Genomic DNA, 72089 nt, shown 5'->3' with positions numbered 1-72089 from the left:
AGTAGAAGTTAATCTCGAACATATACTTCGTTAGGTTGGCAAAAAATTAGGTAAACATACCAAAGAAGATGAAACACATAATGGAGTCGCAATATTTATGTTGTGAAAAACAGTATACGAAGAAATAGTTCTATCGAGTGACCAAAGAGCAATAGCGCACCCCAAAAAAGAGTGAGAAACATGGTGAACAGTGTGTGGAAGGCATGAACACAAAGATGTGATTATACGGCAGTGATAAAAGTGGTAGTGCGACCTCCAGGCCAGATGTGAGGAAACGCAGATTAGAAAAACGTAAGTAATTACTCTTTTTACAAAAAAATCGCGAAGTGAACTGTTTAATAAATTAAAACTAACAAAACTGTATCGTTATAGATCCCACTGATGATGCCTTAGAGTAGGAGAAGGCGAAACGCATATGGGATAAATGAAGTAACTAGCAGCAGGAAAAGGCAGTTTTATTTGCAAAACAAGTATTTAATGTGAAGTTTGTTTGTGCTTCTAAGGAAGGTTATTGGAAAACCACCATTTATTGCAATTGGTTGCTGTCTATTATACCTGCTGTACTATAACCGTTGCTGTAGTGCAGCCATGTTCAAAATATCGAGAATGGAGTATGGGCTAGTTGGCATATCCTTGCATATCGGTAGGGTATGGTGGTCAAAGGGCTGTGTGTGATGCATCGCTGGGAGGATGGCATCTGCAGTTGGGACTGTTGTTATATGGAGGACTGCTGTGTGGTTGTTATGGGACTGCATGTTTATGTTTGGTTCCGTTGTGTTGTTGTCTGTGGTTTGGAGCTTTCTACTTTTATTTTACTTTTAATTTTGTTGTTTCGCTTTGTGACTATGTTATTATTGTAACCATTATTTTGTAGTATGTGCATTATTATGTCCAGTTCTTTTTGGTAGCTTTCTTTGGTGAGTGGTACTGTGTTGACTCTATGGAGCATGTGTCGAAGTGCTGCTTTCTTTCACATTAACAATCATTCAGTAAAGCTGCATCCACATGACATGTATCAGTAATGGTTTGTATGTCCATATGTAAAAATTAAGACCCCTAAATCAAGGACTTGGCACATCAATAAAACTAGTGTCATAAAATGCCAGACCATGTTAGTAGCTGCATGCTGACTCATGACAAACTGAGGCCCCCAGAATAAAGCACTTGGCACATCAGTAAAACCAGTCTCTTAGAATAACAGACCATTTTAGCAGCTAGATACTAATATGGTCTGTTATTTTAGGAGACTGATTTTACTGATATAATAATCCTTGATTCTAGGGGCCTTAGTTTTTACATGTGGACATACAGACCATTGCTGATATATGTCATGTGGAGACAGCTTTGCTGACTGATTGCTGATGTGAAGTTTTTTGTCGTTCTGTGGAAGAAAGGCTTAAATCTATAGAAACCATGGTAAAGGTTTTTTGAAACCACCATTTACTGCAACTGGTTGGTTGTCTATCATACCTGCTATACTCGACCCTTCTATTCCCCCACACCCTCTCCTCCCTGCTTCCGAAGGACTACACAAAAATACTATAGTACCAGAGTTTAGGGCTTCTCAGGGGTTTCTTTCTTCACCTGAGAAAGATGACCACATATGTTTCTGCCCTCGTTTGCAACAAATAATTACAAATTGACATGACCTAACAGATCGACGTCCTGAAGCGATCCCTTGAAACAGTACGAGAGTTATTTTGATATTTTATCGCCAGCTTTACCTACTGTGGTGTAGTCTTTCACCATAACCCAGTCCCCCTACCTTATACGGGTTTGGCTGTCGGCCCTGATCATATCTTTTAGTTTCAATTGTATGCGCTCGCTGGATGTTCTGTTTGGCGTTCTTCCATTGTGCAGCTAATTGTCTACCGAATATCTTCTCCAGCAACAAATCTTCTAATGAACACAGGTTGCACAATAGAGTCGACACCTTGAATTTTAATTCCACGAGAGTATTCCAAGCACCTCACTCTTAGTGGTATTAAATGCCAACATCAGCCAAGACGACAAGGAATCCCACCAGCCCTGGTCTTTGCTGAGGTACGCAATTAGGGCAGAGCTGAGGATCCGAATTGTACATTCTGCATAAAAGGCTTAGTATGATAAGGTGTAGTGGTAATGATCTTGATTCCCATTTTTAAAAAACCGTGAAGAGTAAATGACGAGGTGTTATCAGTAACCAGTGTATCGACCGGATCAAACACTGAAAAAATGTCCTTCAAGTCGCAGATGAATAACTGTACGCGAGTTTGCCTCTTTCGTCTGGATAAACCATACACATCTTGAAAATACCTTAGTGCAAATTAAGATGTAACTATTCCCTTCCTTCGTTCTTGGAAGTAATCCGACGTAGTCGACGAACATCTTTTGGAATATCCTGTCCGCCAGCCTGGATGTAAGACAACCCCACTGCGTGTTCTGAACCTGCTTACTATTCATGAAAATCTGGCAGGTTGCAAAACAGTTTCTCATTTCAGTACCCATATTTTTCTGGACAATTTTTTCCAGGGTTTTACTATGAGTTTTATATACTCACATGTGCCCATCTCCACTGGTGTTTCATGGAATTACTTAAAAACATACAGAACCAGAGCTTGAGGGGCTGCCAGAGGTTGAGGGACTACTGTCCTAGGCTTCTCACGACTGTGAGCATAACAGCATAACACTCCCTTGCTCATGTTGTATGGCTTCTGAGTTTCTCCATTCTTAAGATTATTTATGCTTACCAACAATTCCTAATCCTGTGTCTGATATTCCCTAACATACTTAAATAACTGTGGTGTATCATTTAAAATCAAATTAACTAACTACAGCTCCTCTTGTGTGTTCCGCGAGTCAAACATTCTATGTAAGGTATCGGAAATAATGTTTGTCATTTCCTTTTATAGTTACTACATCAAAAGAAAGTGCAAGGATCGTTACTGCCCATTGTTTGTCCGTGTCCAGTTTGAAGTAAGAGTGTTCTATTTAGTAAATGAGCTTTTCTACTCCATACAGTACTGCCAGAACTTCAACTCCATAAACGCAATATGTTTTTTTTTCTTCCAATTCATTCAGCGCCCTCGATGCATAAACTATGGGTCGCCTCTCTTCAGTATTTTTCTGGAGCAAAACCGCACCCAGTCCTTGCATGGTTGCATCAATCTGAAGAATATATTGGCTAATAAAATTTGGTAGTTGCCTAACTGGAGCTGTACTCAGAGCTTGCTTGGTACTTTTGAATGCCTGCTGTTGTGGTCTCCCCCCTCCCCCCCTCCCCCCCCCCCCCCCCCACACACTTACATTTAAAAGCTTTTGCCTTAGATTATTTAGCGAAGCGGCGTTTTGAACGAAGATGTCAATAAATTTTCGAAAAGTATTCTCCATGCCGAAGAAGCGATCAATGACCCTTACGTTAGTTGTTTTCGGGAATTCCAGTATGGGTTGCAGCCGCTGGGGATCGATAGTTATGCCATTAGCAGACACACCATGCCCCAAGAGCTTCCTGCTACTGCATGCGAACTTTAATTTGTTGGGATTTATAGTTAATCTGGCTCTCCTCAACCTTGTAAAAAGGTGCTTCTAATACTATACATGTTCCTCAAAAGTCGCACTGTAAATGATACGATTGTCTAGTTAATAGTATAGATATTCAAACTTTAGAAACTTGCAGCATGCTGCAGGTGAAAATAGGTCCGCAGCCTGTTTTATAATTGAAGTAAATGGTTGTAGTTCCATCATACGTTGCAGTAAGTAGTATCTTCTTTTTTATTTCTTGATGGTGATTTGTTATGAACAATTATACCCACTTTCAAACCATTCATATCGTAGGTGTGACAATACAGGCGAAAGCCTATGTACAAAAACCGCCTCTGCGGTGACGATCAGAGCAGTACTATGGCCTATTCAACAACAGTAAATAGACCACTTACTTACTGTTGTTGAGTCGTGAATCAAATGGTTCAAATGGATCTGAGCACTATGGGATTTAACTTCTGAGGTCATCAGTCCCCTAGAACTTAGAACTACTTAAACCTAACCTAACCGTAGCGGTCGCGCTGTTCTAGACTGTAGCGCCTAGAACCGCTCGGCCACCACGGCCAGCCCAGTCGTGAATCAAACTTGAGGTTGTTTGCTACAAAATGACGCATTTACCGATTCTATAAGTTATCTTAATAAATTTCTGTATCATTCCAAAGTTGTAAAATCCTTTTTGACTCACCCTGTATTTGCAACCGATTTGTTTCCACAGCAGCACTCACCCACTCTGCCGGTGCTGACATATTAATCAGTCCCACAATTCATAAATTTGCTTTGTAAATGCCTCTCCCTGTTCAGCAGTCAATTCTACCACATAGTACACTCTCTGTGAATAACGCTCTACTTTAGCTTCTAACTTACGAACTTGTGAGTATGTTGGTCTCGAATGAGTATATAACTCCCTAGCTTGACTAACTTCTGCGAGCGCAACGTTAACAGCAGTGACAGCCAAAATCATCTGTTCTATATCCATTGGGATGACAGTAGTTGGTAGGTCCATATTTTGGCGTAACCTTTGCCTTAAGTCACTGACATTTCCTTGTGTCTCTACATCTCGATACCGCAACTCGTGCGTTAGCTCCCTTACAATTGTTCAAGTCATTCTGTAACACAATAAAATTACGATTAACAAGTAAATAATACAGTTAGAACCGATCAGTAAACTACGACTACCATCATTGTGCACTGATCTGTCGGATGTTATGACCAGTTACCATTTGTGCGATGGAACTTCAACTAATCAAATTAAACTCGGAAAACGAGTACAGGGTGACATTCATTAAAACATTAATCTTACATTTATCTAGTGTGTTTCCAAAACGACATGCAACGCAAAATGTTACATGCAAGCATAATATATCCGTAGCAGTCGGATCTCCCGATCTACAATGTGAGTCCACAATACTTTTCTTTTAAAACTTTTGAATAACAAGTGGGATGTGGAAACATAATGTCGAATAATTTGAAAGCAAATTTCACTTCCATTTTGTATTTTAATAATCTAAATTAAAGGACGTGAACAAGGCTGCATTACTGATCATTGCAACTATAATTTGAACACCAAATTAATTCTTCAGGCAAAACTTCAAATATTCGTAGAATTAATTCTTTATACAAAATTTACGTTCAGTATTTAAAAATGAAAAGGGGTGAAGAGTGACATATTCCTTTCCTGACTATATGTATATGTGAGATATTGAAACAACAGTATCAAACAGTCAAGCAATGCAAGGTACGAATGTTTGCAAAGCAAAACTGAAAACGTTCCATAAACGCAATACCCCACTTTCTACAAAACTAGTGCACATGGCTGGATATAACCTTTTTAATAAATTCCAGGTTACAGTAAAAGTATTGCGAAATTAGACCTCCATGCCAGTAGAGACGTCTGCTTCCAAGCATACGCGACAAGCTTGTCTCTCTCTCTCTCTTTACTGTGGACTGACTACTTGGCAACAAAATGAACTTTAGAATCCAGATAAACTGAACTTGAAGAAATTTACCACGTATGTAGTTGTTAAAGGTACCACACACATTTCGAAGCGCTCGTCAGCTGGCCCAGCGTCCTAATAAGAAGTTGAAGGCTGTCAGACACTTTTAGAACAGAACTAACATGTATGGTGAATCACACTACATGTATCGGACAGACTGATATTAAAATATGAACAGGTGAACCACACAAGGTGTTTTTGGTAGGGAGGGAGCTTGCCCCTCGCGAGTATTACCGTACCCTGGGCCACATAATACCGCTATAGTGTTTGGTTACAGCACCATACTATACAGTCTGGCTAATGCGCTGTTCTACTGCGTCCGAGATCGCGTTTGAGTTCAGCGCCATACCAAACCGCTCGGCTAATGTTCTGTGCTACCTCACCTGAAACCGCATTTGAGAACAGTGCATATTCTGCCACCCGGCTACTGCGCTGTAGGCCCTACTAAACCTGAATGTAGGGGTGACACTAACACAATTACTACATATGGTTTGCCTGTTCGCACTGTTAATTCCAATCTCTTCGATACTTATGATTCCAATCGTGCATGATTATGATACATCATGTATGTGTGTTCCGCTCTCAAGAGTCTAACAGCCTTCAACTTATTGGTAGGACGAGGTGTCCAACTGATGAGCACTTTGAAATATGTTTGGTACCTTTAACAGCTATCTACTTGGTAAATTCTTCACGTTCATATCTGTGAGAGACAGTGTCAAGCCTGGAAACCATTTCTCCCACATGGGGATGATAATATGCTAGCAGGCAGAATGCTGGGCAAAATCAGTAAGTAAGCATCTGAGAGACCCGTAACCACGCCATATGAAATAGAGTTTGCTGATGTTAAAATCAATACTCTGATTAAGAAGATTCCTGCTTCTGAATAACTATTATTTGCATGGCTCTTTGAAATACACTCCTGGAAATTGAAATAAGAACACCGTGAATTCATTGTCCCAGGAAGGGGAAACTTTATTGACACATTCCTGGGGTCAGATACATCACATGATCACACTGACAGAACCACAGGCACATAGACACAGGCAACAGAGCATGCACAATGTCGGCACTAGTACAGTGTATATCCACCTTTCGCAGCAATGCAGGCTGCTATTCTCCCATGGAGACGATCGTAGAGATGCTGGATGTAGTCCTGTGGAACGGCTTGCCATGCCATTTCCACCTGGCGCCTCAGTTGGACCAGCGTTCGTGCTGGACGTGCAGACCGCGTGAGACGACGCTTCATCCAGTCCCAAACATGCTCAATGGGGGACAGATCCGGAGATCTTGCTGGCCAGGGTAGTTGACTTACACCTTCTAGAGCACGTTGGGTGGCACGGGATACATGCGGACGTGCATTGTCCTGTTGGAACAGCAAGTTCCCTTGCCGGTCTAGGAATGGTAGAACGATGGGTTCGATGACGGTTTGGATGTACCGTGCACTATTCAGTGTCCCCTCGACGATCACCAGTGGTGTACGGCCAGTGTAGGAGATCGCTCCCCACACCATGATGCCGGGTGTTGGCCCTGTGTGCCTCGGTCGTATGCAGTCCTGATTGTGGCGCTCACCTGCACGGCGCCAAACACGCATACGACCATCATTGGCACCAAGGCAGAAGCGACTCTCATCGCTGAAGACGACACGTCTCCATTCGTCCCTCCATTCACGCCTGTCGCGACACCACTGGAGGCGGGCTGCACGATGTTGGGGCGTGAGCGGAAGACGGCCTAACGGTGTGCGGGACCGAAGCCCAGCTTCATGGAGACGGTTGCGAATGGTCCTCGCCGATACCCCAGGAGCAACAGTGTCCCTAATTTGCTGGGAAGTGGCGGTGCGGTCCCCTACGGCACTGCGTAGGATCCTACGGTCTTGGCGTGCATCCGTGCGTCGCTGCGGTTCTGTCCCAGGTCGACGGGCACGTGCACCTTCCGCCGACCACTGGCGACAACATCGGTGTACTGTGGAGACCTCACGCCCCACGTGTTGAGCAATTCGGCGGTACGTCCACCCGGCCTCCCGCATGCCCACTATACGCCCTCGCTCAAAGTCCGTCAACTGCACATACGGTTCACGTCCACGCTGTCGCGGCATGCTACCAGTGTTAAAGACTGCGATGGAGCTCCGTATGCCACGGCAAACTGGCTGACACTGACGGCGGCGGTGCACAAATGCTGCGCAGCTAGCGCCATCCGACGGCCAACACCGCGGTTCCTGGTGTGTCCGCTGTGCCGTGTGTGTGATCATTGCTTGTACAGCCCTCTCGCAGTGTCTGGAGCAAGTATGGTGGGTCTGACACACCGGTGTCAATGTGTTCTTTTTTCCATTTCCAGGAGTGTATATATGAGTATTAATCTATTTGAAATGTAATGATTCCTGTATCTTACTAGAATAGATAATCGCTTTAGTAGAAATCAGTCATAACTAAATGTATTCATGAGCGACTAAGTGGAGTCAGAAAAAGGCACAGTGAAGTAGTGGATAGTTTTGCAGTGGAATACGTTAAATTAATGTGCAAATGTATGAATTAGGGGAGAGTGACAGAGCAAATAAGATTTTACTTTAGGAAGCCAAGTGCACAGCACCTGATGCCTTCCTGAGAGGTCTATCACCTGGTAAGTCGAGAGCATTTCAGGCAGGTACCCCAAAAGCTCTGTACTCAGCTATCAGGCTGGCAACAGAATTTGAAGAGATTCAAAGGGTAGTGGGGTACAGGATAAACATGGTGTGTTCTCCACTGCTGTGAAATTCTGTGGGTGTGGATAAATGGGGTATGTCCAAAGGCAATGTCAGCAGCCTCAGGGTGGTAAAAAGGATCGATAACAGCAACAGGACAATGGAAGTAGTAATAGAAACCAATGAGGAAGTGGACAAGTGTTAAACATAAGAGAGAAGCTCAAGTCCACCTTGCCATATTGTCATTAAGTTTTGATGCAGTGAATATGTATGCAGATGTGGTAGTGATTGTGAGAGGTAGGAAACATAGGTTTTTGTTGGACACAGAGATACATGAGTCAGTGGTAAGTAGGGATGCTATGAGTCAGAACCAACTGCACTCACATTACAGGTTGTGTAGGATGGCAGACAGTGATGTGAGGTTATTCAGGTCAGTGAGATTAAATTTTCAGGGTGTGGTGGTTCAGTATGAACAATGTGTGGAATTAGTGCCTCATGCAAGCGATGTTTACTGTATTGTATGAACCTTCGATTAGAATTTTTGTACGAAAATCATGTCAGAATCATCCTTAGAGAACAGGAAGTGGAGTTTACTGGCAACATCCAAGCTAAGGGAAGCTATCGCCAGAGAAGTACTGAATCAAGTTTTGTCTGTTTTAAAGAACAAACCACTTTAACTGCATAAAAAACATGAAGCATAGCTCGTGTCGTACTGTGCCAGAACAAACCAGGACATTGCTTTCGATGAATGTAGAACCAGAGCTGCCTGTTGATATTTTGTGTATAATAGAGCCATCAGAGGAGAACAACAAACTGGGCACATCTAGTCCTTTTGTTAATAGAAACATTATTCACATAATGGAGAGAGATGATGGTAAATTGGTATCCATTAATTTAAATAATTTTGGCACTGATGAAGCAAGGCTAACAAAAGGATTTTTGGAGCAAATTACGATATCCTGGAGGAGGCTGACAGGGGTACATCAAGTATGATCAAGATTGAAGAAGCTGTCCGACCACTATCAGAGGATTCTGCGGAAGAAATCAGACGAGAAACCTGTCAAGCAATCACGAAGCATCGTCCACAAAGAAGCAACGTTTCCAAGGAAGAAAGACGTGCGATACGAAAGCTGTGTGAGGATACTGATACAGTCGTCCTGCGTGCTGATAAAGGTAATGCTACCGTCCTTTTGCCTCAGGAAGTCTACAAGGAAAAGATATGTGGTCTACTTAGTTCTGGTGCATACCGGAAGATTAACAAAGATCCTACTAACAAGGTGACAATAAGGACTGCTGCCTTGCTGAACGCTTCATCACTACCGAAGGAAGTCATAAGAAGTTTAAAAGTACGAGGTGCAGTACCACCGAGATTTTATGGTCTTCCTAAAGTTCACAAGATGGGTAAGGATGAGCGTCTAGAGGACTTGTCTATGAGACCTATAACGAGCACTATTGGTTCACCAACATATTTTTCTGCCAAATATTTAGCTTCCTTATTAAAACCATTGGTAGGAAAATGTAGTCACCACATTCGTAATTCTATGGATTTTATTCAGAGACTTAGCAATGTCAGGCTAAATAGTATGGATGTTCTTGTTAGTTTTGACGTAGTATCATTATACACCAAGGTACCTTTAAAGGACTCTTTAGCTCTTATCAACCAACAATTTGATAAGAACATTACGGCCTTATTTGAACATGTGCTTTTATCATCTTATTTTCAGTTTGATGGTGAATTTTATGAGCAAATTGACGGTGTTGCCATGGGAAGCCCCCTCTCCCCTCTGGTAGCTAATTTATTCATGGAAGACTTTGAGGACAAGGCACTGGACTCAGCATGTTTTAAACCCACGGTCTTCTGGAGGTACGTGGACGACACATTCGTGGTATGGCCCCATGGTATGGATGAATTACATCGATTTCTTCAGCATTTGAATTCTATCGATGCTAGCATTAAATTTACCATGGAAATAGAAAAAGACGGGTGCCTCCCCTTTCTGGATGTTGTCGTTCGCCGTAAAAGTGATGGCACATTAGGACATGCCGTACATCGGAAACCAACGCATACAAATCTATACCTTCATGCCAGTAGCTGCCATCACCCTTCTCAGAGCATGGGTGTCCTTAAGACCTTAGTGCATCGGGCGCACTGTGTATCCGATGAAGACAATTTACAAGGAGAGCTAACATACCTCAAGAGTATTTTTAAATCGAATGGATATTCTCCGCAACAAATTCGTAGAGCATTCGATGTAAAACCTAAAAAGAAGGTATACGATGCGGAAGAAGATAGTAATTTCTTCAGATCTAGGGCGTTTCTGCCTTATGTGGGCGCTCTTTCTTCAAAGATAGGCCGTATTCTAGAGAAACACTGTGTTAAGGTGATCTTCCGGCCCCCCACGAAGATTGCGGCTTTACTCGGCTCTGTAAAGGACGATTTATTGCTTCGTAAGGCGGGTGTGTACCAGATTCCTTGCGGAAATTGTGAGCAGTCATACATAGGTCAAACAACACGCACCGTTCATGAAAGGTGCGTGGAGCACCGAAGATACACACGCCTATTACAACCAGACAAGTCAGCTGTGGCCGAACACTGTATTGATACGGGTCATTCCATGAATTACAGTGATGTGAAGATTTTAACATCCACCTCTTCTTTTTGGGATTCTGTATTCAAGGAAGCCATAGAAATTCGATTAGCCAACAATTTAATAAACAGAGATAAAGGTTTCAATTTGGACAAAGCATGGAATCCGGCTCTTGGACTAATTAAATTGCAGAGAAGTCTTCACCGTGTCATCGCCGCCGATTAAACATCGATAAGCACATCGAACGTCCGTACACTTTCGCCACAGGCGGCGCAGCATCTGTGACCCGCATGCGCAGTACCGCCGCGGTGGAGCATATAAGGCCGCGCTTGGCACCTTGTCATCAGTCTTGTGACTCGCTCTGAAGTTGGCCGGACGATACGCGGCCGAAATATCAGTAGAAGAAATTTTATTTGCGCGGCTGCATGCCCGAAATTTAATGAAGTATGATCATTGTCAGCCACACGCTGTCGCTAAAACTCCATTACGTAAAAAGGTGGAGCGTTAAGAGGGGGCGGCTGCAGTTCAAGATCTTGTTTTATCCTCATAACCCAACATTTAATTCCAACAGAAAATGAAGAATCGATGTACTAGAACCATGTAACATACCTCGTCATTTACATCAATTTAAGGAGGATTTCATCCACCAACAGTTAGTTAGTAGAATAATAGAGGAGAGCACTAGTCTATGGGGGTCCACGATTGTGGTCATGCCCAAAATGTCGATAAATGACTCCAAGAAACATAGGTTCATCTTGATAGTAAGATGACATCCGAGACTTGCACCATACCCAATATCACAGAGACCATCTATAACTTGGAATAGCGCCAGTATTTCTCTGCTATGGATTCAACTAGTGGGTACCATCATTTAGATGTGATTCCAGAGGACTGACCAAAGACAGCACCTTCAGTTCACTGGGGTCATTATCAGTATTGAAGGATGCCATTCGGATTAAAGAATGCACAAGCAACGTTTCAACACCTGTTAAAAAGATGGAGTACTTAGGGAGTTAAAACCTCAGTGTAATTTGGCATACCTCATGATATGACTGTGTTTTTGAGGGATATGGAGAAACAGATACAACAGGTGAGTAAGGTATTAATAGGTTGAGGGCCACATATCTTATGCTGCACATAGAGAACTGCCATTTGCCTTTGAGGAAGTTGGTTACTTTGAACATATAGTTAGAAAGTAATGGGTAAAGACAGACCCAAGACTGATACAAACGGTACAAGATTTCCCAATTCCTAAGATGAATAAGGAACTAGTCATTTTTAGGGCTGTCAAAATATTATAGGAAATTTGTAAAGGGGTTCACAGATATCACACTACTGCTCATGCAACTATTAAGAAAGGGTATGAAATTCGAGTGGACAGAACAGTGTCAAGCTGCATTTGAGGGACTGAAGAAAGCTTTCATGTTGAGTCTGGTTTTTTTTTTCAGGCTATCAGAAGGAGCTGTCAGGGTGTGTTTTGAGTCAGGTGGTGAATGGTGCAGAACATCCCACAGCGTTTGGTTTGTGACAACTCATCGAGATGGAGAAGAATTATTCCACAATAAAGAAGGAAATTCTCAGTTTGATATATGGAATTATGCATTTTTGGTGCTGCTTGTATGAGAAAAAATTGAAGGTAGTAACCCACCATCCATCTCTGAAATATTTATTACTGTTGAATGATCGTTCTAGCAGGCTGACAAGGCGTGCATTGATGCTGCATGAGTTGGAATATGAAGTGGTGCGTAAGACAGGAAAGAAGTGTGGAAATGCAGATGGTTTGAGCAGCAGGTGGGCAGAGCAGTACAGGCACTGGGTAATGGCCTAGCTGAGTGGCAAGCAGCACAAGCCACTGATGTTGACCACAAGCTATATATGATACTGCTGCAATTCAGCATGTGTGGCGGCCTGTTATATATCTTAACTGGGGTGGGATCACACTTTGTAGTGTCAGCTAATCTCAAGGGGGAAGTACAGTAAGAAGCACATGATATATGCTACACAGGTATGAGTGTTATAGGGTAATGAACAAAAAGGGCAGCAGGGATGTACTGGTGTAAGGGGAAGAAAGAAGACATAGGCCAATATGTAAGGAACTGTGTACATTATGTGTGTTGTTGTTGTGTCTAGACAAGAGTCTAGACACAGGGTGAGGTTACCGATAGGCACGCGTACACACACGCCGGCTGGCGTGAGTTCTGGAACAGGATACTTCATAAATGCTATAAAGAAAAGAACGGAGCGTCTCATATACTTAACTTTATTCTCTTGTGTGGTACATCTCTATGGTGAATACAAGTAAGACTCTCTCCAGATATGGTTAACTGCGCCTTGCTAGGTCGTAGCTATGGACTTAGCTGAAGGCTATTCTAACTGTCTCTCAGCAAATGAGAGGAAGGCTTCGTACGTCTAGTCGCTAGCAATGTCGTCCGTACAACTGGGGCGAGTGCTAGTCCGCCTCTCTAGACCTGCCATGTGGTGGCGCTAGGTTTGCAAGTACTGACAGTGGCGACACGCGGGTCCAACATGTACTAATGGACCGCGGCCGATTTAAGCTACCACCTAGCAAGTGTGGTGTCTGGCGGTGACACCACATTCCTCCCCCGCAAATCGGCGAACGGTCGTGTTATAAGGCTTCCGCCCGCCGTGGGGAGGGCCCCATGTTGACGTATGCGATGAGGTGGGGAGCCTAACAACAGGCGAGGCTGTGCCACCCGCACCCGGCCATTCGGTCCGAGGGGAGCTAGGAAACGCCTGGAAACCTAGTCCAGGGTGCACGTCAACATGCGGCGCATGCGCCCGTAATGAGACAGGCGTGGCCGAAGGATCGACCTCCATTGCGTCGGGGTATCCGACGCGCGATGACGCCATGTGGTCCGGAGCGGGCAAGAGTTCCATGGCGGAGGACAGCTGGGCACGGCAAGCGATCGGCGGCGCGTGACCCAGGGAGGCGGATGGCGGCTGCAGCGAAGCGTCCTCTGCGGGCTGCGCCGGCGGCGGCGGCGGCGGCGGCGCGACGCCATGGGGCAAAATGGAAGGCATCGTCGGTAACACCTGGGGATGAGGCGAGCCAGTAGATGGGTCCCCAGGGCGCTGACCGGACGGCTCCGTCGCTGAAAGCAGACGGGGAGCGGCAGAACCCAGGCGACGACAGAGGCGCAGCTGATTGAGATGCCGACGCACCTCACCAGAGGCCCCCAAAACCAAATACATCGCGCGGCCGAGGCAGCGAAGAATGCGCCCTGCGAGCCAACGCCGTGAACCGCGATAGTTGCGATAGAATACAACGTCGCCTGGAGCAAAAGCAGGAGTCTGCCGCTGCACAGGAACCTGATGCGGCGGATGCAGCAAAGACATCAAGGTTCGATGAGGACGACCGTGAAGCAACTCAGCCGGCGAGCGACCATCGCGGGGCTGAGAGCGATACGCAGACAAAAAGAGCAACAACGCGTCCTCCCGTGAATGCGACTCTTTCAACTTCAACATCTGTGACTTGAAAGTCCGGACCAAACGTTCAGCGGCACCGTTTGACTGAGGCGAAAACGGCGCGGACGTCAGATGTTGAATACCATTGGCCTTGCAGAATGACTGAAATTCTGCGGACATGAATTGTGGGCCATTGTCGGAAACAATAGACTGTGGAAGACCTTCAATGCAAAAGATAGCAGACAACGCTTGGATGGTGGCAGAAGACGTCGTGGAAGACATCCAGACAAAAAAAGGAAAATTACTGAAGGAATCGACAACAACCAACCATCGAGCATTCCAGAATGGACCAGCAAAATCTATGTGTAAGCGTTGCCAAGGGGAAGTGGCTTTTGGCCATGCAAAGAATTTCCGTGGCGGTGCGGATTGTTGTTCGGCACACGCCATGCAAGAAGAGCACATATGCGAAATCGCAGCATCGATTCCGAACCAAGTACAGTGCTGACGAGCAAGTTGTTTCGTACGTACTATACCCCAATGTCCTTGGTGGAGAAGCTTTAAGACAGAGGACTGTAACGAACGTGGGACCACGACCCTAGACTGATCATTATCTGAACGCAACAACAAAACACCACGTCGTACAAAAAGTCTCTCCTTGTGAGCAAAAAATCGGCGAACCATCGGATCCTCGATCCGGGACTTTGACAAGGGCCATTGCGTAGCAACAAAACGCAAAACGGTAGCAAGGACAGGGTCAGCAGCTGTGGCTGTAGCTACACGACGAAAAGCAATCGGAAACGATTCGACCACGTCATCGGTTTCCGCATCAATGAACATGCAAGCAAGTTCGGAAGAATCGAATGCTGTATCCTCAGCAACTGGCAAACGGGACAACGCATCTGCGTTTCCGTGCTTAGCAGTGGACCGATACAAGATATCGTAACGGTACTGCGAGAGGAAAATAGACCAGCGAATGAATTTCTGCGCTGTACGTGGAGGTACAGGCTTGTTCGGATGAAAAAGCGATGTCAAAGGTTTGTGGTCTGTGATGATGGTAAAGTGACGACCATACAAAAAATCGTGAAACTTTGTAACACCAAACACGAGAGCCAAAGCTTCTTTCTCTATCTGGGAATAATTTCTTTGCGCTGACGAGAGCAATTTGGACGCAAAGGCAATAGGGCGATCACGCGAACCATCTTGGTGAGCAAGCACAGGTTTCGAGAGGGTGCGTTTCTGGATGAGGTATCGAATATATTGCTTCCCCCTACTTATACCTCCCGAGGAGATCACGAATGTAAAATTAGAGAGATTAGAGCGCGCACAGAGGCTTTCAGACAGTCGTTCTTCCCGCGAACCATACGCGACTGGAACAGGAAAGGGAGATAATGACAGTGGCACGTAAAGTGCCCTCCGCCACACACCGTTGGGTGGCTTGCGGGGTATAAATGTAGATGTAGATGTAGATGTAGATCCCGAAATCCGATGCATCTACCATCAACAAAAGGGGTTTCTGGGGATCGAATGGCGTAAGGCAAGTATTTGAAAGCAACGCCGATTTCAATTGGCGAAAGGCGCGTTCGCATTCCGTCGACCAGACGAACGGAACACCTTTACGGCGTAAGCGATGAAGCGGAGCTGAAATGGAAGAGGCATGAGGAATAAAGTTATGGTAGTAATTTATTTTTCCCAACACACTCTGTAGCTGCTTCAAATTCTGCGGCGAAGGCAAGTCCTGTATGGCACGGAGGTGCTCTGGACTCGGATGGATGCCTTGGGCATTAAGGACATGGCCCAGATATGGCAAGTCACGAGCAAAAAACACACATTTGTCCTTCCTCAAGCGAAGACCATTCTGTCGCAAGACCTGAAATAATGTTCGGAGATTTTGTAAATGTTCCGCTTCTGTCTTTCCGGAGATCACTATATCGTCCAGATAGTTTGCTGCAGTAGGGACCGACGCACAAATAGTTTGTAAATATTGCTGAAACAATGCAGGGGCGGAGGCACACCCGAATGGCAGTCTTTTGAATCTGTACAGTCCAAGATGCGTGTTAACCACCAATACGCGCTGGGATTCTTCGTCCACCGGTATTTGCAAGTACGCATCTGCTAGGTCCAACTTTGAAAAATATTTTCCCGGGCACAGTTTGTCAAAAAGATCTTCCGGGCGGGGCAAAGGAAAAGTAGCAGTCACTAGTTGTGGATTCACTGTTGCTTTGAAGTCCACGCAAAGTCTCAGTTTTCCGGAAGGTTTTTGCAAAATTACTAAGGGTGAGGCCCAGAGAGAAGCCTGCACACGTTCAATGACACCTTGTGATTCTAAATCGTTTAATGTTCTTGCGACCTCATCACGCAATGCGTGGGGAACATTGCGCGCCCTGAAAAATTTCGGTTGCGCGTTGACTTTGAGTTCCAAATGTGCTTCATAGTTCTTAGCGCAACCAAGGCCCGGTGCAAAAATGTCTGCAAATTCCTCACATAGTCGAGAAACACTGGCTGAAGGCACAGTCTGGTTCACTGATAGGACCTGATTCACTATTGACAAGTTAAACAATTGAAATAAATCTAAACCAAACAAGTTCACTGCAGCAGAAGAACGTAGAACGTAAAATGACACAAGTTTTGTTTGTCCCTTGTATGTTGCAAGAAGGCTGCACTGTCCTAACACAGGGATATGCTGTCCTGAATAACTAGTGAGCTGAACTTGTGCGGCACGCAACGGCGGTGCGCCCAGTTGTTTGTACGTGGCGTGATTGAGCAATGAAACTGCAGCTCCGGTATCGAGCTGGAACGGTATCACTTGTCCGGCAAAGTCCAAATCTACAAAAAGTTTGTTGTCCTGCTGACGACAAGAGCGACTGTTTTGTGCAACTTGAACAGACACTGGTACAGAATCACGTGCGACGTGACGGGATGGCCGTCGACGTCGACGCACACTTTTTGTGGGACAAACACAGTCACAGTTAGAGAGAGGAACACTGGGCGGAGTGGCATTAACTACATGAATGTCCATGGGCGAATGTTCCCGAGCCTGAGTGTCCTTGGTTCGATTCCGGCGCGAAGCAAATGGCCTGGAATGGGTGGCAGTGTCCGATCTAAGCTTTTTCTGGCAAACACTTTGAACATGTCCTTTCTTATTACAGAAAAAGCAAATAGCTTGGCGTGACGGGCAATGTTCACGCGAATGTCTAGTTGCACACCGCGGGCATGATTTCAGCACTGCATTTGCTCGCTTTCGCGGGACACGTGTTTTTGCACTTGGCGTGCGCGAAGGCTGTTTACAGTTCCTTGCAGCGCGCCCGGCGGGCCGGTTAATGCGACACACAGCTGGCGAAGTTGCAAATGATTCCTGAGCAAAGTCAAGTGTGTCTTGCCTATCCAATATGTCTATCACTTGTTGAAGGGAGGGATTGACTAGTTTCAAAATCTGTTCCCTTATGCGAACATCAGAAACGTTCTGTGCTATTGCATCACGCACCATTGTATCTGAATAAGGAAGGCCACAGTCACATTCAAATGCGCAATCCCTAGTAAGGCCTTGCAAAGTTGCAACCCACTCCCTATTAGTTTGACCGGCCGTACGTTTTGTACGAAAGAACGTATACCTTTTTGCAACTACATTAACTGTTTCTTTGAAATAGGCATCTAAAGCAGACAAAACTTCATCGTAGGACAGAGTTGCTACGTCGCGTCGGGGAAACAATTTCACTATCACACAGTATGTTTGCACGCCGACACAAGACAATAAGTGAGGCTACCGCTCGTTACCTTGAATTCTGTAGGCGGAGAGATGAAATCCAAACTGGCGTGAATATTCCGCCCATGTCTCGTGGGTTTGGTCAAACTGGCGAAACTGCGGTGCAACTGCATGTTGTGGCTGCGGTAGCGATGAAGCGGCGGCGGCCGCATCGTTTTGCAGCGCACGTTGACCCTGGACGAGCTGTCCCAGGGCATCCAATAACGCCTGCGTCTGCTGATTCTGCAAGCGATAAAATTCGGACAGTACATCTGGAGAATGTGGCGAAGCCATGACACAAGCAAATTAATACAATACGAACGCTAAAGTCTCTTTTAAGACTCGTCGCCAATGTTGTTGTTGTGTCTAGACAAGAGTCTAGACACAGGGTGAGGTTACCGATAGGCACGCGTACACACACGCCGGCTGGCGTGAGTTCTGGAACAGGATACTTCATAAATGCTATAAAGAAAAGAACGGAGCGTCTCATATACTTAACTTTATTCTCTTGTGTGGTACATCTCTATGGTGAATACAAGTAAGACTCTCTCCAGATATGGTTAACTGCGCCTTGCTAGGTCGTAGCTATGGACTTAGCTGAAGGCTATTCTAACTGTCTCTCAGCAAATGAGAGGAAGGCTTCGTACGTCTAGTCGCTAGCAATGTCGTCCGTACAACTGGGGCGAGTGCTAGTCCGCCTCTCTAGACCTGCCATGTGGTGGCGCTAGGTTTGCAAGTACTGACAGTGGCGACACGCGGGTCCAACATGTACTAATGGACCGCGGCCGATTTAAGCTACCACCTAGCAAGTGTGGTGTCTGGCGGTGACACCACAATGTGCAATGAGTAAACATGAGTCATAGGCAAGTACCATTACAAAGGTTATGAGAAGCAAAAAACAATTTGAAACGATACGAATGGGTATTTTATGTCCATTTAACCAAACTCCTCCCAGAAACCATTTTGTTTTGACGATTATTGACCACTTCTCACTATATGTGGAAATGATCACCATCCCAAATCAGCAAGCCACTGTTATTGCGGAAGCCATGATTCACAACTGGTTGCTCAATTTTGTTGTGTCTGGAACACTGATAATGGACAGTGGGACAAATTTCATTTTGGACTTGATGAAACATCTGTGACATTTGCTAGAGTTTCGAAAATTTAAGGTTAGTCTGATGCACCTACAGACCAACGATATAACAGAGTAGGTGCACCGTTCTATGCGTAGAGTGATGAGTTGCTATGTGAACTCTCACCATAATGACTAGGATATGCACCTGTCATTTGTTGTGGCAGCTTACAACTCGAAGGTTCGCACTAGTACTGGGCTATCCCTGTACGAGTTGGTTAACAGAAAGAAGATACCATCACCATTTGATGTGACTGGATCAAAAATTGGCACAGATAAAGAGCCAGTTTGTAATATCGTGAAAACATTACATGGGGTAGGGAGGCATGTGCAGAAAACAAATTAGAAGGCCCTGGAACGGCAACAATAAAATGCATGAGGAAATTACCACATTATAAGGGACGGCAGTGTGTAATGTTGTCAAGCCCATATACCCCAAAGCGTAAGATAAAACAGTCTGTTAGAAGATACCAGCGATTGTACCAAGTGATAGGGGATTACATCACCACTCAACCTCAAGCTCCAGTTGCCAACAAAACCAATAATTCTGGACGTCAACATCCATTTCAAGAGTCTCCAGTTCATTTCCAAGGGTATCAGAATCCAACCCTGAGAAATAGGCAAGAAGAAGTAATTGGAAGAGCGATCATGAGGATGTAGCATGACCCCTACAAGAGGTACAGTATGGACTGACGTCAGGGGGTAAGTGTACCTCTTTAGATGTGGTAGTGTAGCCACAGTGTTCGGAGACTTAGGGCTACTATATGTAGTTCTTGGAAGGTAATATTTTGTTATGAGATGGTGTAGCAAATAAGTTTTGTATGCTGCAGTAGTGTAATATTTGCGTTAGGGTTTTACTATCAATGCTTGTGTGAGAGAGATAACTGGTGACAACAGACTTTTCTGAAGAAGAGGGAGGGGAGGGAAAGTGTTCTCAGTTTGCTGTATATTAGGATGAGGATGAAGTGGATTCTAGTTGCGGCAGTGCTTCACCTCCTCACTGAGGGCGGAGTGGGGTGGGGGAGGGGTGCTGCTGGATCAGCACTTGAAGAGTGCAGGAGTAGGGTGCTTTTTACCAGACAAGGAGATGTGATCACAGCCGTCAATAGATGCTCAGACCAGTTTTTAACTCATGGGGGATGAAGAATGAAGTGAGAATATTGGAGGAAGTATTTTCTGGACGACAATGAGAAGCAAAGAGCAAAGGTATACGCAGAGAAGAGTTAGTGGAGTATGGCAAATTGCATAAGTCATACGAAATTTATGGGAGCAAATTCTGCAGGCCATTTGTACACTAAAGCACCACAGAAACTGGTATAGGCATGTATATTCAAATAAAGAGATATGTAAACAGGCATAATATGGTGCTGCGGTCGGCAACGCCGATGTAAGGCAGCTGTCTGGCGCAGTTGTCAGATCGGTTACTGCTTCTCCAATGGCCAGTTATCAAGATTTAAGTGACTCTGAACGTTGTGTAATACTTGGCACACGGGCGATGGGACACAGCATCTTTGAGGTAGCAATGAAGTGAGGATTTTCCTGCACGACCATGTCATGAGTGTGCCATAAATATGAGGAATCCGGTAAAATATAAAATCTGTGATATCGCTGCGGCCAGGAAAAGATCCTGCAAGAACGGGACTAATGACGACTGAAGAGAATCGTTCATCGTGACAGAAGTGCAACCTTTCCTCAAACTGCTGTAAATTTCAGTGCTGGGCCATCAACCAGTGTCAGCATCCGAACCGTTCAACGAAATAACATCGATATGGGCTTTCAGAGTCGAAGGCCCACTCGTGTACCCTTGATGACTGCATGTCACAAAGCTTTACGCCTCGCCTGGACCCATCGACACCGACATTGGACTGCTGATGACTGGAAACATGTTACCTGGTCGGACGGGTCTCGTTTAAAATTGTATCGAGCAGATGGTCGTGTACGACGGGTATGGAGACAACCTTATGAATCCATGCACCCTGCATGTGAGCAGGGGGGTGTTCAAGATGGTGGAGGCTCTGTTATGTTGTAGGACATGTGCAGCTGGAGTGATATGGGGCCACTGATACATCTAGAGACGACTCTGACAGGTGGCACGTACGTAAGCATCCTGTCTGATCACTCGCATCGATTCATGTCCATTGTGCATTGCGACGGACTTGGGCAATTCCAGTAGGATAGTGCAACATGCCACACGGCCAGAACTGTTGCAGAGTGGCTCCAGGAACACTCTTCCGATTTTAAATTCTTCCGCTGGCCACCAGACATTCCACACATGAACATAATTGAGAATATCTGGGATGCCTTGCAACGTGCTGTTCAGAACAGATCTCCTCGCCATTGCACTCTTGCGGATTTATAAACAGTCCTGCAGGAGACATGTTGTCAGTTCCCTCCAGCAGTACTTCAGACGTTGGTCGAGTCCGTGCCACATCGAACTCCAGCACTTCTGCATGCTCGTGGGGTCCCTTCACGATATTAGGCAGGTGTACGAGTTTCTCTGGCTCTTCAGTGTATGTGGTGCTCAATGCTTTGCGACAGGGCAAAAGTGGGAGAGAATCTTGACTGCAGACGACAGTGACGTCAGGGAGCTAAACAGGACCAAAGAAAGGGTCAAGGCAATACTTATTATTATTGTTATTATTCTCATGTCAGAAACATACATACAACACAGTTTACACAATTACTGACAGATCAAACCAGTTTATATAATCTATGATCAAAATTTGGCCACTTCCAGTGCATTTTCCACTGCCTAGTGAAGGTCGTCTTTTATTCAGGTGGCTGGACGCAGTCGACACTGAAGCATGTGTTGAACAGTCTGTTCTTCCCCACTGTCACATTGGGTTTTGTTTTCTTCAATGTATTCCCATTTCGCCAGGTTAGCCCTTGGTCTGGCTACTCCTGACTTCAGCCTATTAAAGGACTTCCAGATTGGCCAATTCTTATCATGACCATGGGGTACAGATTCTGAGAATCTGTTCTCACCAGGAGGGTGAGATGAATCAGCCCTCCATAGGTGCAGCCTGGCTTCTTCATCAGTGGTTGTTAGGTTATCTGATGTTCTGAGTAAACTTTCCCTCGACCTTTGTCGTTGTCAGTAGGGTTGTGCCCATGCATGGGTCGTGTGTTTTCCTGCTCCAGTTTCGTTCTTTCTCTGTTTGGTGCTATTTCTCTTAGACCAGGAGGTGGTGCAATTCCTGCTAGTTCTTTCCCTGTTTGCTGCTACTTCTCTGAGAGCTGGAAATGGTGCAATTCCTGCAAGGTGCTAGAGATATTCTACTGGAGTCGACTTCAAGCAGCCTGTTATAATTCTGCATGTGCCATTTAGGGCGATATCCACCTGTTTAGCATGTTTTTACTTATAACGAACTGGACATGCATACTCTGCAGCAGAGTGGCATAGTGCCATTGCAGAAGTTCAGATGGTTTCAGCTTGGCTGTCCCACTGTGATCCGACCAGCTTTCTCAGTAGGTTGTTCCTGGTGGAGACTTTTGATCTGGAATTCATCTAGTGTTTTTTAAACGTCAGACATCTGTCAAGTGTTATTTCTAGATATTTTGGAGTGTCACAGTCCCTAACCATTCTATCTTTAAATTGCAAGTGATTTCCCAATTTCTCAGAAGGAAAACACATATTTATGTCATTGAGGGGTTTAGTTTAAGCTGGTTTGCTCTGTTGTGTTTTCACGTTTAGTTTAAGCTGGTTTGCTCTGTTGTGTTTTCACACATCTTCTAGAGTACTCTTTAGGGCGATTTCTATTGAATCGAAGGCAATGGTGAAAGACAGTAAGGCAGTGGTATAATGGCATACCACATAACTGATGAGCTTGGAACAGGTACTATTGATTAATACATGCCTGTCATGGAAACTGACAAATGAGATAATGGAGTATGAAAAGGCATTAGTTGGCACTATGAATCAGGGTCTCTGATTTATGCAGATCTGAGTGGGTGTGTAGGATGCATGAGTTAACAGCTGTGACGCTGCTGCAGTTACTAGTGGACAGCATTTGGGATGTTTTATTAGTTAATATAGTTTTAAAAACAGATTAAAGCTAATTTGCCTTGAGAATACTTTTTGTGCTTGCAAAAATCTCTTAACAAATAGTGCTAATATTGTTACATTTCTTCTTTAGTAGTGTTAAACACATATATATGACAGTTTTTATCACAGTCAATGAATAAAGAGGCTGATATGGAACTGTATTAATGACCAACATGTTACCATAGAGGCCATGAAACCTATGTTACTTGGCTTGACTTCACAATATAACACATTAGTTTCCACTCAATAATCAAATTAATTGCATATGATCTATGGTACAATTTCCACGCTAAGCTTATCTTCAAAAATTTCAGAATTACTTTCTTCCTCATTTAAATTTCACGACATCTATTGAAAGGAACTAGAATCACTGAGTTTGTATTTGTTTATTTCAGTACATGCAGATTTTTAATAATTATTAAATGTAACGTATAAGCCCCTAAATTCAATAAATTATTAGAAGCAGGGCTGTGCCTGAATATTAATTTACAGGTAGATGTTGCCCGTATCACTGAGCACTAGTTAACAAAAGGGAAACATGAAAAAACACCAGTTGGAGAATATAATATACCTAGTTGTTCTTGTCAAAGTGAAAATAGGGAGGAGGTACAGCGATCTACAATAAAAAAGAGTGAACTAAAAATGCCTCACAAACCATAATTATGTGCTAATAGAAAAAGACAGACATACAGACATACTGATACTGAACATGTATAGAAGATCTTCCTGTGGAAATCTCCGGACTTTGAGTCACTTCCCAGAAACACTACTACCTGAACTCTGTGTACTCAATAAAATTTTGCTAATATATGGAGATTTTAATATTGACTTCCTTAAACCTGGAGAAAAAATAAGATCAGTTGCTAAATCAGCTCTTGATCAGGTTGTCATAAATGCAGATATACAATACTACTCAACTGAAATCTTTAATATGGTTTACAGTGACCATGAGGACCAGGTGCTAACAGTGAATTTAACTGTCCTATATAAAACAATGTCCTATAAGCACTGCAATGCAAAGGCTGTTTAATGATGAACGTATAAGACTTTTTAATTATCTTTTAATGACTGGACAAAAGTATATGAAGAAAATGACATTAACAGTATGTTTAATTAGTTCCATGAAAAATTTCTTCACTATTTAAATAGTGCAATCCATTGAAGTCGAAGAGAATTGAAAGAAATGCAAATTCATAGGTGACAAAATGGATAAACATTTGTAGCCAAATCAAGCTCTATGTGAAGAGCTACAAGAAAGAACATGAAGCTGATGATTAGTTTAGAACATACTGTTAAGTCTTACTGTGCTGTCTACAAGGCAGGCAGACAACAAGCAAAAAATCTACTGAGACTGAAGAGAGCCTATCAGAACCACAGAAAAACTGAAAACAATCAGCAAACAGATTCTTGTGTTTGTGGTTAGACACTACAAAGATAAATATTACCCTGGTGTTATTGAAAGTCTTATCAATGGTGGCACAGCTGTAAATATCTTGACACCCTCTCTTCACAATTGGAAATGACCTGTAAAATGGGATGATATAACTGAATGTATAAACTCCTCAAACTAGTGACGGGAAAGAGGCATTGTTTTCAGTGCCAGAGTTGATCGAAGGTGATGAGTTTGTAACAAATGTTTCCTACTATAGTCACTGATATTTTGACACACCAGTATATCTAATGAAACATTGGCCATTTCTTTGATAACAAAACAAAGCTAAATTTTATTCTTGCTTTTTACTTTTTTACATCTCAAGTTAAAAAAATAGTTGTGCTACCCAGAATTTTTATTATTTTTGTCCTTTTAATAGTGAAAAAATGCATAAATGTTGGTTCATAGTGGTTCTATAAGATTATAAAATAAATTTTAAAGAGAATAGCATTGCCCCAGGCTGTTGTCCTGTCTTAAAATAATGTTTATATTATGTAAGCCACTCTGTGGGCTACTATGCTCCAATTTTTAAAACATTATAACATGTCGTTGTATGTTAATGGATGGTTTTAAAATATTTTACAACAGACTAACATCATAAGTTATTTTGCAAAACTACTATGCACTACGCGATTTTGTTTCAAAAACTATCCAGAATTGGAGCAAAGTAGCCCACAGTAATTACAAAAAATACAAATACATAGCTCCCTTGGCGACAGAAACATAGTCCTGCAAGTATCTGACAGCGAAATTTTTATTTTAACTACAGAACTAATCGAGATTTCAAAAAGGCAAATGATGAAACATCACATCAGAAGATGTTAATATTAATTGTGTTAAAAGATTTTCATGCATAATTTAATTAAATATAAAAACTGCCGAATACACAGATAAAAACTGAAATTCAATAAGAATTGTAATGAAGATGCAGAATTCTTAAATTTGTATAAAGAAGAAACATAAAGCCTTAATAATGTATTGTGGAGTTGTAAGGGCTTGATACAAGTAAGTAACTGCATTAATCTCAGATATGGTATTTATGATATTCCAAACAGTGCCAAAACATCTGCTTTGCGTTTTACATGTATTATTCAGGAACTGTCAGTGTTTTTCAAGAATTAATTGCTTTTACTTCGATATATATAAATGTATTACTTTCATATGGTTGTCACTGAGTGATCTACACACTCTGCAGCTAGAATCTGAAAAGGGTAGTTATGTACACAGCTACAACATTAAAAGGAAGAATGACCACCACTACTGCTGGTGACTCAGAATAGTGTTCAGCTTCCAGACATAAATACCTCTCCTCATTCCTCCAGTAACATACAGCGTTCACAGCTAGTACAGTAGAGTGTAAACATATAAACTTCTTCTTTTACATGGATAGCTTTCAATTAAAAACAAATAGCATGTGTAATACAGAGCAGAAACAAATTTGGTTTCCTTTTTTAACTGCAATTATGTGGTACTGTCAAAGGCTAAAACATTAATTTGTATTGTATTGTATTTTATTGACCTTGGGGATGTCAAGTATTCATTATTGCAAATAATTTTTACATTTTATTTGTTACAGTTTGAATTTGTTAATGAAAGCCTGTGCAATATCACAAGATGGTAACAGAAAATCATGTTGTGCTTTTACTTATTAAGTAGATTGTAACTTATTTTTACAGTTTGATGTAACACAATGGACCATGGTGGGAGCTAAAGGGAATAAATAGAGACCAGTAAATTATATACTATAAGGAAACGTAATTGTCAGACATAAGTGAACTTTTACTAAGAAATTAGTTTACATTCACAACATTTTGGAAAAAAAATAATTTGCTATGTAAAATTTTTGCTCCAAAAGACTTTTTTAAAAATTATATATGAAAGCTCTTGGCATTTCTGTTCCATTAATTTTATTTGTTATATTATTAGACCTCCATATCCCAACATGTAGAACACTTTTCTGGTAACCAGACATTTCAGACTGCATGGTATGCAGATCACACTGCTGTCTTGTTTCATAGCAATGATTGTTTCCATTTAATATTAATGAACTGTCTTTGTTTACATACATCTTAACGAATGGTATAAAACTGTAAATGGAAACGGGTGGAGGTGTAATAATCACAAATCTCTCAAAATGTTGCCTACAATATTCATTATACCTCAGATTGCATACTATATATATTGCCGTTTTTTTTTTTTGCATTTTGAAGATATCTATGCTGCAGAGCAAATTCTCCCAATATAAGATCCCATATTGTAGTATGGAGTGAAAGTAAGACTAGTATACTTATATAATAACTAACTTGGCGTCTGGTTTGCTGAGTCCCCTTAGAATATAACACACAGCTCACAGCTTATTTGAGATATAATTCACATGAGTGTTCCATTTAAGATTTTCTTCAAGACATATACCAAAACACTTTACTGACCTCACATTGTATAGTACTTGGTTGTTTAGGAGCATGTAAGTTATTTCTCGTTTTTGGATGAGAGGCTGAAACTACTGTGAGTTGTCTTTTATATCTTTGTAATCAGATGGTTCTCACTGAACCATTCACTCAGTGATGAGATATGTGGCTTAATTTTTCGGTCATGGAAAACTTTGTCTGTATCTGTTACGAGAATCTTTGTGTTATCAGTAATTAGTGTAATATGCCCTGAAGTAAGCTTTGCATATATGTCATCAGTATATAGCAGAAAGAGTATGGGCCCCAGAATTGAGCTTTGTGGGACACCATATCAACACGCATTATCTCAGTGGAGTGCACAGTACACTGATCAACATTAGCACTCTTCATAGTGCATTTCAGCTTTTTGTACTCTGTTTCACAGATATGTTTCTAACTATTCGTTTGGAGTTCCTGTTTATTAACTACCTGTCTAAGAAGTGTGGTGCGGTCAAGAACATCAAAAGCTGTAGACAGGTATAAAACAATACCAGCAGTAATTTCTTTATTATCTAATGATTTTAAGGTAGTGTTGTGATAGTCATACGCTACTGTGATTATTGTTTTTGCATTTTAAATCCCTAGTGATGTTCCTGTACTAAAGACATTTTGTTAATAGAACATTCCAATCCAGTTTAAAACAATTTCTGAGATATTTTTGAAAGTGTGCTGAGTTGTGCAATTGGCTTGTAATCAGCTACATCATTTTCAGGTCCCTTTTATGGAGTGGGGTAACTTCAGCAACTTTCTGGAGGTCATGGAAAACTCCATTACTAAAAGATGCATTAATTATATGACTTAGTGGTTCAAAAATATATTACCAACTTTTATTTTCATTTATATCTGGTATGTTGTCACTGCCACTGGAGTATTTATTTTTTTAGTCTTTATTTCACCGTGAGCACTTCAGTCTTCTAGTCATTGTGGAGGAACATACATGCTTTCATGGCTGTCACGTGTGTTGTGTGTTGAGGACTGACTCTATGGCAGTTCTTCTTTATCAGGTTTCCAGCTATATTACAGAGATAGTAATTAAAAGCAGTTACTATCTGTTTTAGTTCTGATGTGAACTCATCATTTAGATTTAGTTTTAAAGTTTTGTTTTTAGTGTGTTGCTTGTTGTTAGTTTCATTTTTTACAACTTTCCAAATGCCTTTCATTTTAGTATTAGATTCTATTTTTAAAGTTACTATTATATAATTTTTTCGTGTTTTGATTCCTTCTGTTCGATTCCCAGTCTTTGTCTGAAATTTCGTCAAGAATTTGTTTTTCTAATAGGTCTTTATCACTAGAATAATCAAGCATTGTATGGATTTTTCCTTTAAAAAGTTATTTACTAGTTCTTGACATTAGTTTATAAACATGTTGTAACATTTCAAGCAAGTGTTCCATTTCTTATGAATCACACGTATTCTTTCAGATTTTCATTGCTGAAAACTGTATATTGCAAGGACCTAGCTCTCATTTGCATTCGTACCATACTATAATAATGTTAATATCTTAACAGTATTCATTTTCAAATAATAAGATTCATTCCAAGTTGTATCAAGCCTAAAACGAAGCAATGAAACTACTGTGAAGCTGCTTTGAGCCGCTTTATTCATGGTACAAAGTTCTCCATTTCCCCATAAAATAACCTCCAAGGCTGTTTTCGATCATATATTGATAAATAGCGTGTTGGTTACAAATTTGTGGCTGTGATTTAGACAATGACTACTTTCTATAAAGAAATGAAGGTCATTTGCCTTCTGTTTACCTATTTTTCTGGTAACAAAATACCACTTTTTCTCTGACAAAAATTGCCTCAAAATTCAGTAGCACAAATGTGGTTGGCAGAAAATATCCAAGATAGCGAGTGGCAGAATAACTCAAACATATGAGCTAGTAGACCATTAACTACTGGGCAGAATCAAAACTGTTCCGAAATTTTTATTGCAGTAGGTACTATGCAGAATTGAATCTTTTTTCAGAGTAGGAGCAAAATTACCTCCCTAGGACACAGTAGTCTCTCTGTACGGTATGATTTTATCGTGTCATCTACTGCTAGGGGAAGACAGCTTTAGCTTTGTGTACTAAACGTTGGTAAAATGAAACACGCCCGCAAAGATAATAGTGCAGCTTGATTGTGAACGCGCCCTACGTACATTTGGCGCGGTACGGAGAACAGTTTGTTGTTTGGTTTGGAAAATATAGCGGCAATGGGTGATAAGGATGGAGGTGATGAAAAGTGCTTTCAAATATGTGTGCTAGTTTTTGTTTCTGTAGCTAGACCGTTGATAAGCTTGTTTTTGCTTTTGATTATAATTTAAGTTAGCGTATCAACCGGCATTCACATTGCTGTTTACTGGCGTTATGTGGAGAGCAATCATTGCTTCATTATTTCCTTGTAACCTTATTAATCCAGCGCAGCTAATATGACTGTCTGGTATCATGATATTTTTTATATGTTTTTTGTCTGACTTCTCTTGTGCATACAATATACAAGTTTGAAGCTAGCAAAAACTAGTACTTGTTACTCATGACTCGTATGGTTGAGTGACAGAAGAACACTCTTTTGGAAGTTCTTCGATATATTTAATCATTTGAGGAAGCCTAATTTGTCACTGTGAGGTCATGCGGCATCCATAACTAGACATTTATTTTTTTCTAGTAAAAAGCTGTGTAGGTCCTATTAGTTTCTTTGGATTTGATTCGTTTGTCACTTTTGTGGTCTTCATTACAAAAGTTCTTTTTATCTATTAGTACTGGTTTTGGTTTTCTTCAAATTTGCCATGATTTAAAAAAACTGAAAATTAATAATGACATCTTTTTCTGTGGTGATGTCTAGTTAAGGGATACTTTGTCCACAATGCTTTTCAATTCGACTTTAGATGAAGCCAACCATAAGCGTCATATATCTGGAGAGTGAATGGGAAGTTCTAGCGCAATTGACAGTTTGAGATTAACAAATCGAGAATTGAATATGCCCACTTCACAAGGAGGGCAAGTAACCTTGATAATATTAGGTTTTGGCTTGTAATAAGTATGTAGGCGCCTAGTTAAAAATATTTAAGCCCACACTTCAACAAAAGAAAGTCTCCAGTGAAGTAAAGGTCGCTACATCTAATACCAGCTGATACTACGAAGCAGGTGGTGGGGGGGTGGGGTGGGAGGAGGAATCCTTCCTAGCTATTAAACCAGCATCTATAAATGAACATATTGAAAATTCTTGCCAGGGCTGTGACCACATGTGCATGTGAACCATGTGGCAGTAACCAGTGTTGATTAAAAACAGCTATAAATATTTTACATGAATCTTGCAAAAACATGTTCAGAGTGACAGCATATGGAGAATATGATTTAGCACAGCTGACATGAGCATAATGAATAGTAGAAGAATAACATGCTGGGACATTTCAAACAATGACTGATTGGACAATGAAAAGGGTTCTGTACTGTTGGCCAATTTGTAGAAGACATTGAAAGTGCTGGATAGCTAATGTGGTGGAGTACTAAAATTGTGTAAGTTTCAGTGGATGAGGATTGTAGGGCAGGTCAGGATGGAGACATGTTATTGAAAAATTTAACCCTTTAACACCCATGCAAGGTACAAATGCTGTAATAACAACCTGAAGTCTCCAAATTTAAGATGATTGCATTTATAATGGTTACTGGTAATGGCAGATATCTGGCAGCTGTAAATATAATGCATGTGACACACAGCATTGTAGGGGGTGTTTGGAATAATTTGGGCATAAGGAAACAGAACTCTTTGAGTGTAATGGCTTGTAACTTACTCCCGAGACACAATTTTGCTTTCAGTTCTTTGTATGTTAGCCGTGTGACTTTCTTGAATGATTCTGTTGCATTTTCAAGCATGGTGATCCTTTCCATTAATAACAACACATGGATGGGAGAAATTGTGGTATGTGTATTCAAGTAAATATACTTCATTGTCCCGTTATGCCACAGTTACCCCAGACATAAGTAAGAATAGGACCATGAACCCACGACGTAGTACAAATAATTTTCCAAAAAGTTTGAAGAATCAGCAGTGAGTCAAAAGACAAACGGATAATTCTACTTCATATTGTTAAAGTGAATTTGAAATATCTCCATTACAATTGGGTTCACTCAATGCTTCAAACATTTTTTGTAAATCAGTCAATCTCTTCAGGAAAATGGAATGATAACCATCCCTCTTGCACCTGGATAAGAACTTCCTGGAAGATTAGTTATTAGGTTAGCTTGTGTGGATCTTGTGCTGTTACCTGTTGTGCTGTTACCTGTAATCCTTTAGTCAGTCACCAAACATGTTTTGGTAATGCAGTGCAACCCATGATCCTCTTATTTCTGAATTTGAGTTAATTCTTGTATGATAACCAGAGATTTCTTATTCGTCTTCAGTTCCATCATTTCCGTCACTAAGTCCAGGAAAGACTGCCTTGGTATTTTGTATGTAATATTGAACATTTTAGCAGCAGGCTACTTCAACTTTATTTTTTTTACTACTTCTCTGGCCTTTTCAAGATGATTTGAATCTTATGTGGATGTCCATACCATAATATATGCTCATGGCATGATCTAGAAACGAAAACTGAGACCATTGTTCACCGTGCACTACAATTATACCCAGATTACCTCATATTAATTGTAATTTACTACCATATTATTAGTGATATATTACAGATGTTATTAAAATTATGTTGAAAACGTGTGTAAAGTGTGCACATTTGAATTTGGTTACTATATCACAGCTGTTTTCTCAACAGCACCTCTTCAACTACAGTTGTATGTCTTCATTGCATTGGGAAATACGGAAGCGTCCGATCCCACCCGTCTGCTTTGACCCATGACGTCACAAATGTGGCGGAAACAAAAACACACACACACTTTCTACAAGAAGCCTAATGACACTAACGGGACAAGCACGGGAAATGGGCTGTTTTGGGTGGGGGGCAAACTAAATATAAACAAATTTAGACACTTTGCGTAGCTACAACGTGTAAGTGAAGACAGCCATGCATGAATACCCACCTACCTCCCCAGGGGTCGTAACCCCTGCAACCCATAAAAGATAAAGATGCTTCAGTAGCTGATTAGTGTTTTTTGTCTTTTTAAAAAATCAAATCTCACGGGATAGAACGAACAGATCAGAAAGATAAATATACTAAACTAAAACAGAAATTCGAGGAAACAGATAATTAAAATAAGTAATAAGTGTTTTTAAATTTTAAAAAAATCTCACGAGATAGAACGAACAGATCAGAAAAGTAAATAAAATAAGATAAAACAGAACTGGAGACAGCAACACTCAAACCAAACTTCGCGCCGTCATGACGTCACACACGACAACACCCTTACGTCACGGGTCAAAGCAGACGCATGGGATCGGACGCTTCTGTCGACCCTTGCATTGTTATGAAAAACAAACACGTATTTAAAAATGGCATTATTACTGTGCCCAACACATTATTAACACCATATTGTAGCTAACAGGAAAAGCAGAATAAATATTAAATTTGAGTATGTGGGAAGGTTATATTAGGTATTAGGAAAAAATTGTCATTTACTCTCAGATTACCTCACAATACTCAAATTATCCCAGCTGACCCTATTTACTCAAATTGTTTTAGAAAGGTGTGGTTATATATGATTAAAAACAGATAATTATGTTGTAACAATAAGAATTTTACAGTTCTACAGTAACACTTACTGTTTGCTATAATCCAGTGTTGCACGTGGAAGAATTCCGTCTTTTGTGTCCTTGATGAGCCCATATTGCAAACAGATTTTGGATGTAAATGAGGTAGACTATTCTTAGTTTAGAAACTATACTGTTGTTTCCTGTTCAGAAACTTCTTGCTATGTTGTAGCTAGACCAGTGATTTGAAATGCTGTATATCTCAAAAGTCCTCTTTTTTTAAAAACTTCTATCACTATGCTCTTACTAGGGCTACATCAATTTGTTTTGCACTGCATGTCAGTTATGTTCCTTTTAGCTGGCTCAATGAATGTTAGCTGCTCAAGGCCAAATAAATACAAGAATAAATAAATAATAGTGTAGGTCTTAGAGAGGCGTGCTAGATGTTCCGTGATTGCTGATAGACTATGGATGTAGAGTGTTACTCAAACTTCATACATGAGGTGATACAGACTACACAAACACCCAGTCAAGTATTTAATATTTACTGCAACAATCAGCAAAGCATTTAATTCATATTCTTAAATTTTTCATGAAAACGAGGGCCGTTTGGGATTTGTCAGGCAGGAAATGGAGCATTGTGTGTGAATCTTAATTTGTTTTTTTTTTTTTTGCCCAGAGGCAAAGACTAAATTTAGTTTATATGAATGACACACATCGCCATGAATTTTCTAACTTAGTTTTACCATTGAGCACAGCAGTTATTTCAGGATCTATTCTGATGAATGTGAGCATGGGGAAGTACAAAGTTGCTTAGTCATAAATTTTTGAATGTCCTGAAGATAATTTTCAGATGGTGAACCATATGCAGTCCTAACACTGTTGCAGGTGTTAAGATTGCATAATGAGATGCCTTCTACTCGGTTTCCCTACTTCTTGTTAAGCTTTACGACTTTGTTCCCAGCAGATAAAGGTCTGTATTGGAGGGAAACAATTTGCTGATTCCAGTTAGGTGTAAAATTTCATTGTAGTGATTTGCCATCCCCTTGCACTTTGTGAACAGGGTTTTGTGGCTGTTGTGGGGGTAGGTAAGTCTCTTGAATGCAGTAACTTTAACCAGACTTCGTGCAATGCGAAGAAATTTAGCTTGAGTTTCCCTTAGGCTAGAAGACGCTGCTGATATACAGAATTGTGACATACTAATTTCAGTATAACATTTTGTCAGTTATAGACTTTGACAAATTAACCATATAAACTGTTTTCACACACACACACACACACACAAAGAGAGAGAGAGAGAGAGAGAGAGAGAGAGAGAATCATATATTCAAAAGGAGAAATTGACTCAGATATATAGCTTTTGACGATATTGACTGGAATACTCTTTGAAATTCTGAAGGTAGGAGGGGTAAAATAGAGGGAGTGAAAGGCTATTTATAACTTGTACTAAAACCAGACAGCAGGTATGAGTCCAGAGGCATGAAAGGAAAGCAGTGGCTGAGAAGGGTGTGGGACAGGGTTCAAGCCTATCCCCAATGTTATTCAATCTGTACATTGAGCAAGCAGTAAAGAAAACCAAAGAAAAATTTGTAGCAGGACTTAGTTTGGAGAGTAGAGAAGAAAGTTTTGCCAGCAAAGGACTTGGAAGAGCAATTGAACAGAATACAGTGTCTTGAAAGGATGATATAATATTAACATAAAACAAAATTGAGACAAGGATAATGGAATGTAGTCTAATTAAATCAGGTGATGCCCAACGAATTAGATTAGGAAAAAGAGACAAATTAAAAGAAGAGTTTTGCTGTTTGAGTAGCAAAATAACTGATGGCCAAAGTAGAGAGGATATAAAATGTAGACTGGCAGTGGGAAAAAGTGTTGCTGAAGGAGAGAATTTTGTTTACATCGAATATGCATTTGTTATAGTGTCTGTTCTGAAGGTATTTGTCTGGAGTGTAGCCTTCTATGGAAGTGAAACATGGACAGTAAACAGTTTAGGCAAGAACAGAATAGAGGTTTTTGAAATGTGGAGCTACAGAAGAGTGCTCAAGATAAGATGGGTATGTCATGTAACTAGTAAGGAGGTATGGAAGAGAGTTGAGAGACAAGATATTTGAGGCACAATAGGGATTGGTTGATAGGACTCATTCTGAGGCATCAAGGGATCACTAACTTAGTATTGGAAGAAAAAATAGAGGGAGACCAAGAGATGAATACAGTAAGCAGGTTCAGAAGAATGTAGGTTGCACAGGATAAGAGTAGCATGGAATGCTGCATCAAACCAGTCTTTCGACTTAAGACAACAGCAACCACAACTTAAACCATTGGTAATGGGGAATGTGGAGGTTACATTAGTGTTATTGACCGAGAAAGCATATTTCAAAATTGAACCCCTGACTGTAAATTTGATGATCAAATACAAGGACTTGCAATGAATACAGTTAGTTTTTGAAAATATAATGCAGTTAAATTGATGAAAGAAACTACCTATTAAGTGGCAGCAGGAGAAGACACTTGTGAAAGTATTGAAATTAGCAAGTTTTCAGAGATACTGGTGCCTCTTTCTGCAGAAGGGTTGAGGGGAAAGGAAGAGGGAAACAATAGAGGGAGAAAATGATTGATGAGGTTTAGGAAATGGATTTTGGAAGAGTCACCCAGAACTTCAGGTTAGGGGCCTTACCACATGGTACAAGAAGGAAAGATCAGTCTTTCCATCTCACCCCCTCTGGCATTCCCTAAATCTCAACAGTCTTTTGCTTCCACCCCTCTTCCTTCCCCTTCAACCCTCTGTGCCAGGAGGAGCCATTAACTCCGAAAGCTTGCAAATTTCAACCTACACCTATTCTCCAGAATGAGAATTCTCACTCTGCAGTGGAGTGTGCGCTGATATGAAACTTCCTGGCAGATTAAAACTGTGTGCCGGACCGAGACTCGAACTCGGGACCTTTGCTTTCGCGGACAATTGCTCTACCAACTGAGCTACCCATGCACGACTCACAACCCGTCCTCACAGCTTCACTTCTGCCAGTACCTCATCTCCTACCTTTCAAACTTTACAGAAGTTCTCCTGAGAACCTTAAGCCCATTCAATTTGTTCATTGTTAATCTTCTGTTACTACTCCAGCAGCCAGCTTCTGCATCATAGTGATGATATGTGTGGGAATACAGCCAGTTTTATAGAAAAACTGTATCAATGAGCTTAGCCCGCCCCCCTTCTCTCTCTCTCTCTCTCTCTCTCTCTCTCTCTCTCTCTCTCTCTGTGTTTGTGTTTGTTTGTGTGTGTGTGTGTGTGTGTGTGTGTGTGTGTGTGTGTGTGTGTGTGTGTAAATTGTCAGTGAACTGAATTTTTTATGGCTGGCTTTTCATGCACAAAATGAAAACCTTTTTAGCCAAATTTATCCCTTTATTTTAATGAGAGCACTAGTGTTACTGTCAAGTGCACGTATCATAAATACCATAATTTTCTTGTAATTTTACAGAATAGACCTCTGTTTGCTAATTTACACTCAGTATTATTACTACAAATATCATGCATGGTGTTCTTCCTGTTGTGGAGGACGGGGGGACGACGACATGAAGATGAATTACAGGCAGTATTAGTTAATGTTGGTTTCTAAATTATTCCCTTTGTAAGATATTTCTTGTTATGTACTAGTTTTGCTGTACAGATAAATTGTTATTGTATGATGTTAAATTTTTATCTTATTGTGTGTTTTGCTTTGTTGACAGAAACCTTTGATGATGCTGTGGAGGAGAGAGTTATTAATGAGGAATATAAGATCTGGAAGAAAAATACACCTTTTTTATATGATCTTGTGATGACTCATGCTTTAGAATGGCCATCGCTGACTGCTCAATGGTTGCCAGATGTGACAAGGTAACTTCAAATGATAGTGTAAAGGTTCTTGGTTCTATCTGTTTTATGAACTGTTTTGTCTATCAAAAGGAAAGTTAATTGAGACATGATTTTTGGCTTTAACTTACTTTTAGAAGACAAAATGTTTATTAAAGCTGATGCCACACAAAAAATAGCCAATATATCCAAGCTGTAGGAACTATTTGTACATTCCTTGGGAAGTGAAAGGTATAGTTTGAGGGAGGTTAAAAAGGAAGTACATTTTACCTAGATCCCAATATTAGAGGGACCCACCTGTTGTGAGGATGAAGGGAAATGAAAGATCTTCTTGCATACCATCTGTAGTTAGAAACAGGGAGGGAGGAAAATGATATGGGTACACATAGTACAACCTCTGCCACACTCTGTATCTTAGCTTGCAGAGGACATACGTAAATATAGTGTCTCCTGTTTCACCTTTCTTCTATGACCTTACATCCCAAGTAGTAAATTTTCTTGTGACTTACTGATGCCATCACCTGTGATACTGCTTTGTTTATAACCATAATTGTAATCACACATCCATTGCCTTTAATAGCCTCCAGACTTGGCTTTACCAATAGTGCCCAATGCTTGTTAGCATTTTTATTACGTCAGGAAACGTTTATATGCTCCACAAAAAGGAACAATAGGATGTAGATTGGAAACCTTAAATTGCAGAATAAAAGCAGATAAACACCAGAAATACTTAGACTTGCACAATGGGAGTTGAAAAATTAGCACTCTGTTCATGATTCCAAGGTGGAACACGAGCTTGGACTGAGCAAGGACTGGATGTTGTTTCCCAAAGCAGTCATACCATTGTTCACTTCAAGCAAATTAAATAAAACAAATAAAGCTTAAATCTGGAAAATGTTAATGTATACACTGCCTGAAGAAGAAAAGGCGTCTAGAAGGCATTGTATGTCGGTGTAACTACACACAATTGACTGCTATGTAAATGATTAGAGTTGCAAGTCTGATGGTTGAACAACCACTAGGTTGCAGTTGTATTGTTAAAATTAAACGATCAGTGTGAAGCGGACAGATGTTGCGTAATTGTTCAGGTGTTACTGGCACATAGTAACCACTCCAACTCTGTGCATGCTAACCAAGGACAAGTAATGGGCTCCCTTCAGCATTGTCATCCTGCACCATTCTTAGACTGGTGGCAGCCAGACTAGGATAATTATCACCACATGTATAGGTTGCCATAACATAATACGAATGGATGAATTTGGAGTGGAACTGTGACCACGAAACATGGACTGCTAATGAATAGTGTTTGTTCAGCAGAATCATGGCTCTGCAGTACTTTGGATGACTGGTGGGGAGGTCCTATTCTTCGAATGTTTTGGAGAGGTGCATGTTATTCCTGGCATCAGGGTGTCGGGAGCCATTTTGTATGACCTCAGGTCATGGCTAAAAGTGAATGAGGGGAACTAACACCACAAAGGTACATCATGCCTCCTCATACTACTAAGAAAGGTGTTGTCTTCAGGGAAAACAACAAATCTTGGATTGTAAGACTCGGAGTGTGAAATGTTAGATTTTTCTTATCAGGTAGGTAGATAAGAGAATTCAATAAGAGAACTGGGTTGGCTGAAATTGTGTACGGGTTGGTGGTGGAGGGGGAGGGGTGGGGGAGAGGTTACTAATGCATGGTGGCAAGAACAACAGAATTTCTGGTCCAATGAGTGCAGGTTTATCAACAGAAAATCAGATACAGATAATGCAGTAGCAGCTTTCATAACAACACAGGAGAGCTGCTAGCAACAGTACAGTGAATGCAGTGGTGTAACAGACATAAATATGAAGTAAAACAACCACCTCAGCAGTACAGCAAAAAAGAAATATTGTTATAAATATTGAGAACTCAAGTGGCAAGCCAGTACTAAAAAAGGGGAAGCTGAAAGATTAGTAAAACATGTTGATCTGTGCAAGGGTAAAAGTATCAGAAAATAGTATGGAATGGGAAGAGTAATGAAGTGAAGATGGGGTGGGAAATAGGATACTCTGAGAATATTTTAATAGGACTTGGCAACCTAGTTCAAAATGAGGCTGCCGAGGTAGATGACATTTCCTCAGGGTAATTGAGATCCTTGGGTGAGCTAACTGTGGCAAAACTGTCCACGTGGTGTGCAAGATACATGATGCAGGAGAAGCACCTCCAGACTTCAGGAAGAATGTAATACAGTAATTCAGATTTCAAAGGAAGGAGGAGCTGACATGGATGACGGTTATGGAGTTTTGTAGTGTGTCATGGTATCAAAATAATGGCACGATTTACTTACAGAATAATGGAGAGACTAATCTTAATTCCCCCCAGCATCACCTGATTTAATTAGACCACATTTCATTATCCTTGTGTTTCTTTTGATGTCATCTTATATCCTTTCAAGACACTGTCCATTCCATTAAACTGCTCTTCCAGGTCCTTTGCTGTGTCTGACAGAATTACAATGTCATCGACGTTTATTTCTTCCCCCTGTATTTTAATTTCTGTTCCAAATTTCTTTCTTTTGTTTCATTTACTGCTTGCTCAATATACAGATTGAATATCAGGGATAGGCTAGAACCCTGTCTCAGTCCCTTCTCAACCACTGCTTCCCATTCATGCCCCTTGACTCTTCAAACTGACATCTGTTTCCTGTACAAATTGTATATAGCCTTTCACTCCCTGTAATTTACCTGTCACGTTAAGAATTTGAAAGAGATTATTCCAGTCAACATTGTCAAAAGGTTTTTCTAAGACTACAAATGCTATAAATGTAGGTTTGCCTTTCCTTATTCCATCTTCTAAGATAATTCATAGGGTCAGTATTGCCTCACATGTTCCTATATTTTTACGGAATCCAAATGTCCCTCCCTGAGGTCAGCTTCTATTAGTTTTCCATTCTTCTATATAGAATTCATGTTAAAAATTTGCAACCATAAATTGTGTAACTGGTAGTTGATAATACAGGGTGTATACGACCCGGGACAACCGGGAGATCGGGGAAAAACCCGGGAATTTTTTCATCCAGGAGAAAACGGGGGGAAAACCTGGGATATTTTTAGAATTCTGAGAAATTTTCATTGTTTTAGTTTTCAGTTAAATTTTTGTAATTTTGACTGGTAAGAACCGATACTCTAGCAAAGGATATTACCGTATGCCGCTACTCCAGAATAATACTTCAACAATAAAACATAAACGAGAGAAAAAAATGAAAATATATTGCTAAGGAAATGTGCCATATACAACAATGACACACAGTGCTCGTGCAAGAGTCTGCCAATTGAAAATATGTGGAAGGCTTTAGGAAGACTATGCAGTGCTTCATAACAAAAAACCTCCATTATTCTAAATTTTCCTGAAGAGCGAGCCAATTGAGGAAGTGCGCCTTACAGGGTTGATGACATGCAACAAAGCGTACTACTTTATCTCTTGCTGGTGACCCAACGCCAGCAGTCTCTAAGCGGTTGAGGTCCAACTACAATGCGAAGAAGTATAACCCCAAACTGTTCCCTTCCCTGGCCACACCATGAGAGGAACTCTAGGCTAAGGAAGGCAGCAAATCTTACTCCTCCCGGTACCTTGTATGTACGAGAGCTGATGGGGTGTCCTTCATGTCGACGAAGTCTCAATTTTTTGTGGAGCATTTAGAGGACAAGTTTGGGGAGATGGAGGGATTGTCCAAAATGCGTTCAGGGTCAGTCTTGATAAAATCATCATCCTCTGCCCAGTCACGGGCACTACTTGCCTGTGGCAAGCTGGGGATGTTTGTTTTTCCACCAAGCCCCATAAGACCGTAAATATGGTCCAGGGTATTATATTTCACACGGCTCTTGTTTTAAAGTCTGATGACGAGCTGCGTGCCAACGTAGAGCGACGAGTTCATTTCATCCGGCACGTGCATAGGGGTCCAAAGGATAATAAAGTAGCCACTGGTGCCTTCATCTTGACCTTCAAGGGTGACGCAGTACCTGAGAAGGTCAAGGTTATGGTATACTGGTGTGATATCAAGCCATATATTCCTCCCCAATACGGTGATTTAAATGCTGGAAGTTCCGGCATATGTCTTTCCGCTGTATTTCCAATGTTATATGTCGCAATTGTGGATGTGTATCACATTCCAATACTTAATGTGCTCTGTCTCCCATGTGTGTCAGTTGCGGAGAGCACCATTCCCCTTGCACATCAGACTGCAGGATTCTCCAGAAGGAATGGAAAATCGTGGAATAAAAGACCCTGGACAGACTGACCTACACTGAAGCTAAGAGCAAATTTGACTGCCTACATCCTGTACCTCTGACATCTTCCGTCGCCGCTATGAGAACAGTTCTAGCCCCATCCGTTGGCTCTGAGCCGTAAGACTACACCTGCTCCCTCGATGGTGGGGGGGGGGGGGGGCACTTCCCTCCCTGTTGCTCCTACACCACCCACCTAGGGAGCACTGTCTCCCCCCCCCCCCCCCCATCTGGGACATCAGTCCCCAGTTCTCAGCTGGAGAAGTGGAAGTCTTCTTTGGCTCCTCTCACTATGAAGGGGTCCCTTCCTTCCCAGGTTTCTACTAGTGGGAAAGATGACACCTGCCAGTGGCTGAAGTGCCCTAAAGCAGCTGGTCTCAGGGCTTCACGATCCTCCTCAGTCTTAAGACTGAATCAAAGAAGCCCTCTCACCCAGAGAAATCTAAGGAGCAGCAAGAGAAATTCAAAATGAAGACCCAGAAGAACAAGGAAATTGTGTTGGCACCCACACCACCGCTACCTACAAGCTTTGCATCTGAGGATGGGATGGAGATTCCGACGTCCACTGAGGACCTAGATCTTGCTGGACCCTCAGACGCAATGTATATAGACTCTCAGGAACTGTCAGTGGCAGACCCTCAGACACAATGTATATAGACTCTCAGGAACTAAGTCAGTGGCAGCAGGTGACCCTGATGTATAAACTGCCTCATTGAACGTTTCATGCCTTCTCTGCCTCACAATGTCATCCTCCAGTGGAATTGCTGTGGTTTTTCCACCATCTGTCTGAGATACGGCAACTGTGAAGCTTTACACTTACTTTCTACATTGCCTTCCAGGAAACCTGATTCCCGGCAATACGGACCCCTGCCCTCCACTGCTATAGGGGATATTACAAGAACCGTAACGAATATAGTAGTGTGTCAGGTGGAGTTTGCGTCTGTCCTGAACTCAGTCTGTAGTGAAACTATGCCCCTTCACATTCCTCTTGAAGCTGTGGCTGTCAGGATAAGGACTACGCAGGAAATAACTGTGTGCAACATGTATCTTACTCCAGATGGCGTGGTACCCCTGAATGTCGTGGCTGCACTGATTGATCAACTCCCTAAACCTTTCCTACTTTTGGGAGATTTTAATCCCCATAACCCCTTGTTGGTGGCAAGATTCTTTCTGGCTGAGGTACCGAGATCAATAATGTACTGTTTCAGCTCGATCTCTGCCTCCTAAATACTCGGGCTTCCACACATTTCAATGTGGCTCATGGCACTTATTTGGCCATTGATTCATCAGTTTGCAGCCCAGAACTTCTCCCATCTGCCCACTGGAGAGTCCAAGATGATTTGTGTGATAGTGACCTCTTCCCCATCTTCCTGTCACTCCCACGGCGTTATGCCGACAGATGCCTACACGTATAGGCTCTAAAGAAGGCAGACTGCGAAGCTTTCATATCTGCTGTCACCGTTGAATCTCCCCCAAGTGGTACCATTGGTGTGGTGGTTGAACGGGCCACTAGAACGATGGTTTCTGCTGTGGAAAACGCTATCCCTTGTTCCCTAGGGTGCCCCCAGCAAAAGACTGTACCTTGGTGGTGGCCGGAAATCGTTGAGGCCACTAAAGAGCATCGGTGAGCTATACAGCAACATAAGTGGCACCCTTCCCTAGAGCACCTAATAGCTTTTAAATGGCTCTGTGTCCTTGTTTGCTAGCTTATAAAAAGAGGGAAACAGGGAAGTTGGGAGAGGTGTGGGGTGTGTCTTGACCATCGAGTGCCATATGTCACCTTCCCATGTCTGGATGAAGATCAGATGTGTTTTTGGGTACCTGACTCAAACAGGTGCCCCTGGCATCAGCATCGATGGTGTGTTATCTACAGACACAGACGTGATTGTCGACCACTTTGCTGAGCACTATGCTCGAGCCTGTGTCAGAGAATTACCTCCCGGCCTTTTGCACTTCCAAACTGCGAATGGAAACAGAAGTCCTCTCGTTCACTAGACGCCACAGTAAACCCTATAATGCCCCATTTACAGAGTGGGAGCTACTAAGCGCCCTTGCACATTGCCCCGACACAGCTGGATCAGACCCACAGCCAGATGAGAAAATATCACTCGCCCAACTAAAAGCGATATCTCCTTGTGATCTACAACTGGATGTGGTGCGATGGTATCTTTCCATCACAGTGGTGGAGAGCACAATCATTCCAGTACTCAAACCCGGTAAAAACCCCCTTGATGTGGATAGCTATCGGCCCATCAGCCTCACCAACGTTGTTTGTAAGCTGCTGGAATGTATGGTGTGTCGGTGGTTGGGTTGGGTCCTGGAGTCATGTGGCCTACTGACTCCATACCAGGTCGGGTTTCTGCCAGGGTCGCTCTACCAGTGATAATCTTGTTCCCTTGAGTCTGCCATCCGAACAGCCTTTTCCAGATGCCAGCAACTTGTTACAGTCTCTTTTGATTTATGAAAAGCTTAAGACACAACCTGGTGAAATCATATCCTTGCCTCATTGTATGAGTGGGGTCTGCATGGCCCGCTCCCTAGTTTTATCCAAAATTTCCTGTAGCACAAGTGCTCGCCACGTTGCACGCATTTGTAGCTCTCCTGAGCATCAGAATTACTGTCTCATTTTTCCAGCCACTGCAGTTCATCTCCCTTGTCAGTGGCCCAGGTCAGGGCTTAAGATTGTGGTTTGCGTCCAATAGCTTCTGTCTGAAATGGAGTCCTTCCTCTACTTGAGGACCATTCATGTACACCTCCATGGTTGAAACCTCAGCTGAAGCTTTGGCCGGACCTTTCATGTGGCCCTAAGGACTCAGTTACTCCCGCTTCTCTCCGCTGCCGCTTCCTCTCAATTCTTGACGTGTTCTGGAGCTCTGAAGTGGTTTACACTGACGGCTCAATGGCTGATGGTGACATTGGCTTCATCTACATTCACAGGCAATATTGAACAGCATTCTTGGCCTGATGGCTGCAGTGTTTTCACTGCAGAGTTGGTGGATATATCTCATGCTCTTGAGCGCATTCATTCATGCCCTGTAGAGTTATTTCTTCTGTGTACTGACTCCTTGAGCCGCCTACAAGCTATCAACCAATGCAACCCTTGTCATCCTTCGGTAGCGACCATCTAGGAATCCATCTATTCCCTGGAAAGGTCCAGTCATTCAGTGGTGTTTGTCTGGACATAGTCATCTTTGAAACCCAGGCAACGAACTTGCTGAGAGACTGGCCAAATAGGCTACACGGAAAGCGCTTATGGAGATCGACATTCCAATAACTGACCTGCATTCATTATTACGGCGCAAGGTTTTTCGGCTTTGGGACATGGAATGGCATAGTCTCAGTATGCACAACAAACTGTGTGCTATTAAGGAGACTATGAATGTGCGCAAGTCCTCCACGCGGGCCTCTCGCAGGGTCTTCGTGGTTCTCTGCTGGCTCCGCAGTGGCTGCACTTGGGTGACCCACGGCTACCTCCTGCGCTGTGAAGATTCACGTCAGTGTCGGTGCGGTGCCCGCTCGACATTGTCCCATATTTTTTTGCACGGTCCTAGTTTGGCTGCCCTGAGACATCGTCTTTGGTTACCAGACTCGTTATCATTAATTTTAGCAGACGATGCCTCATCGGGTGGTTTGGTTTCACGTTTTATATGTGAGGGTGGATTTTATCATTTGACCTAAGTTTTAGGGCATGTCCTCTGTCCCTCAGTGTCCTCCACCTTAGTGCTTTTAGGATGGAGGATTTAATGTGTTGCTGGCTTATTGTTTTATTTTCGTGGTCAGCCAGCCACGATAATCTGCTTTCCTGTTTTACTCTCTTCTACCTATTTCTTGTACCATTCTGTGTTTTTCTTGTTCCATTTTGTTCTTTGTAGTGTTCATTGCTCTTCTGTCATTCTTGTGGTTTTTCCTTCCTCTCGGTATTTTGCTTTATGTCAAGTTTTATTCTTTCCCTTGTGAAATTGTTACAATAGGAACAAGGGACTGATGACAAAGCAGTTTGGTCCCTTTCCCCCTTTCAAACCAACCAACAAATGGGCATCATACATAAGTCTGATAGCCCGTGGGTGTCGCCATTAAATCCAGTGAAGAAGAAATATGGCACACGGAGTCCCTGTGGAGATTACTGTATTTTGATTGGCGATACCATCCCTGATTGCCATCCAGTCCCTGTCATGAGGGATTTCATGAATGTTTTAGCTGGAACTACATATTTTAGTGTGATTGGCTGTAAAAAGGCCTATAAGCAGATTAAAAAGGCATAAAGCAGATGCCTGTGGTCAGACATCCACACAACCACATCCATATAAAACCATCTGAGCTTTAGAGTATCTGCGCATGCTATTTGCTCTAAAATAAGCTGCCCATTCATCGTAATATTTTGTGGATGAAGTGCAATGGGTACTGAATTTCTGTTCTGTTCAATCTAGATGATATTTTGTTTCCCAAGACAGCACCATTACATGAGATCCGTATATTTTAGATAGGATACAAAAATATGTTTGTGTCAATAAAACAGCATTGTGTGCAAAAAAAGTAACATCCCTCGCCAATACGGTTTCTTTGACTAGTAATTGCCCACTCAAAGAAGATATAGATCTTTAAAAATGCCCAACCGGTTTTCAGCTGCAAACATAGATTCCTGGGTATTATTAACCTATACTGCTGTCATCTGCAGTCAGCAGCAGATACACTGCTGACAGCAGCACTGGGGACAGTTAATACCACAGTTTGATACATCCAGTCAGGGACACCAGAAATGCAACACACCTTTAAAAAGACGAGCCAGTTTAAAAAAGTTTCTCTCCTGATCTGTAATCCAGCATTAGCAGTGGAGGGAGACACTAGCCAGCTGCTATTGGTGCAGCCTTCCATGCAGTTCTTTGATGTTGAAAATCTTTTGATTTTTTCCTCCCAGAAACTGGCAGGGTTCCAAACCAACTGCAGTGCATAGGACAGAAATCTGCTGGCCACCTGTTAAACTGCATGACACTTCTGCCCTTATGTCGAAATCAGACTATTTGATGTCTATACGGGCAGAAAACGTAATCTCTGATTGCCGCCCCCCCTCCCCCTTGGGGTCACTGCTTGTACAATAAATTACAATCAGCTCAGTGCAGTGCAATCCACAAACAGCTGCAGGAATAAGTACAAAGCAGTTCAGCTGCCCTCCAACTGAAATACAGTTAATAGGTACCAAAGACCTTATTTGGTGTGTGATGTCTTGACTCTCGCCCAGACTATTTGTGCCTGAAATGCTACGTAAACCAATATTTGACCACATTCATAACCTACTCAATCCCTGCACTAAAGCCACCATTAAACTGACAGGAACTTGTGGGGCCCAACATTAGAAATGACTGCCAGTGGTGGAGAATGTCTATAGCGTGTCAACAGTGCAATGTTGACAGGTGTGTAAACAAGCCAATGGAAGGATATCCAGAAGCAACAGGGAGTGTCCCTCAAGCACACAACTCTTGAGGGGTAGCATCCACCATCGAAGGGTTATCTATAGATTTGTGGCTATTGATATAAACTTGCGTCTCAATAATAATCTTTGTAATGAATTGAATTTCCTATGCAGGCTGTTGAGATCAGACCCTTAAGATCAAGGGTGACAATTTGAGTTGGTTGTTTCTCGAACTGTTGTAACCTTTGTTGTGTGGGTTCCAACACCACTATATAACCAGCTGTAATCCTGCAAGCAACAGAATGGTAGTGTGTGGCAAAGGACATTATACTCAGATTAAAATTACTTCATGAGTGATGTTCCAGCACGTCAAGTGGAAGACGTCAGCCATCATCCAGTCATCATTTTTTTGTAGAGCTCCGCATGCTCCCTTTTTGCTTTTTTTGTTGGTATGTTCAGTGCCTTGTGGGTCATGATTTGCTACATTGTGGCAACACCCCCCACCTCCCTTCTTGGTCATTGCAATCAATCACACAGTCACAAAGTAATTTTAATCGGAGTGTAGAAGCAGCACTGCCACTGGCCATACTGGGCCTCGGCATGGTTTTCAAACCATATTTGGAGAAATCAAAATTTGTTTCAGCTCAACAGCTGTTACTTGAACCAGAGCTTCCATTTTACTGCAGCTAGTTAAGATCCTAATGTGAAAGCTATACCCACGCCAACATCTCGCCATGGAGATCATAAAGTATTAATCTACAAGGACCTTAATGTGCTCACATTTTATGTTAAGGACAGATGCATTGTGCCCATCATCACAACTGCCAGTCTGAACCTTTTCAATTACTCATGCACAGTGAACATATGATGCAAATAATAAGCGACAGTAAGCCACTGATGGTATCATTGGAATGGATCAAATTGGCGTATTTAGTGACACCAGATGCCCTGCACAGACATGAAACCTTGGACTCCATGTAGACCAACTCGGTAGTTGTTGTCATTGAACGTGTGTCAACCTCACCTCAGCAAACAAGCCTGCAGAAAGCAACAGAAACACAAGCACTTAACACTAAAGCAGCCAGGCAGCTTAAGAACAGAATCAGTTATGTGTGTTACTGAATTTTTGGTTGTACTGTGGGAGAATCCTATATTATCTGATCAGATAAAACAAGATTGCCTATATTGGTGTGGCATAAATTGTCAGTGGTCTTAGTTTTGAGTTACCTAGTATGGTATGTTTCCAGTGTGATTGTAATTTTTTGTTAGAAAATACAAGCTTTGTTTGCTGAACTAGAATGTATCTGAGGTGGCTTTGGGTGCACAATCACTATTTAATTTTGATAAGCTGACTGTTATGCCTAGCTTAGCTACAACAGGAAATCTAAGGTAGAAATGTAGCAAAAATGTGAGGGACGATGGGAAACAATTGCTGACACTGATGAAGATCCAAATTTACAATCTACATTCAATGATAGATGTTCCAATTATGTTGGGCTGCTACAATGCTTGTGAATGTACGATCGGCATCTGGGAAAAATATGTATCAAAATTTGGCAAAAATTGTCACTTACTCAACAAATTGGTAAGAAAATAGTTGATTTCTTAGTTGCTACAATGATAAGTGGACTTCCAATAGGTTTCTGACCATTAATAATGATTGAGGCTTCAGATTTCAATATTACTAGTGATTAATTCAAGAATCAGTGAAATGCCTGTGAAGAAACCAAATAAATTTTCAATTCTGTGAACTCTGTGAAAGCTGAAAATGAAAATGCATTGCTAACTCTAACTGCATGGTGATGGCTCGTATGTAGATTCTGGAATGTATGCGACACATAACAAATAACTCATTGAATAATTTCCAGTCAACAACTGCAAAAGTTGCAGTAGCAAAACGACTATCTTATGGAAACATTAGTCTCAGTTACCTCCAGTGACAGAGAAAGTGTATAATAATGATTTGTTGCATATATTCTAGGACTTGGAGACGACTTAGTCACCTGACAATGTGTCAATTGCGCATATTGTTTGATACAGTCTGTCTGTATTATTTAAAAAAATGTAATTCTCTGGAACACCAATAGCAACTGCAACTCAAATAGATGACATGTATGATTAGATGAAGTTATTCATGCAGATGCAGTAGAAATCAAAAATTATGAATTGCAGCATCAAAGATTAGGACACCGGATCTGAGTAAGCATGCATTTACTAAAAGAAAGGGCATTGCAGGACTGAATCGGGTGAAAATAAATTTAGATCCATGTATTTCATGTCTAAAAAAGAAGTCTTGATAACCTTTCACTGAAACATCAAGCAAAAAGCAAAAAATTTGGTTGGTATAGCACAGTCAGATTTTTGTGGACCAGAGAGCATGCCTTAGTGTGTGTGGGAGCATGTTATCTTCACTTCTACCGATACATATTAGTCATTTGGTTACATTCTAAAGTCAACAAAAGAAATCTGTTACTTCCGTTGAGTTCAAAGCTTAAGTAGATAGGGAACTTGGTTCAAACATTAAAATAGTTCGAACAGATAATGGGCAAGAGCTCATCAGCTTGTGAAGTCTTTCTTAAAGGTGAATAGAATTGAGACATTACACAAATTTTCTCACACAGCAGAACAAAATGGAGTTGTGGAATGCATGAACGGAATGATAATTGAAAAGGCGCGGTTGATTTGACAGATGATTAAGATGTGAACACAGCATTTCATCTGAAGAATCGTTACCAAAGAACTTATCTGTTTGGATATTAATGAAGGTTTGAAGTGTACCACTGCACTGATCTAAAGTCACCAAACACAATTGTGATGCTTGCTGATGTGCATTTCATTGAAAATTCAAAATACCACTGTGGGAACAGCATCAACAGTAATCAGATTGACGATAACGGTAAGACAATGCTCAGCCAGCATCAGTATGTAAAAGTGTTGGAAAAAGCAATGGAACCAAGAAAATCTGCTACTGTGGATAGAACCAAAGTTAACTGAATTGATATAAAAGTCAGCAAATGGCAGCAGAGATAGGGACAATGCTCAATCAGATACAGATCCTGTGCAGTCAAAAATTAGAATATCACATGAAAGAAAACTGAACCCCAAATATTTTAATGATATTTGTCTTGCTTATTTGAAGCAGCATTGAGTCGTGATTGTGAAAAATAGGTCTTAAATGATTGTCATTACTTTAAAATGAGACTTGGATTTTTTGATTTACGACCAGACATAAAGGCAGTTCCAAATGAGTATTAAAACTCAAATACATGGTGAAACTGAGGCTTGTTTTGTTGCAAAATATTACTCCCATATACCAGGAGAGGATTTTGATGTAATGTTCCCACTTGTTCTTTGGATTAAATTCAGCTACTAAACCCACCGGGTACAAAATTTAAGGACAGCCATTGAACACGTGGAGGTTTGAACTGCATTCCTGTAGGGTGATATTGATGAAGCTAACATTCTTCAACCTAAAGCAGTACACCTTCAACAATTGCTCTGTGAATTCTGTTTCGAACACAGTGAAAAACAGTGTGTTCTGTGATAATTGCATTGAGCCACAGTGGTGTGCATCACACTGAAACAAAATGGAATTAAGGCGCCTCTGTATTTGTAAGATAATTATTGCTGAGAAGTTCAGTCTCAAGTTAACAATACTAACAAGCAGCAAGCTGACTGTGCTTCGCCATTCAAAAGCTAAAGTGATTGTTCGTGTGTGTGTGTGTGTGTGTGTGTGTGTGTGTGTGTGTGTGTGTGTGTGTGTGTGCGCGCACTGATGATAACTACTTATAATATTGTTTATCAGGAACAGTTATCCAAAACTGTAAATGGCAACATTTTTGCCATTTGCCTCTATTTAAGTTTATTATGACTACTATTGCCATTTGTACAATGGAGAAATTTTGAAGTGTGATACAATATTTCTGTTATCAAATATACTTTGTGTATCTGTATATGAAACATGCACATTGTGCAGTAAAGTGCTGGAACAAATCATATGCAGAGACTACATTTAATATGGTATACATTAGATTTACCCTTGTCATGTCTGGCACTAATGTCAAAATAATTCTGTGTTCTTAATATCCTCTTTATTAAGCTATTGGAAGAAAATATAGTTTCCATTAATGGTAAACATGTAGGAAAAGTGATTTTCTCTTAAGTGCTGTTTTTTGAATGAGACAATACATGTTAGAAGTTATTTCTGTCTTTCTTGATATATATAAATTTGACCTTACTTTACAGACCTGAAGGAAAAGACTATTCTGTACATAGACTGATTCTTGGCACACATACATCTGATGAGCAGAATCATTTGCTCATTGCTAGTGTTCAGTTGCCAAATGAAGATGCACAGTTTGATGCATCACATTACGACAATGAGAAAGGAGGTAATATCAGTGAGCATAATCATTGTGTGTTAAATTTTCATTTAAATGTGTTGTTGGTTAGAATTTATATTTTTGTGCTAATTCATTGAAATTGTTTTTAATTTTTATTTTTGGTCTCACTATGAAAGTTACTCAGTAATACTATTTTGGAACTGACAGGGAAATGCCTGGGAAATGTTTTGGCTTGATTTAATTTCGCTAATGAACGCAGGAAGGTTTCATTATTTACTACTCGGTAAATTAATAACACTTTAGAAACTTAACACCTCATTTACAACAACACTGGTTGATTGCTAAACCAAATTTCCTAACTAAATGATATTTGTTCTGAAGTACTACTGTGATTAAGGAAAGGAAGTTAACTGTCTACTTGTGTTATCTGTACATTCTGCATATCTTATGGTGACTTAATATCAAATCAAATTCATGTTACTACGAACAGTCTGCAGTCTGTTTTATTTACTCACATTCTAGACTTGTGTTTAGTTCTTTATTGTCTATTGGATTATGAAATTGAGAAGTGCAGAATTTGGCAGTGCTGAAAGAGTTCTTACATTAGAAAAGAGGTATTGAATATAGTCACGCATTTTGTATCTTAAATATTTGGTAGTTTACATGGCAAACCATCTTAGAAACATTATCCATCAGTTTACTTTTACTTCTTCCACAGTTCTTCTGTGTGTTGTGTTAATTTCTGTAATTCTGCCAGTCTATATTTTTTTTGGTTCCACATAGTCTGTAATTGGTGTAATTTATAGCCATTCATCTTTCAAAACTGTAATAAGACAGCTTTTCCAATCCAAGGTCAAGTTTCTTATTACTGGAATATATAAAATCATATGAATTTGTTCTTTCGGACATGTCCCTGGTTTAGAGTCCTGTTCCAGCTCACGTTCTTACTTGTCTTTGATGATGTCGTACAATCCTGTGCAGCTGATATAAATAATACCTTCCGTGACCTTTCCTTTCTCCTCCCCCTCCTTCAATTTACATAATATATAAAATTTGTGTGTATGTTACTAGAGCTGTATGCTACACTGTTTTTTTCAGCAAGTTTTGTAATTTGTTAAATTTTGGAACCTTAAATCTGTAATTTAAACAGTTATAGACAGAGGTAGACACTTCTAAAAGTTCAAAATGCCACTTTTTTCCTAATGATATTTGTCATTTATTTAGAGTTTGGAGGCTTTGGATCAGTGAGTGGTAAAATAGAAATTGAAATAAAAATTAACCATGAAGGAGAAGTAAACAGAGCTCGTTTTATGCCCCAGAATCCATGTGTAATAGCAACAAAAACACCATCAAGTGATGTTCTGGTATTTGATTACACGAAACATCCTTCCAAACCTGACCCAAGTGGCGAATGTCATCCAGATTTGAGGTATGGTACTTTTTCAAATTATGATACTTCTTCAAATTATGATATTTCCAGATGTGGAAATAATTTGATTTTCTAAAATGCTAGACTTCGTGGACATCAGAAAGAAGGTTATGGCCTGTCATGGAATCCTAATCTCAATGGATATCTGTTAAGTGCTTCTGATGATCATACAATATGTCTGTGGGATATAAATGCAACTCCTAAAGAGAACCGCATAATTGATGCCAAAACAATTTTTACTGGACACACAGCTGTAGTAGAGGCAAGTACAAATTACATACTGCAAATATTTTTGTAATGCTTTTAGTAATTTTCTGGGTTTGAGACATACTGAACACTTCTCATTTTTATAGGATGTGGCTTGGCATTTACTCCACGAGTCACTTTTTGGATCTGTAGCTGATGACCAAAAATTAATGATTTGGGATACTAGGTGCAACAACACAAGCAAACCATCGCATACAGTGGATGCTCACACAGCAGAAGTGAACTGTCTGTCTTTCAATCCATATTCAGAATTTATATTGGCTACGGGCAGTGCTGACAAGGTACTTGTTAATGTATTCATGTATACCTGTGCTTAATTCCCCTTACTGTCACTCAACAATATTTGCAGGTATTGTTGGATCTGGATTATGCGATGAGGTGAAGTTCAGTGATGTAACTTTCAGAATGGGGTTATCATAGAATTATAAAGTCAGTTACATCAGAAATGGAATTTTTTGATTTGTGCGTGTAAGTGACTGGATTGGAAACGGATCACCATTTACAAAACTGATTTACTGTACTGAAGAGTGAAAGTTAATTGAAGCCCAGTTATCATTTCATGTACCTATTGGCTTACATTGCATTTATAGCAGGTGTAACAATCTGTTTGCAATCAGTATTAATATTTAGATATAAACCTTGCACATTCTGTGTCGGTGTGTAAGCACTGTGTGGCACCATGAGTGTCTTCTATATCCTGTTGAATAAAATACCAAAATTCCTGTGATAGAAACACAGTTTCCTGAGGCACTGAAGTATCTGTGCCTCAGGAGTTTTAGATAGGGCAGACATCGGGGAGAGGGGAGGGGGAGGATGCACAATAAATATCCATACCTGCTTACCAATTATGAAGCACTGTTGGGTTCGCTAGTAAATTATATATGCAAACTTTCCTTGTAAATCATTGTACTTGTTAGTAAAACCATATCAAAATTCCCACAGTGGTTCCTCAGATTAGACCAAATATGCAGACAGAAGTGAACAAGGTGCTTTAAATTTATATATGTGGAGATTACTACATTGGTTTCTGCAGCACTGGATAAACTCGAGTCTTAAACTTTCCAGTCTACTCCTAATAGTGACTATTAATGTCCAGTTAAGCCTTTGTCAGTCATTACAGAAAACTGACAATGTTTCAGGTGGTATGTTTTGGTAAGTTTGTGCTTGAGCACTTCCATGTATTCTGTTCAACAGTACACTCAGTTAACCGAGCTACCACCAGAATGTCTCATTGAGTACCATTGGGGTTATATAGACCCCCAAGTATTTTACACAGATTGTGTTGGCAGTATTTTAATGAACTAACATCAATAAAAACATACATTAGTTGTTCAGTGAAACAGTAATGATTTTATTTTCATAAATATTGCATTCAAGAAACGGAAAGAATTTTAGGTTGGAGTCTTATTGACCCTAGTGGTACACACTGAAAAAGTGTTGTAAATAGAAAACTGAACAAAAATTGTTTGGTACAATTGACTGAGAGAGATTTTGAAGGAAAACTATCTTTGCAAACTAGGGAGATATGATTTTTTAATGTGCTTATGGGGCAATGTTGACTCTAGTGGTACTAGGAGGGTTAAATGTTCTTTATTATAGTGCAGACTTAATGCTTGGACTTTCAGCAAGATATCAGTAATCAAAATATGTGTCACTGGTGAGATAGTCCTAAATATCAATATCATTTATCTTGTTTCTTTTCGCTTTTCATAAAAACAGATCATGCAGAGTTTTTCTCTATGGTCTGAAAACTTGTTTTGCAGATGTTTAACAAAAAAGTACTTCTACTTGCAAACGGATGTAATCAGTGACAATGAGAAGACTGCATTCATGAACAGTGTGTAGGTTGGTTGGATGGCTACGTACTGAAATGTGGCAATCCTGTCTCCAAAAATCAGTATTTAATTTTGTGGGAGAGTATTGTACATCTACAATATAAGAAAGTATAGGTAGCTACTCACTATAAAGATGACACGTTGAGTTGCAGACAGGCCCAGTGAAAAGACAGGTACATTTTAGCTTTTGACCAAAGCCGTCTTTGGAACAGAAAACACATTCGTGCACACAAGCAAGCACATCCTGTTATGCCATTCCCCAGGTGTTTTGGATGTGTATACACCCGCCACTTGGATTTTTATACCCTGCTGTGGAAGTTTGAATGCATCTTGAGCTGCTGACCTCACTGCTGTGGATGAATTACTTCCTCATCTTGGTGAATAAAGGAGTTTTGAGTATTTATCATACAACCTATGTGCCTCATTGTGCGCTATCATTTGCAGAAAACCTTGTTTCGATATCTTGAATCATTTACGAGATATGGCAATTGTAATGACCACACGATTCTTAGTGTGCAAGTATGTGACTGGAGGCTTTGTGCACTACAGTCATTCAGATATAAAACCCAATAACTCCAGAACAAAGTGAGATCCTTTTGCTCTCAATTTCAAACCAAATTTTGATGCCATGTTGACATTTCATCCACTGCAATGTATAAGCTAAAGTCAACCATACACAGTTCATGCAATGCATTTCCACCTCTTAATTTGATGCAGCGCAGTATGTATGACAGATAACAAAGAAATTCAGGTCTTTATCGAGTGCACATATCTGACTGTAAGGCGGGCAAAAATAAATTCGTTTTGCACCTGATATTTTTTGAAAAATAGAATAATTATTTCATATCAGCTGGTACACCATCTCTCAGCACAGGCATCAACATTTGGTGAGCAGTACAGCCGTAACAAAAGCAGCCTCAGCATGGAGTGCAAAGAGCTCATATGTATCAGTGAAAGGGTTAATAGGTTTATTATGTTGCACATTATTTTTTAAGTCACAGTTAAAATTGATAATTGACAAGCATTCTATCAAAAGCTCATTGAGATTACCCAAAATTCAGAGTTCTGTGGTGAATTCTGTACTGGATTTTTTAAAGAAGTATTCCATGGAGGGAAATGTGGAGATCTGTAAGAATCGTGACCTGGATAAAGTGGTCACCAAAATGACATGTCCTTTTGCAGAGCTTTCATAAGTTTTTCTTCAGATAGAAGAAACTGCAGAAAGACCCGCCACTACTTAAAGTTCTTACTCCTCTGTTAAAAGAAAGGATTGCATCCATGTGGTATTGGTGTATTAACTGTGCATTTCTCCTCCCCATCTCATCCAGGATTTTTCCAGTTTTCTTCATCATGAATAGTAATTGCTAGCAACTGTTGTATCCTGCTTGTGATTAAAAGGTATGCACAAAACTAATTAGGAAAATATAAGTAAATTGATTTTTGTGTTGTACTACCCAGAAATGCATTAAAATTATATATGCAGTTATTAATGTTTCATTTGTAAGAATCGTAAGTGACTGTATTTTAGTATAAAATAGTGAGTTTTTCATTGCAGTAGGAAAATGTGGTATATAAACAAAGATTTAAAGTGTTCCATTTAGAATATTAACAGTTGTTATTGGTTTCTGAGATGATGTCTTTAAAGACATTTCATTTTCTAAAGTTAACCTGATTATTGTGTACCTTTTGTTTCAGACTGTGGCTTTGTGGGATCTCCGAAATCTCAAACTTAAGCTTCATTCATTTGAATCTCACAAGGATGAAATATTCCAGGTTTGTTTTAAAGTACTTAATCTCCACTGATGTGTGATAATGTTTTCTTTAAAGCTGTAGGTAGCTTTGTTGTTTCTCACTTTCCCATTTATCTCGCATGGTGAGAGACCTAGACCATTTGCTATACAAACTAAAGAAATCCGCGAAAAAGTCTTTCGTATGCAACCTTTTTTCATGGATCCATTAGATTTTCTTAGTATTAGTTGCAATAATCTAAATAAAAGATATCAAGTCTTACCATTTAGTTTGCACTCATTATTTTAATGGCATGCTCTTTGTCTAAATAATTGCATCAGCTGCAAAAAACCGTAAATACTGAGACTCAAGGAAGAAGAAGAATCCTGTCACACTACCATATAGTACAGCAGCCAGCACCTCCAATGATATCTTTCATTGGAAACATTGTACTGGGTTGTTTAGTTCAGATGCCATTAATCACAACTGCTCAGATGACTATGCGGAACAATATTGAACTGATATGATAAGTTTCGCACAAAAGTATGCTTCCAAAAACTGTTAAATTGCCTGCAGGGCCTAAAAATTTTCTACTTTTGCAAAGCATAATAGGTTATACAACTTTCCAGCAATCTCTGGGTTTATGCTTACAGTAAAGTCCCTTTTTAACAAATTTAAGGATCCAAATAATTTTTCCCTTCAATGAGGACCTTTGTCAGAGAACATGTAAGGAGTTGTCAAGAACTGTAATTGAAGAATGTTAATTGAAGGATGTTTTTAGGTGATGTAAATGCTATATTTAATTACAAAATTACAAATATCCTGTGCGAGCAAATTTAAATTCAGTAAATATATAGTATCACACTTTCCTTGGAACATATCCTTTAAAAAATAAATGAAGCCTTGTTGGTTTTCTCCTTCAGTCTTATTGCAGAAAAAGTTGTTGCTCCAGTTGGTTTATGTAAGTTGTAATTGATTCATCTACATTAAAAAAAGGAAAAGAATTCTCTTGGACAGCTACAGCGAAACTTAGTTCAGTGGCTGTCGCTGTTGTCGTCTGTTACTGAATTCCAGGGAACAACAAACATATGCTCAGGCTGTAGAATGCTGAATCTCATCTTCTTCCTCTCAATAAATAAAATTGATTTCTCCGCCACTGTTACTATGTACAATGAAACTTTTCAAGGGATTAGAAAAAAGTGGTGTAAAATGTGGGAAATAATGTTTTAAGCATTAAAAGTTACATATAATCCCGATTTGCATTTTTGTACTTTCTGTAAGATATATGTCTACATAATATGCATCAAAATACTTGTCTGGGACTTGTATCTAATAAGTTTCTTATCTAATAAAAAGCCCCGATGTAACTGGAAGTGATAATTCTCTGGGAAGTAGACACATTTGACTTAATTTACGAGGGTGGTTTGAAAAGTTCTCAGAAACACCACTAGCGCAACGAGTTGTTCACATGATATTCATTGGACTGTTTCTTGTAAACACGTGCCACATCAGTGCTCTTGGAAGAGAGCTGTGGTGGTGATGTGGCGCTGTTCCTGCATAGTGACCTGCGACGATGAAAAAGAGATTCAAGCAGTGACTAAGTCCTTCATAAAGAAAAGTATAAAAGCAAAGGACATTCATACCGATTTCCAGAATACATTGGGGGTCTCTGCTCCTTCGTATTCAGCTGTTGCCTAGTGGACAAATGAATTTAAATTTGGTCGGGAGAGCTTAGATGATTGGTGCAGTGGTTGGCCAAGATGTCACTACCCCAGAAATCATTGCAAAAGTGCATAAAATGGTCATGGAGGATAGCCGATTCAAAATGCATCAAATTGCTTGTGCATGCCAGATGTCATATGAAAGGATACATCACATTTTAACTGAAGAATTACAAATGAAAAAATTATCTGCAAGATGGGGGCTGTGACTCTTGATGCTGGATCAAAAACTCATATCAGAACATTTGGCCGATTTTAGGAGAAACGAAAAAGATTTTTTGCACTGATTTGTGACCACATAAAAATTGGCTGCACTACTATACCCCAGAGACAAAGTAACAGCAGTGGAAACTTGCTATTTCTCTGCCACCAAAGGAGCAAACATGATTTCTTCAGCAGGAAATTCATGGTATCAATGTTCTGGGATGTGAAGGGGACTCTGTAGATTTATCTGATTTATCTCCCCCCTGAGCAAACAGTTACTGGGGAATACTATGCTAACCTCCTGGGCAAATTGCAACAGAAGATAAGCAAAAAAGGCCAGGTTTAGCAATGAAGAAAGTCATCTTCCATCAAGACAATGTGCACCCGCACACATGTGCTGTCACCATAGCAAAATTACACGAACTGAGGTATGAATTGTTGCCAAACCCACCTTATTCGCCTGATATGGCTCCGTTAGACTTCCATCTCTTCCCAGAACTGAAATTTTTTCTTGGTTGACGAAGATTCACCTCAAACAAAGAATTATAGCCAGAGTTGACAACTATTTTAAAGGCCTGGAGAAGACAGATTTTAGAGATGGGATCAAGGCACTGGAACATCGTTGGACCAAGTGCATTATTCTGCAAGGAGACTACATTGAAAAATAAAAAGTTTCAGTGATATAAGTAGTTTTTTCTATTCAGTTCAAAGAACTTCTCAAACCACCATCATAATAATCACAATTAATGGTTCTTGGAAGTCCTGCAACTGTCATTCGTTACATAAATAATGAAATACTGCATCAATTCTGTATTTTTCATTCTTAGCATAACATGTTTTGAGAATTTATTCTTGTCATCAAGTGCAAATATTTAAATTAGTATCTTGTGTGGTGTTTGCATATGTGTTGTTCCACGTGTCTTGCAGTGTAATTCTTTTTGAGGTTATCAGGTATTGTGCCTCCTCAATTATGTAGAGAACTACACACATACGAACTATCACTAAAATTGTTTGTGAAATATTGCAAAAAATACTTACATAAATATTTGTGTTTGACAATGAGAATAAATTTTTGGAACTTGTGTTGCTAAGCATGAAAAAGTATATAACTAGTGCTGTGTTTAAACCAAAAGCATTTGCCGCAAAATTAGCAATTGTTTCAACCAATACAAGAGACCAGACAACGAAACACATTAAATATGATTTGAATAACACACATCAAGACGATCACAACAATTACACAGGTGTACATGTGTAGTAGAGACAGTTTGGATCAGCCACCAAGCCGAGTAGCAGTTGGTAGTGACAGGAGGTCACGAATTGTTTAGACTTTACCTTTTTACCAGTTCAGTAGTGATAAAATAATTAACCAAGTAACGTTTATAAACACTTATGGCCAGTGCCATGCCATCGTAATTTAATGTCAATTACTTCAGTTCTTTTCCCCCACAAACTTTTTTTCATAAAGTGTAAATTGCAGTAAAGTTATAAACATGTTAATGCAAAAATCAGACACAAATAATCAGATACAAATTAACACTGTGGACATAGGAAATTTGACAGGAACATAAAAGCAGGATTATACTGTATTTGGCTTTAACCATGTGCTATCCCAGCTCCAGAGGCTGAAGATGAGTTGTGCAATTTGGAGGAATGTACAAAATATTTGTACAGGGGGCAGGTCAATAAAATATTTTCCGTACTGCTCCACACTTCTTGGCATCCAAATGCCTAAAAAGATATCTGATGTCTTCAGGCACTGCTCGTGTACTCAGAAGTACAGTATCTAAAAAACCTGTGAATTTTAAACTTTCGTATTATTAGTGGAGGCGGCTTATCAATCCCACCTCTACACACAATAGTTCATCCTTCCTTTACGTTTATCTCCATTGCACACACTCCCTTACTGGAAAAAGAGTTTGCATGAAGTAAATTTTAAAAGATGCCTGTTTCTTCAGTTTTGAAAATGTCTCTGGGCTTATAACACTGTATCAGTCGTGGCAATGTAATGATTCCTAATAGTTTACACTTACGCTGACCATAGCATCACTTTGAAACATTTTTTAATGATCTAACCAGTGTTTGATGCACTGAAATTTATTTCATGAGAATTCTGCTGCCGTGTTTCTGCTAATAAGAATGCTGCCACTTCGCATGCCTGTGAAGTATTTTAAAAGAAGGTGTGTGCATCTTTTTCCTACAGCTAGAAAAAGGAAGTGCATTCCAAAAACCAGCCACGCTCCGTAGCTTTTGTTTGTTTGCCTATCAGTGACTTGACACTTCTTTCAGTGAATCATCTGCTTTATTTCTAACCAATTCCGACATCATTAAACGTAGACCTACGAATACGAATGTTTCTCTTAGATCCATAGAGATTGTTAGCTTCGGCATTTAAGAACGCTCCCTTAGTTTTGACAATGCCACACATGTCGACGATGCTAGATTGTATTTCTTTGCCATGATGGAAACATCTCTCTTAATATTGTCATCACTGCTTAGGATGATCGTTAGCTTTTGCTGAACTGTGAGCTTTCTACATTTGCACAAACTCCATAAAAGTTAGTTGCTAGCCTTAAACAATTCAGTTAACAAAAAACTACTTTTTACGCTTTGTAAACTTGGTGAAAGTGACGTCAGATAATGTGACTGCAGTCATATGGAATAAATTTGAGAAGCGTGACTGGTATGTCATGTGAAATGGAAAGAAATGGGAAACTCTGTTGGACATGTTATGAGTTACGTGAAAACTGCATTACAGTTTGCAAAATTTTCACATTTATTACTCAAAAGTGCAATTTTTTCTTGAAGTGGAGTTCACTAAAATAGGGAGAAGTAACATACTCCTTAGGAGAGATTCACTGATGCAGCCAGAAAAGTTTTTTAAAATCCAAATTTCCATAAATTTGGGGTTTTACTGTATATGCAGTAGAGCATTCAGCTATGTACCTTCATACATGAATTAAGAATAAGGGTTGTTGTTACTGACAGTGGAAAGTACCATTTGGTACCATCACCATTTTCTTGTGTATTTGTTTTCTCTTTCACCTTTTAAGTTAAAAGAATGGGGTTCCTAAACAGTCACGTTTGTTTTCCCTTACTTCATATTTTTAATTCATTACGACTACCATTATAACTTCAATTTTTTACCCACACATAATTTGTTGGTGTAATTCATTGTTGTTACATGAAATGTTTGTGTTCTCATTTGCTGTTGCTTTGTTGTGCATTTATCAGTAAAAAAATGTTTGGTTCCCTTTAACTATGGATTAATACAAAGTAAATTGTCACAGGTTCAGTGGTCTCCTCATAATGAGACAATCCTGGCTTCAAGTGGAACAGATAGAAGACTACATGTTTGGGACTTGAGTAAGATTGGAGAGGAACAGAGTGGTGAGGATGCTGAAGACGGACCTCCAGAACTTTTGGTTAGTTGCATTCTGTCATCTCTAATGACAGTAGAAAAGGAAAAGTGTTAATGGGTATTTTCTACGTGGATCGTATGAAATAAAAAGGCATACATGTTCCTCCCAATACTGTTAAATGAGTGGTGTCGTCTTACCTGCCTTTGTGGTAAATTGGTGAAAATGCCGTGTTGTTGAAGACTTGGGTGCCTTTTACCCAAGAACACTAAGTTACAACAATGTTGGAGTGTGTGTGTCAGTGACCCTTCTGTATATCTGTCAAGTGTTTCCTCTGGCAGTATTCTCTCCTTGCCAGGTTATCACAATATTATTGCCAGAATATGGTGCAAGATGTATCTATTTCATTGTAATTCTGGTCCATTGCTACACCGAATAAGTTTTTACGCATGTTCTGTACTTGAATTGTTAAAATTTCACCTTTCATTGGTAACTGTTTACCTAATGCAGTCTTCGGTTGGAGGTGTGTGTTTGACTTAACTTGTGTTAAAAAGTAATCCATTATCAATTCACTTTTGAATTGAATGTAAGATAATTATTTGTATGCAATTATCAAAAATTATACACAGATGTGTGATCAGTACATTTTTCGCACAAGTTCTGGGTATGGCAGCTGAACTGTCTGACAGTTGTTGCCAGTATTGGTGATCCTGACACATCTAATTTGGATTACTCTTACATGCCCTTGTACCAGATCATATCCAACCCTCCCTACCCCTAAAATGCATAGTGCTAATGAGTGCACCAGTTATGCAAAAGTTAAAGTTAACAAAACAGCTATTTGAAGAAATTAATTTTGTAGATATTAGGTGTTTCACAGATCAGTGTGTTCAAAATATGATCTAACAAAAGGTAACCATAAGAATATTCAGTATGAAGATGCTGAGCAAAATATCAGGAGCAACATTAATAGTCTACAGAAAGTAAGTTCACTCTACAGCAGCTTGTGCACTCGTTTATTCAAACCACCTTGGCTGATTAAAACTGTGCCATACCAAAATCGAACTTGGAACGTTTGAAGTAAAACTTGAGGTTGGGTTGTGAATCACTCTTGGACAGCTTAAAGGGTAAAGTATTTGCCCACAAAAGACAGATGTCCCAGGTTAAAATCAGTCTGGCACACAGTTATAATCTACCATTAAGTTTTATTGCTAGGCTTTTTAAACAGCTTTTGTCACCCTCCTATATGTTTCATTGTGTGTTCTTTTGTGAATGTCTTGTGAAAAACCTTATCACATATTTGGTGACACATTGTGTGTCTAAATTTGGACATAATATTGCATTAATTGCCGAATTGTCATAACAAAATACTGTACGTCGGAAGCAGGTTACTTAAGTCAGCCCTGTTGTGTGGAGTAAGGACTTCCTATTTGTGCATTTAGTACACATTGTTCTTTAACTCTTTATCACATTTATTTAGAAATAGTTTGGTCTTTATCTGTCATTCATTCTTTTTTTTTTCTCTTGTCAGTTCATTCATGGTGGACACACTGCCAAGATATCAGATTTCTCTTGGAACCCAAATGAGCCATGGGTAATTTGCTCAGTTTCTGAGGATAACATTATGCAGGTATATATAGTTCATCTATTGTCTAAAGTTTTGATTGCATTCTTAATAATAAATTGATTGTAACTAATTCTGGTTTCTGTAGGTGTGGCAGATGGCTGAAAATATTTATAATGATGAAGAACCTGAAGCAGCTGCAGCAGAACTTGAGCCTGGAGCATCATAATTATATTCTCTGGAACTGTGGGCACATCTGATGGTAACTTCCTGTATTAGGAAGTAACAGGAAGCAGAGTTTTTATATAAGCATCCACATGTTATCACACTTGAATTATGGTTTTTTTACAATACTATTTTTTGCAGTCTTACTGTGTGTGTGTTGACTGTTTGAAAACTGTGTACTTGCAGCTTATTTCCATGTAAGGCTAACATTGACAGTAGGGAGTGTTAATTTTTAATATGAATGCCGTAATAGACAATACTTACCTGTACCTGTCAGGATGGCATTTGTTTCATAATTTGAATACTCATCTATACAATGTTGACATATGCTGCTCAGCTTTATTGATGGTTTTTGTGTCCCTTTTAAAAGTACAGGCTGAAACTGGACCAATGAAATTTATTTGCTTGTATCAGTGTGTGAGAGAAAGAATTGGAATTGTTGGAAAAGGGCAATATATTCTTTTAATATTGTCGTATATGTAAAATATTGATTGTGAACAAGGACTTTGTAATAATAAGTTGTGGTTAAAAACACATTTACAAAATGAATGTGTGTGTGTGTGTGTGTGTGTGTGTGTGTGTGTGTGTGTGTGTGTGTGTGTGTGTGTGTGTGTGTTGATACCGATCATGAATCACACTTCAAATTATGGTTGTAATTTGTCTATGCTTTGTATCCATTAGGCTAATTGTAGCAGGATGGATAAATTATTTATAATTATGATGGTACTGAGGAATCACTTTTCCTTATCGGAGACACCAGGACTGTTAAAGACTGGAAAATTGATGTGTCTGCAAATAAATCAAGATACAATTCACAATGAATTTATTCAAGATAGCAGTTGTAAGCTGCTGGGAAAGAATACTGCTGCCATCTTACACTGATTTGTTGTTTAGTAAATTTACTTACTGGCAGACAAGACTGATAACATATCTCCAGAAACTGAAGTCTGTTGTGGGTCACATGTATTGACATTCTGAGATTGTTCAAGGATTAAAGCCTTGCATAGTATTATTAGCATGAAGTAATTTATGACCTATAATTCATACTTGTGAATAGTTTAAATGTGATCTACAATCAGTCACTGCAAAAAGGAAAACTACCTGAAGAAAGAAAGCTACATGCTGAATATTACATGAAGTTAATTTATGATAAAATTTGAAGGAAAAATTAATTTTGGTCTTATTAAATTCAATGAAATATAAAGTACTTAGTGGAAAACACGAAAGTTGCAACTAACAAGAAGAAAGCACTGTTTGTTCCAGAGGGGGAAATTTCATCGAAGATACAAACTGTCATCGAACTGAAATGAGTTTATGGTAAAAATTTGTTTAATTATAAGGTTTATTTTAGTATACATGAAATTAACACTGAAACATTTTAAGTAATATGCGTTTGTAAATATGAAAATGTACTCGTAAGTTAGAGCATTAAAATTTTTCAACCATTGTGTATAATTTTTGTGAATTTACTTTTGCCCTTTAAATTCTCTCTTACAAGTATTTAAAATAAGAAAAAAAACTTTAAGCAATAACTAGTTAATTTAAGTGTAAAGGTAGTAGCTCACCAAATAGTAGAGATATGTAGTTGTTGACAGGCTTGCCAGTTGTTAACCCTTTGCTATACGATTTAAGTTTCGTTAGTGTGGGCTGTAAGTGGCTGCAAGGTACGGATGCGCCTTAAGATTCCCAGCACTTGCACACGCTAAGGCTGCGGTGCACTACCCCTGGTGGCGTCTGAAGTCGTGCAGACGCCCTCGGGATTTGGAAGTACGTGTGAGATACCAGTAACATGACATTTCTACAGGTATCATAAATAACGACAATTAGTTGCTCATTGGAAACGAAACATTCATTGTGTCAAATGCAACGATATAGTCACAGATGTTTTATTTCCCTTTATAACCAAATATACATTGATGAAATACATCTTAATAATAATATTCACAACACTGCAATGATTTAGGACTGTATAATATTTTGTTCAAAACATTCTGAGACCTGTTAGTTATTACGTTTGCAAACATATTTTCAAACACAACGCCTTCACAATGACGTGTACACAAATTTAATAGTTTTAGATCGTATGATATCATTCAAAACAATCTGGCACATGTAATGAAACCCTGCCTTTTTCCATTCCCACGTTGTTTCGCTGCATCATTTATGCTTTCTGCACACTACACAAGCTCTCGCTGGATTTACTTTTGATGGTGTTGGATCAATACGTTTGGGGAAAATGTGCCCAGTGTTGCACGTGCAGTCTTTGTGGTATATCGCCAGATGCTTCCCTTCCTATTATATTCCGGTAAAGGTGTAGTTTTCAACAATGATTCTGCAATGTGAATCCTATATTCTGCATAGCTCTGTCGTTTGCCGCAATGTATTTTGTAATACAAAATGTACGTGTTAAATAGAGCAACATCAAATAGGTAAGAGAATATGATGCAGTATCCTTTCATACATTTTCTCATCACAGGGAGGCATGCGTGCATCTGATCTTGGTGATAAATTCCAATCACACCTCTATTGTATTCGACGACACATTTTGGTTTCCACAACGCATTGTGGAGAGGTGTGCCTGTGGCAATCATTTCTGCTGTTGAATGTTTTGTGGAAAGCGTGTAAATGTCTCGTTTATCTTTCCATTTTAGTGCCAATATTCCATTACAACTCCTCACTGTATATTGTCCCTTCTTTTATTTTGCCTTCAGGAAATCTGCGGGCATATTTTTTCTGTTTGACTGCACTGTTCCCATCACATTAGTTTTATTGGCGAGGAGAGTTTTGAAAAGTTTCAGTGAAGAAAATCAGTTATCTAAATATGGAGTATGCCCTTTGTGTAATACCGACTGTGATAGTTCCAGAACTACACTTTCAGATGCACTACCACTAGCATCACATTTGCCACTACCCGTGTATATCTTAAAATCATAGCAGTATTCTGAACTTGACTCACACAATTTATAAATTTTAATACCAAACCTTGCTCTTTTTGATGGTTTAAATTGTTTGTAGGATAAGTGCCCCCTTAAATTTCATTAATGATTCATCAATGGCAATATTCTCTTGCATTGCACTTAATGAATGCCGTGTTGACTTGATTGGCTCCGCAACATGTCAGAGGCGTTCTGTTTACATTTGGCGCGGCTGACCGACGACATCTCTCACGCGACATGAGCTTGTTCAGCACAGTAAATGTACCACGTCTCAGATACGTATAGTTGATGTTTGGCCAAGTCGGCACGCTATGTCTCTCACACGACATTGTAAGCTAAGTGGTTAACGTTACTCCTAAATTAGTGACATTGTGCCAGAATTTTCCATACCATTTTAAAAAGTAGCGTTATGTATATGTTAAGGTCTTTCTTTATTAATACATTAGAGAGAGCTGGATGAGAAAAAATTGTTTAAAGCATGTTGTACAAACTGATGTCTTAATACTGCTTGAAATGTGTTTAAAGCACTGTTTCGATTATTTCTAGTGTCGCCCCCCCCCCCCCCCCCCCTCCCCGCCACCTCGAGTTTGTCTAACTTCATGGAGCTCTGAATTACAAACCGATAATTCTATATTTATGTTGTTGACACTTCTGTAGTGTGGCTGCATGATGAAGACAAATTAATGTAGTTTCTGCTGAATATGAGCCCTACTCATTAAATGTGTGTTTACTGGGGACTCTGAAAAAAGTTTGCTGATTGTAATTCTTGAATGTTTTGTTTACATTTAAGATGGTGGTTCTCTAGGTCAATTTATTGTAAGGACACTAGTGTGCGTTTGTATTTACATGTCTGTCACAAACCAGAAGTGTGCTTAACTTTCCACTAGTGGTGTGCACTTCAAAAATTTTTGCTGGTAGAAATTGATAAACCACCTCATGTGCTGTGCAAATGGGTGGATGGTAAAGGGGCACGACTAACAGGAAGATGTTGGTAAATAAAGCACAGAGTTTCTGATTAGGTGTGTTTGCCCACGTAAATACAGGTTTAAGGAAAAATGGCTGTTCTATGCAATAGATTAACAGACCACAATAAGGTAAAACAAAAAACCAGCATTGGATGAGGAGGATAATGTTCTGACAAAATGTACAGATTTTTTGTATGTTTTTAATGACTCCTTACATTTAAATTTGCTATTGTGGAAGGCTTAAATCTTCTAGAATACTTTGCCCATATGGTGTGGACTACTTACAACTAACACCATTTACACCGAGAGAACATAGTATAGAAAACAAATACGTCCTAATGTCACACCAGACAGTAACCCACAGGACAATCAAGGTTAGCTGTTTTGTTGCTGAGGATGCTGGCCCATTGGAAGTAAGGTCAGTCTTATTATGAATGTGATGTGGTAAAATTGTAGATCACTATTAAATTGTTTAATATTTGTAGCTGATATTCCAAGTGTGTCAACTGAAGGTGTGGCAGGTACAAGGATGAAATGTTATGCTTCGTAATAAACTACAGCTGGCTGCAATTCCAGATTATTGCTGAGTATTTTGCACGCATAGAAAACTTAGCTTATTAATGACAAAGATCACGAACGTTTGTTGTATTTTAGTTTTAATTCTTTATGAGCAAGGTCAATAGTATTTACAATATGGCAGAAGTGTAACTAAATATAATTTAAAAACCAAAGGGGGAAAAAATTCATGCCCACTTTTACAAAATCTGTAGTCTTTTCGAATAACATTTAAAATTTTGCGATGGACCCACGGGAATACATAGAAAGTTTTCATGTTAGCACTAGTGGAAAACTGAATTAACTACAGGGTGTTCCATTTATCTGAGATATTGAATTAATTGATTCACGGATATTATCCTCGAGTTGTTCTAGTGTGAGAGGATTTGTTGACTACACTTCGTCCTTCAGTGCAACTCACAAATAAAAATCGCACAAGTTAAATCGGGACTTCTAGTGGGGCAGATATTGTTTTAATAACTCTTTCATTTAACATATTGTGAATTGTGTGTAAAGAAATATTGGCCTTACGAGCCCTTGCCGAGTCCTGTTGAAAAAATGTGAAGCTGTTTCACTCAGTTCATTAAAAAATTTTCGCAAAATGTTTTGCACATATCTTTCACTTGTAACTGTGTAATTAAGAAAAATTGGGCCTATTATTCATTCACCACTAACTGCACACCACACCCCTATTTTCTGATCATGAAGGGGTTCCTCATGAAACACAAGAGGTCTCTCTGCGCTCCAATGTCAACAGTTTTGGGAATTAACATAAACGTGTAAATGGAACCAAGCCTTGTCTGAAAGCAGAATGAAGTAAAGATTCATTTCACTGCTATTTCCAAAACTTAAGCCTGTGAACAGGACCACCAGGTCAAAGTTCTTGTACTGATGATACTTTAAAGGTCCTTGGCCCAAGCAGCTTAGCACCTCTTTGTACAGAGGTGCAAAATGTTTGTGTTTGCTGAGAATGACATCTGAGAGACTACTTAGAGGAATTTTCCAGACTGTATGTAATGTCATTGAGACCAGCTTCTGTAAGCACTGTATGTCGTTGTTTGCGCTTCTTGCATTGAACACTTCACGAAATTTATTCTCTAATTTGTGAATTGCGTAGCGACTTGGAACTCGAGCACCTGGAAACTTCTGTTCATGATGTTACAAGCAGACTCTATACGCACATATGAATCATCTCTTGCCGTTGTTGCATTTGCAAACTTCAGTGTTACTCGTGAGGCCTGTTTCTCTGCTCGAATGACGCTGCCAAACAAGGCAAGTATGTCTGTATGGCCTTCAGGCTAAAACCCACAGAAAAGGGGGGCATAATACCATCCCGCAAAGTCAATTTGACTGTCAGGTGCCGCTGCTGTGGCCGGCCTGCAATACACCCAGGCAGGCGGTTGTCAAATAAATGGAACACGCTGTAGTTGGACATGAAATTTATAAATGCAGAATTAAATAATTGACACCATGCACTCTTTTAGGTGTGACTTTTAATTCAGTTCAGAGAGGGTTCCAAGAAATCCAAAGACATATTTGGGCAAGTAAAAACCGATTTGTGAGAATTGAAGGTGTGCTGGAAAATAAATATTATTCCACTTGAAGCCACTGTAGTTGAAGTATGACAAGAGATGATCAGTTTTAACTGTCATAATGAGAGTGAAGAATCCATTGACATCTTGTAACTAATCTTAAGTAAAATTACTTCAAGTTTAATAATTAAATTTATTTTAAAAAAGATGGACTCATTATGGGCAATGCCATGGTTTTTTAGTGGATATCTGCAAGCCTTGAAAACACTTTTACCAAAATTCAGCCTAGGAAAATGTATTATGTGAAGTATGTTGATGACACACAGTTACTGGTTAATATGGATGATAATGACATTATGGAAATAGTTGTCAGTTTAAGGCCTTCAAAAGCAAAATATTTTCTTGTAAATTAGAGAATGGTTTCATAAGTTCCCTCAATTTATACATGTGAAAGGTAGACACAGTTTTGAAATATTTTGTAACAAACAAAAAACTACATTTTTATACAAATCTATGAATCAGCACAAAAGGATTTTTTAACTTTGCTTTCAATTATTTGTTCAGTGTCCACTGTTTTGGGAATAACATGACAGGTAAACAATAAACTTCACTAGCATAAATATCCTCTTATGTATGGAAAGTCGATGATAAATGTGCAAATAAATATGTAAATGGCGGCGGCAAACCGTGGTATATGCCACGGGCGGCAATTTCGGCGGAGCGCCAAATTCATTTTCTAGAAAGAAAAATGTTTTGTTTAGCAAAACGCCAAGCATCCAGCGCACTTTGGTCTATCGATTATTCATATGCTTTTTAAACGCATCCCAGTAGGTTTCTGAACATTTTTCAACACATACTGTTGATTTCTGAGCGAATCAGAAGTTGATCTTTTTGAATGCGTGCTCAGTGCACGTGATATCTCGTGGGGGATTCCCGTCGTATCTAGAAATAAAATTAAAAAATTCCCGCAAACAAAACGGAACGGTGTTATAGGGGCTGAGCCGAATAAACCAGAACACGTGAATGCTAGTCGCTGTTCATATGGTTGACTGGGTGTGCGAATCCATAGATTCAGACTACCAGAGTGGAAATAAGACTTAACAGGTAAGGAAGAGTACGTATTATCCTCTTGGTGTATCCAAGAAAAAGAAATATTGACAGAAAATGTTTAGCCAGAACGCTACACTACTGAGGGCCAGTTACAGACTATTATTCCGTCCTTGTACATAGTGGGGCTGTGGAGGGATGCTGCTGTAGTGAGGTTGATGCAGTAAGATACCATAATAACGCTTTATACACAAATAACAGTAACAAGACGGAACAGCGTTCAGTCACACGTGTATCGCAAAGTAGCAAATAAATCGAAAAGGCAGAGAAATTTGTGAATGGTGAATACAACACTAACACTGATGGATGCACACCACTTACTTCTGAATCACTCTTTCTTCAGTTTCACACGAAATGCTGTCAGAGTTCAATGAAATAATGTGTCACATAACCTTTTACTTGAGTCCATACGAGTTCAACTGAACTAAAGTGGCAGTGGTATGGTGCCAATCTGGGGACCCTATGGCCATATTCTTTTTCCAGTTCATTGACAACATACAGACGTAAAGGTGGTTTATTCTGAGCCACGAGGTCCAACAATTTACCATTTCTACAGTCGTCTGGTATGGGAGTGTTTGTTCGTTGTACCCTGTCGGTAATGTTATGCTCCTTCGAAGCAACTGTAGGTGCCTTATCAAGGCTAGGTGAATGATATGCGACATTGTCTGTAACTATTACTGAGGGCTTGCTCAAGTTTTATAGGAGCGAGTCCATAAACCATTGCTGAAATGTGTGTCTGTTCATTCCTTCGTGATAATCGACGGTGTTTTTCGATCTAAATAACACCATACATTGTTAAAAAATATATCGGCTCAACCACTTGTTTATAGTGTAAAACACTAAGATTGACGCGTTTCGGAAGTCAAGCTTCTATCATCAGAATAATAAAAAGTAAAAGAACCTGTTAAAATTGTTATTGTGCCTGGTACATGTTCCATTTTAGCGAGTTTTAACAGGTTCTTTTACTTTTTATTATTCTTGTATAAACAAGTGGTTGACCCGATATATTTTTTGACATTGAAATTGACAACCACGACCTCTGATCCAGTATGGATAAAATAAAAAAACACCATACATTGTTCTGTAAATACTGCAGATGTACCTGCGTGGAGAAGAATCAGTCTGCTACCTTTTCCAGTAAGTTATGGCATGATATCAGACCGTGAATCGTCTGTCCAGACTGTAATCATTGAATGGCTTGCATTTACACGTCTCCATGTAGCCAAACAACGTCACCAAAATTTTCCTTTGATATCACCATCAAAAATTGACATTGCCATGCTACAGTGTCACCTATTTCTATTACGACCTTCCTTCCATTAATTTTTTTAAATATTTGAAGCCCAAGCCGTGCACCACATTTCAGAGACGATTTGCTACCTCTGAAAAGCTCCTCTTCTTCTAAGAAAACCTTCAGTTTATCAAGGGTCGAGTGTTCCTTTGCCGAATATTTACTGTAAATATGACACCGAACAGAATCTCCCTCAAAATCGTCGATATTCGTCACACACATCTCGAATTGCTTCTTTTTTCCTAGTGTGCTAAGGTGAGATGGTCTAGCTTCACTTTCTTCTGCTCCGCACTTTTCCTTCCATATTCTCAAAACAATGTTTTTGTGAATTTTTAATGCCACTATGGTTTTGTCAGTGATTTTAGTGAGAGGTAGCAAGAGTCCAACATCGTCTTTTTCTCGTTTAAAGTATTCCCAGGCATTATTGCAATATTCACGAGCCTGCACTCCCAATGCAATGCCCTCACTGCAGACAGACTTCTCACGCACAGCACTGTGACAGCACTCTTCTGTGGATGTCGTCTCCCACTTCTTGCGTCTGATACCGAAACGATGTGAACAGAAAGAAATAATGACAAGAATGTCTCACAATTCAGGTCACAGCACCATGCAGTGGATCTGCTTTACAACCACTGTAGGACTCATGTGTAGATAACAGTTTGTAGCAATAAAGGGCATCTTTTCTTTCTTTTTTCTTCTCTACCCATGTTTAAGGGTTTCGAAAGCGGAACTGCGGTTTCCAAGAGGATTTCCGTGTCCTTTTCGTGGATATCTGTAGATAAGGGTTGTAAAACCAGTAAGTATCCGTGGCTGTGCTGGTGAACCTGTGGACACAGCAGGGTGTGAGGTAAGGAGAACGAGACAGTGGAACAACCCTCTTGCTTTGCTTGAGGCATCT

At 40.1% G+C, this 72089-nt stretch overlaps 1 protein-coding gene across 1 annotated transcript; it reads left to right on the top strand.

Moving 5' to 3' along the window:
* The first annotated feature begins 29092 nt into the window (after positions 1 to 29092).
* On the top strand, positions 29093 to 64260 carry LOC126162031 (chromatin assembly factor 1 p55 subunit). The gene is made up of 10 exons (XM_049918254.1): positions 29093 to 29216; positions 36349 to 36496; positions 50376 to 50521; positions 51698 to 51902; positions 51987 to 52164; positions 52256 to 52450; positions 55700 to 55777; positions 60948 to 61082; positions 62548 to 62646; positions 62729 to 64260. The coding sequence occupies exons 1-10, from the start codon at positions 29198 to 29200 to the stop codon at positions 62807 to 62809; spliced, it is 1284 nt and encodes a 427-aa protein (XP_049774211.1). The 5' UTR covers positions 29093 to 29197; the 3' UTR covers positions 62810 to 64260.
* The last annotated feature ends 7829 nt before the right edge of the window (positions 64261 to 72089 follow it).

The sequence above is a fragment of the Schistocerca cancellata genome, chromosome 2 (assembly GCF_023864275.1).
Source record: "Schistocerca cancellata isolate TAMUIC-IGC-003103 chromosome 2, iqSchCanc2.1, whole genome shotgun sequence".
NCBI lineage: Eukaryota > Metazoa > Arthropoda > Insecta > Orthoptera > Acrididae > Schistocerca > Schistocerca cancellata.
Note: the sequence above shows the minus strand (reverse complement) of the source record. Positions and strands in the feature narration are given on the sequence as shown.

Excerpts from the sequence above, each read along its gene's own strand:
- LOC126162031 (XM_049918254.1), top strand. Across the intron at positions 50,522-51,697 it reads TTACGACAATGAGAAAGGAG|AGTTTGGAGGCTTTGGATCA; the intron begins GTAATATCAGTG and ends TCATTTATTTAG. Across the intron at positions 52,451-55,699 it reads CTACGGGCAGTGCTGACAAG|ACTGTGGCTTTGTGGGATCT; the intron begins GTACTTGTTAAT and ends CTTTTGTTTCAG.